General features: G+C 60.6%; 3 protein-coding genes across 3 annotated transcripts in view; 1 reads left to right on the top strand and 2 right to left on the bottom strand.

Annotated features, from left to right (window-relative positions):
• The first annotated feature begins 22,831 nt into the window (after positions 1 to 22,831).
• C1QL4 (complement C1q like 4) lies at positions 22,832 to 37,969 on the top strand. Its single transcript, XM_077838799.1, has 2 exons — positions 22,832 to 23,416; positions 37,790 to 37,969. The coding sequence occupies exons 1-2, from the start codon at positions 22,862 to 22,864 to the stop codon at positions 37,967 to 37,969; spliced, it is 735 nt and encodes a 244-aa protein (XP_077694925.1). The 5' UTR covers positions 22,832 to 22,861.
• A 10,040-nt stretch (positions 37,970 to 48,009) lies between these two features.
• Positions 48,010 to 59,078, bottom strand: TROAP (trophinin associated protein). The gene is made up of 17 exons (XM_077838823.1): positions 59,008 to 59,078; positions 57,507 to 57,797; positions 56,055 to 56,274; positions 55,151 to 55,320; positions 54,718 to 54,811; positions 54,349 to 54,467; positions 53,604 to 53,812; positions 53,189 to 53,235; positions 52,439 to 52,596; positions 51,945 to 52,038; positions 51,648 to 51,772; positions 51,011 to 51,109; positions 50,622 to 50,696; positions 50,119 to 50,226; positions 49,614 to 49,947; positions 49,129 to 49,340; positions 48,010 to 48,734 (listed from the first exon to the last, which is right to left on the bottom strand). Exons 2-17 carry the CDS (start codon positions 57,741 to 57,743, stop codon positions 48,639 to 48,641), a joined length of 2,397 nt encoding a protein of 798 aa, XP_077694949.1. The 5' UTR covers positions 57,744 to 57,797; positions 59,008 to 59,078; the 3' UTR covers positions 48,010 to 48,638.
• Positions 59,079 to 63,320: 4,242 nt separating this feature from the next.
• Positions 63,321 to 68,788, bottom strand: part of PRPH (peripherin) — a 7,022-nt gene continuing 1,554 nt past the window's right edge. The window contains exons 2-9 of the mRNA XM_077838876.1: positions 66,943 to 67,003; positions 65,999 to 66,094; positions 65,493 to 65,654; positions 65,156 to 65,281; positions 64,659 to 64,879; positions 64,381 to 64,430; positions 63,933 to 64,012; positions 63,321 to 63,368 (exon numbers count right to left, since the gene is read on the bottom strand). Of these exons, the coding sequence (XP_077695002.1) occupies positions 63,321 to 63,368; positions 63,933 to 64,012; positions 64,381 to 64,430; positions 64,659 to 64,879; positions 65,156 to 65,281; positions 65,493 to 65,654; positions 65,999 to 66,094; positions 66,943 to 67,003 (844 nt within the window). The remainder of the gene's footprint in view (positions 63,369 to 63,932; positions 64,013 to 64,380; positions 64,431 to 64,658; positions 64,880 to 65,155; positions 65,282 to 65,492; positions 65,655 to 65,998; positions 66,095 to 66,942; positions 67,004 to 68,788) is intronic.

Here is a 68,788-nt window from a genome sequence, read left to right as displayed (position 1 = left end):
ACCGTGCTATGGGTCAGGAGAATCCGGCGCCAGACGCCATCCAGGGAAGGGCTGTGACCCTGGGCGTCCAGGCCCCACCAGGACCTCAGTCCATCTGCCCTGCTCTTTTCCCGCCCGTCTAATTGCCCGCAGGCCGGGATGGATTTCTCCGGCCGACATCCTTGGAATCCGTAATATGCCGCTTGCCCGGAGCATGAATCCCGGCCGCCCTGCAGAGCTCGGTGCTGGCAGGCTGGGGATCTACGGCCGCGCTGCCATTTGTAGGACAGGGGCTGGGGCATTTGGGGAATAACGAATCTGACCGGGGAGGTGCACTCTGCATCTCCCAGCCCAGTAAATCCCAGCCGGAAATACCAGGGGGCAGAGGCCTGGAGCATCCCCCACGCTCTGTGCAGCTAGTTAAAGGGCCAATGGCATAAAGGCCCCTCCCCCCCCCCCCGCAAATATCAGAAGTGGGGAGACCCAGCAGGGAAAAGGGGGGACGCAGAGTGATCGACCAAAGAGAGAACCTTGGGGGACGTCCCCCAGCTGGCGAGGGGTCTCCGTCATCTCCCTCGGGGAGGGGTGGCAGCCCCACTACAATCACATGCAAACTGCAGGGGCCTCCCGATTGTCACCCAGCTGGAGCCCCACGGCGGCTTCAGGCCTAGAGCCCAGGCCCTCCAAATGCAGGCCTCTGCTCTGCTGCTCCAGCTAAAGGAGAATCCACAGTGGCTGCTAGCAGTATGGGGACTATGACACACGTGGGATCAGCTTGGTCCCAGATGGCAGCCGTGCACGCAGGCTAGCGCAGGCAGCCCTGGGGGCTGGGAGCCTACAGGCCCGTCCTGGCTCGGAGCGATGCTCGGGGCATCTCTCCAGTGGAGGTTTATTACCACGCCCGCAAGCCGCTAAGAGAGGCTGAATCCAGGTGGGGTCAGGACAGGAGCATGGCCTCACCGGGCCACAGCTCGTGATTTACTCCTTCCTTGGGATAAGGAAGCACAGGGGGGCTGCTGGAAGCAGATTAAGGGGGCGGCAGGAGCCCATGCCAGGACGCAGGGCGACCCTGCTGACTCACCCTGCAGCTGGAGCAGGGGGGCCCTATCACCAGCTGAACTGGATGCTGGCGCAGGCCTGTGGCATGCCCTAAGCTGTGTCCCGGCCCCTGTGGGCTTCGTAGCAGCTGGGACGCAGCCTGGGTACAGGAGTGCCCCAGCCAACCCCTCTCCGTCCTCCAGCCTGCTCCAGAATCCCCCCACCGTTGCGGGCTCCAGTGAGCTTCCGGAGCTGCCCCCGGCAGTGGGGTACCCCCTGCTGCAAAGCTTTACGGCCCATTGGGGGCCAGCGAGCACCGGGGGCCCTTATTAGTGCCAGCGGACGAGGCGCAAAGCAGCCACCGAGCGCGCAGGCTGCAGGGACAAGCCACGTTCAGGAACACTGCCGCGTACGCTGCGTTACTGAATCACACAGCTCGGACTGAAACCCATGTGACTGTGTGGGTGCATACGTGTGAGCAGGAGGTGTCACGGCGGGTGGGGGAGTCCGGGCCCTGCACCCCTCTTCCTGGGATTCACCGCGACTCTCAGCCAGCCAGTAAAATGGGAGGTTTATTGGACAACAGGAACACAGTCCAAAACAGAGCTTGTGGGTACACCCAGGACCCCTCAGTCAAGTCCTTCTGGGGGAGCAGGGAGCTCAGACCCCAGCCCTGGGGTTCCCTGTGTTCCTCCACCCAGCCCCAAACTGAAACTAACCCCCCCCAGCAGGTTCCCTGCTGCAGCCTCCGTCCACATTCCTGGCAGAGGTGTCACCTCCCCCTCCCCCTCCTGGCTCAGGTGACAGGCTCTCAGGTCTCCCCTCCCCAGGGCACATTCCCAGGTCAACACTCCCCCCTCCCTGCTGCGTCCCATCCTCACAGGTGGGCGTGCAGCCACCAGGCTTTTTGGGGCCTAGCCTTCCACCGGGGAGCTGCCCCGCCCCCAGCCACATCTCCTGGGGCCCACTCACTCCAGGCTGGTTCACTATGACCCATCGCTGCAGGGACGGGCCAGCCCCAATGCCGGAGACAGAGACATGCTGATCCCAGCCCCAGCCCCAGAGCCGTGCTGATAAACCCCTAGCCCAGGTGGGCCCCTGCCCCTGAAACCAACCTCACTGGCACAGCGGGAAAAGGGGCCGGATGGAGAGCCCTGGAGAACTCTGCATCGGCAGCCCCACGGTGCCTCTGCTGGGTCGAGAGTGGGGGTTCGGGGCTGCGGGGGTGGTGTGTCGTCCTCCATGGCCCAGTGAAGCAGTTGCCACTGGAAAAGGAGGACTTGTGGCACCTTTGAGACTAACCAATTTATTTGAGCATGAGCTTTCGTGAGCTACAGCTCACTTCATCGGATGCATGCAGTGAAAAATACAGAAGATGTTTGTTTTTATACACACAAATCATGAAAAAATGGGTGTTTATCACTACAAAAGGTTTTCTCTCCCCCCACCCCACTCTCCTGCTGGTAATAGCTTATCTAAACTGATCACTCTCCTTACAGCTTATGCTCAAATAAATTGGTTAGTCTCAAAGGTGCCACAAGTACTCCTTTTCTTTTTGCGAATACAGACTAACACGGCTGTTACTCTGAAACCTCTTCTTACAATGTGTATGATAATCAAGGTGGGCCATTTCCAGCACAAATCCAGGGTTTAACAAGAATGTCTGGGGGGGGGGGAGGAAAAAACAAGGGGAAATAGGTTACCTTGCATAATGACTTAGCCACTCCCAGTCTCTATTCAAGCCTAAGTTAATTGTATCCAATTTGCAAATGAATTCTAATTCAGCAGTCTCTCGCTGGAGTCCAGTTTTGAAGTTTTTCTGTTGTAATATCGCAACTTTCATGTCTGTAATTGCGTGACCAGAGAGGTTGAAGTGTTCTCTGACTGGTTTATGAATGTTATAATTCTTGACGTCTGATTTGTGTCCATTTATTCTTTGACGTAGAGACTGTCCAGTTTGCCCAATGTACATGGCAGAGGGGCATTGCTGGCACATGATGGCATATATCACATTGGTGGATGTGCAGGTGAACGAGCCTCTGATAGTGTGGCTGATGTTATTAGGCCCTGTGATGGTGTCCCCTGAATAGATATGTGGGCACAGTTGGCAACGGGCTTGTTGCAAGGGTAGGTTCCTGGGTTAGTGGTTCTGTTGTGTGGTATGTGGTTGCTGGTGAGTATTTGCTTCAGGTTGGGGGGCTGTCTGTAAGGAAGGACTGGCCTGTCTCCCAAGATCTGTGAGAGTGTTGGGTCATCCTTCAGGATAGGTTGTAGATCCTTGATGATGCGTCGGAGGGGTTTTAGTTGGGGGCTGAAGGTGACGGCTAGTGGCGTTCTGTTATTTTCTTTGTTAGGCCTGTCCTGTAGAAGGTAACTTCTGGGAACTCTTCTGGCTCTATCAATCTGTTTCTTTACTTCCGCAGGTGGGTATTGTAGTTGTAAGAAAGCTTGACAGAGATCTTGTAGGTGTTTGTCTCTGTCTGAGGGGTTGGAGCAAATGCGGTTGTATCGTAGAGCTTGGCTGTAGATGATGGATCGTGTGGTATGGTCAGGGTGAAAGCTGGAGGCATGTAGGTAGGAATAGCGGTCAGTAGGTTTCTGGTATAGGGTGGTGTTTATGTGACCATTGTTTATTAGCACTGTAGTGTCCAGGAAGTGGATCTCTTGTGTGGACTGGACCAGGCTGAGGTTGATGGTGGGATGGAAATTGTTGAAATCATGGTGGAATTCCTCAAGGGCTTCTTTTCCATGGGTCCAGATGATGAAGATGTCATCAATATAGCGCAAGTAGAGTAGGGGCTTTAGGGGACGAGAGCTGAGGAAGCGTTGTTCTAAGTCAGCCATAAAAATGTTGGCATACTGTGGGGCCATGCGGGTACCCATAGCAGTGCCGCTGATCTGAAGGTATACATTGTCCCCAAATGTGAAATAGTTATGGGTAAGGACAAAGTCACAAAGTTCAGCCACCAGGTTAGCCGTGACATTATCGGGGATAGTGTTCCTGACGGCTTGTAGTCCATCTTTGTGTGGGATGTTGGTGTAGAGGGCTTCTACATCCATAGTGGCTAGGATGGTGTTATCAGGAAGATCACCGATGGATTGAAGTTTCCTCAGGAAGTCAGTGGTGTCTCGAAGGTAGCTGGGAGTGCTGGTAGCGTAGGGCCTGAGGAGGGAGTCTACATAGCCAGACAATCCTGCTGTCAGGGTGCCAATGCCTGAGATGATGGGGCGCCCAGGATTTCCAGGTTTATGGATCTTGGGTAGTAGATAGAATATCCCAGGTCGGGGTTCCAGGGGTGTGTCTGTGCGGATTTGATCTTGTGCTTTTTCAGGGAGTTTCTTGAGCAAATGGTGTAGTTTCTTTTGGTAACTCTCAGTGGGATCAGAGGGTAATGGCTTGTGGAAAGTGGTGTTGGAGAGCTGCCGAACAGCCTCTTGTTCATATTCCGACCTATTCATGATGACAACAGCACCTCCTTTGTCAGCCTTTGTGATTATGATGTCAGAGTTGTTTCTGAGGCTGTGGATGGCATTGTGTTCCGCACGGCGGAGGTTGTGGGGCAAGTGATGCTGCTTTTCCACAATTTCAGCCCGGGCACGTCGGCGGAAGCACTGTATGTAGAAGTCCAGTCTGCTGTCTCGACCTTCAGGAGGAGTCCACCTAGAATCCTTCTTTTTGTAGTGTTGGTAGGGAGGTCTCTGTGGATTAGTATGTTGTTCAGAGGTGTGTTGGAAATATTCCTTGAGTCGGAGACGTCGAAAATAGGATTCTAGGTCACCACAGAACTGTATCATGCTCGTGGGGGTGGAGGGGCAGAAGGAGAGGCCCCGAGATAGGACAGCTGCTTCTGCTGGGCTAAGAGTATAGTTGGATAGGTTAACAATATTGCTGGGTGGGTTGAGGGAACCATTGCTGTGGCCCCTTGTGGCATGTAGCAGTTTAGAAAGTTTAGTGTCCTTTTTCTTTTGTAGAGAAGCAAAGTGTGTGTTGTAAATGGCTTGTCTAGTTTTTGCAAAGTCCAGCCACGAGGAAGTTTGTGTGGAAGGTTGGTTTTTTATGAGAGTATCCATTTTTGAGAGCTCCTTCTTAATCTTTCCCTGTTTGCCGTAGAGGATGTTGATCAGGTGATTCCGCAGTTTCTTTGAGAGCGGGTGGCACAAGCTGTCAGCATAGTCTGTGTGGTGTGTAGATTGTAATGGATTTTTTACCTTCAGTCCTTTTGGTACGATGTCCATCCGTTTCCATTTGGAAAGGAAGATGATGTCTGTCTGTATCTGTGCAAGTTTTTTCATGCAGTTGATAGATTTCCACTCCATACGGCTAAATGCAGTGCCTTGCATAATGACAGGTTTCAGAGTAACAGCCGTGTTAGTCTGTATTCGCAAGAAGAAAAGGAGGACTTGTGGCACCTTAGAGACTAACCAATTTATTTGAGCATAAGCTTTCGTGAGCTACAGCTCACTTCATTGGTTGCCACTGGGTAGAGTTTGATCCCAAGGGGCTACAGATCTGGACTGAGACCAGCTGGCTCATCTCATGGAACGACCGCTGTGCCGGGGGCCCACACAGGGCTGTCTCGGACACTTGGATCCAATGGAGACTGGGCCCAGAGGCTCAGGAATTTGCTTTATAAACCCGAGGCAGCGAGGGCTCCCCCATGAATCAATAACCAAATCTCGCTCAGCATTCCTGGAGCCCCTTGTCCCCGCTTCCCGCTCACCGGCCCCCGGGCCCGATTCTCCACAGCCCAGCCCCTCGCACCAGGGCAAGGCGTTACCATTCTGACGCAGTAGCGTTTGATGCCCCTGGCTGCACATGGTGTCTCAGGTCCTGTACTATCTGCCTAGATAGGGAAACTGAGGCACGGGGAAGGCAAGTGGCTCACGCAGTGGCCACGGGGCAGAGCAGGGAATGGAACCCAGGAGTCCTTTTGCCCACTCCTAGCTGGCCCTCTGGAAGGACACGACCTCGGGGGGGTCCTGCTGGGGGTTTGGGGAGAACGAAAATGATGCAGGGCGTGGGGGAGGCTTGCCAGGAGCTCACCATGGGGGCAGGAACAATTTGTACAGTGGTGGGTGCTGAGAGTCCCTGACGCTGTCTGCCATGAAAACCTCTCCAAGCCAGAGGAGCCCCTGGGGAGCTCAGGGGACACAGCCCAGGCCCGCCCCAGCTGCAGCACTAAGCCCTGGGACCCCCCCTGCCGCGCGCTCCTGTTTGCCCAGCCCCTTCCACGACTTGCTGGGGCTAATTGCGCCGGCCCGGGTGCCCCTGTCTGTCTCCGAATCCAATATCCGTCCCCGCACCGAGCCCACGGCAGGCAGCTGTCTGTCAACGACAGGGCCCTTCAATATTTCATTAAGCAGAGGAGAGAGGTGACTCTGCACGGGGGGGGGACGGGGGGGAGAGAATCTCCCCTCCTCCCATTCCTGCTTCAGTGCTGACGGGCGGCTCACTCGCCCGGCTGTCTCTCTCGCTCTCATATTGCTGCCTGGCAGGTGACAGGTGCCTAAGCCCGGCGTGACAGCCCATCTACAGCCCGGTGCGCACCAGGGGAGCCGCGCACCCCCAGGGCAGGAGGGTCAGTGCCATGCCAGCCCGGGGGCAGGCCAAGCACTTTGCATAGGAATCTCTCTGCCCAGCACTGAGATGCAGCCACCTCTGGGGTGGGCCATGGCAACTGCTTACACATCAGTGCTGTGAAACAGATTGGAACAGGTGCCTTCCTTAGCGCTGGACTGGGCCGTGGGGGTCAGCACTGCCTGCCGGGGGACAGTGCCCTCTACTGAGCCCCCCACCCTGCAGTACACCGCCCCCTAGTGCCCAGCACTGGGGGCCACGTGGATGGAGGGTTCAGACGTGGGTGGGGTGCTCTGCAGTTCCCTTCTCGGGAGCAGAGCCAAGCCCCGTGTCTTGCTCCCCCATCTCCCCCCCCACCCCTCCCGGAGTGACAGCTGCCGGGAGCCGCACGAGGTATGGCGGGAAAAGCTGCCCTCGTGGCCCCGGGGCTCTGGGGAACCCCTGCACTGCAGGGGGGGGCCTCTCAGAGAGTTGGGGGCCAGCACCCGGCCGCCCCGTGGGGGAACCTCTCGCACGTGCAGGGAACGGCCAGGCAGCTGCCTTAAACCCCAGCCAACAGCAGGGCCAGAGGGCAACCCGTGTGCTCCCATGCATGCAGGGGGCGGCATGGGGAGTGGGGCAGGAGTGCTGACTGGGGGAGCGGGGAGCTCCCAGCAGGGGGTGCTGACTGGGGGAGTGGGGAGCTCCCAGCAGGGGGCGGCGTGGGGAGTGGGGCAGGAGTGCTGACTGGGGGAGCGGGGAGCTCCCAGCAGGGGGTGCTGACTGGGGGAGCGGGGAGCTCCCAGCAGGGGGCGGCGTGGGGAGTGGGGCAGGAGTGCTGACTGGGGGAGCGGGGAGCTCCCAGCAGGGGGCGGCGTGGGGACTGGGGCAGGAGTGCTGGCTGGGGGAGCGGGGAGCTCCCAGCAGGGGGTGCTGACTGGGGGAGCGGGGAGCTCCCAGCAGGGGGCGGCGTGGGGAGTGGGGCAGGAGTGCTGACTGGGGGAGCGGGGAGCTCCCAGCAGGGGGCGGCGTGGGGACTGGGGCAGGAGTGCTGGCTGGGGGAATGGGGAGCTCCCAGCAGGGGGTGCTGACTGGGGGGCAGGGGAAGGTGGCATGCTGGCCCAGGGGGAGCCCCCAGCTGCTCACTATCGACCCAGCCATCAGGCAGCCGGCTCAGCCGGCCCTTTGCTCCCGGAGTCAGCTGCTTGCCCCAACGCTCTTTAAATTGCTTTCTGCCAGCCCAATTTAACCAGCGTGAGGAGACTGTAAAGAGGGGCCGGCCTGACAGCTCAGGGACCTGCCGGCTCCTTGGGAGCCCTTAATAAAGAGAAACCTCCCTGAACGGGGGTGGGGAAGCAAACGCAGAGCACGCCAGCAGAGCGCCAGGGCGAGTGGGCAGGAGTCAGGGGCAGGGGAGCCCCTGGCACAGCGTGGACACTGCTAATTACCCCGGGCGCCTCTGGGGAGCCCCGGCTCCTGATCACCAATTAGGGGTTGCGCTTTAATTGATACTGAGCGGCCCGGGAGAGGCTGGAGCAGGGGACTGCCCAGGGGGCAGGCGTGGCCGGGAGTGTGCAGGGGCCCACGCGTGGGAGAGTGGGCACTAGTGGGGGGTGCTGGTGAAACATGCAGAGGAGCGTGTTGGCGAAGGGATGGGGACCGGGTTGGGCCCGAAAGGGCCTGGCTGGAGCTGGGGGTGAGAATCCAGCCCTGTAGGGGCAGGGTGTGGGCAGGATGGGACTCAGTGAGCTGCCAGGCAGTGCCCAGCCCGGAGGGGCAACTCCACCCGCACCTACCCACCCCGGGACACCGCTAGCCAACTGGGGCACACACGGTGCAGGCAGCTTGCACGCGCCCCCCCTGTCAGCCTCCAGGTCGTTTTACGAGCCCCTACAACTTGTTGAGCATCACAACAACCAACCCCGCAGCTAGCCCCCCAGAGCCGCTCCCCTTGGCGGCCAGCACCCCTCTTTGCGCCTGGCCCCCAGCGCGGGCAGCTCAGTGGCAGGCTGGTGGCGTTGTTGACGGCAGCCCTCGGGGGCCCGGTTTGTGATGTACGAGTGCACCCAGGCGTGACACTAACAGCTCCCAGCGCCGGGCTCGATTATGCTAACAAATCTATTACTCCCGGCTTGTTCCGGGCCACGCACCGTGAGCCCGACAATTGACTCAATTTTCATTTCAATAGAGCCCAGGCTGCTCCCCCTTTGGGGGCCTGCCTTGTTTGCTCACCTCTGGCCGGGCGGAGGGCTTGCCGGGGGTCCCCAGGGAGGGCTGCCTCCCGCCCGGCCCTGGGCCCACCCTGGCCCCAGCCTCCCCCTGAGCCAGGCCCTACCCCCCGCCCCCGGTGCCCCCTTTAGTGGTGCCGCTCAAGGACAATTTTCATCCAATTTAGGCCCCGGCCCGGCAGTATTTGCTTTATTGCGAACATGCCCTGGATTACGTGGCATGGCGGCCCGAGTGCCGCAGCCCATCTGTATTCATTTGCACCGTTCTCCTGCCAAGCCCACTCCAGCTGCCGCTGACAGGCCCATTTGTCTCCGGGTCCCGGCACAGCACAGTCACTGGGAGGGAATGGGTCGGGCTGGGCCCGGAGAGCAGGAGGGTCTGACATCCTCCCACCCCAGCAACTGGCTGGCTCAGGGGGCTGGGAACGGGACGTGGGGCCTGTCCCCGCTGCATGAGCCAAGTTGGTGGGTTCTCAGCCCAGGGACTGGGCCTGTTGTCAGCAGCGAGACCAGCGACAGGGCCCCAGGGCAGGGCCCCTAGGGGACCCTCTGGGACAGCTCTGGGCTCACCCGCCAGCCGGGAGCACCTGTGCCAATCCCCCTAGGCATAATACAAAGCAGGTAAGGATCAGACACACAAGGAACATGTGTGTGCTCCATCCAGCACGCAAGGGACACATACGTGTGCTCCACTGGACGGGTGGATAGAAAGTTGGCTAGATTGTTGGGCTCAATGGGTAGTGCTCAATGGCTCCATGTCTAGTTGGCAGCCGGTATCAAGTGGAGTGCCCCAAGGGTCGGTCCTGGGGCCGGTTTTGTTCAATATCTTCATTAATGATCTGGAGGATGGTGTGGATTGCACCCTGTGACGAAGTGGGACTGTTCTTAATGTTTCCTCTGAATAGTGTGGGGGATGCCTCAGTTTCCCCTATGCAGTTCTTAAGTCTCTAGGGGGTAGGGTAAGGGTGTATGATCATTGCAGAGCCCTGGAGGGCAGGTGTGTGCAGGGGTCTGGACACAGAGAATGGCCGACACCCTGTTTCCTGGCCACTGATGGCCTGGGCCCTTCCCCCCTGCAAGGTGAGATCTAAAGGGTTGGAGAACAGAGGAATCCGGTGACCTCCTGGCCTGGGAAAGGGGAAACTCCGGAGGAGGAGGGGCTGGAGGGAGTTTCAGTTTGGGGCTGGCTGGAGACATGGAATGAAGGGCAGATGTGGTGGTCTGGCTCACTGCCCCCCAAAATGGACCCAGCTGAGGGGTCCTGTTCTCTGCACCTACAAGCTCTGTGTTAGACCATGTTCCTGTCGTCTAATAAACCTCTGTTTTACTGGCTGGCTGAGAGTCATGTCTCACTGCGGAGTTGGGGTGCAGGACCCTCGGGCTTCCCCAGGACCCCGCCTGGGCGGACTCGCAGTGGGAAGCGCACAGAGGGGCAGAGGATGCTGAATGCTCCGAGGTCAGACCCAGGAAGGTGGAAGCCGCGTGAGCTGTGTGTCCTGCAGACAGGCTGCTCCCAGAGAGGAGACTCCCCAGAGTCCTGCCTGGCTTCATGGGGAGCAGTTCCAGAGCATCTCCCAGGGACTCCATGACACACCCTCAGCAAGTTTGCAGATGACACTAAACTGGGAGGAGAGGTAGATACGCTGGAGGGGAGGGATAGGATACAGAGGGACCTAGACAGATTGGAGGATTGGGCCAAAAGAAATCTGATGAGGTTCAACAAGACAAGTGCAGAGTCCTGCACTTAGGACGGAAGAATCCCATGCACCGCTACAGACTCGGGACCGAATGGCTCAGCAGCAGTTCTGCGGAAAAGGACCTAGGGGTGACAGTGGACGAGAAGCTGGATATGAGTCAACAGTGTGCCCTTGTTGCCAAGAAGGCCAATGGCATTTTGGGCTGTATAAGTAGGGGACGTGATTGTTCCCTCTATTTGACATTGGTGAGGCCTCATCTGGAGTACTGTGTCCAGTTTTGGGCCCCACACTACAAGAAGGATGTGGAAAAATTGGAAAGCGGCCAGCGGAGGGCAACAAAAATGATTAGGGGACTGGAACACATGACTTATGAGGAGAGGCTGAGGGAACTGGGGATGTTTAGTCTACAGAAGAGAAGAATGAGGGGGGATTTGATAGCTGCTTTCAACTACCTGAAAGGGGGTTCCAAAAAGGATGGCTCTAGACTGTTCTCAGGGGTGGCAGATGACAGAACGAGGAGTAATGGTCTCAAGTTGCAGTGGGGGAGGTTTAGGTTGGATATTAGGAAAAACTTTTTCACTAGGAGGGTGGTGAAACACTGGAATGCGTTACCTAGGGACGTGGTGGAATCTCCTTCATTAGAGGTTTTCAAGGCCCGGCCTGACAAAGCCCTGCCTGGGATGATTTAGTTGGGGTTGGTCCTGCTTTGAGCAGGGGGTTGGACTAGAACCTCCTGAGGTCCCTTCCCACCCGGATAGTCTATGATTCTATGCCAGGAACCTGCACGCACATGCTCCGTGCACCAGCCTTGGGCACCTTGCCCTGCCCTTGGCGGAGGCGGCCGGCTGGAAGCAGCGGGAACCGCGCAGCTCAGCCCCCCCCAGCACCAGCGCAGTGACGGTGATGAGAAGTGACCGGGTTCATTTGCAGGGCCAAGATACCCAGCGGAGCGGGGGCTGCAGCTCTCCTGCCCAGGGAAAGAGTTGGCCTCAGCGGGGCCAGGGTAATAGGAAGTGACGGACACAGCAGGCGGGGCCGAGGGGGGGAAGCGGGTCTGTTACTGGGAACACAGGAGCAGCTCTCTGGGTCCCCCCCATTTCCGCAGGGCAGCCCAGGCCTCAGGCTCCTTTCAGGGCTACCAGCCTCCCCAGCTGCGAGTCCAGGGGAGCGGTTCCATTCCATGGGGAGGGAAGGCCAGAGAGCAGGGTGATGGGCACGTTAGCCCTGGCTAGAGGGGATGGTGAATGCTGTGCGAGCCTCTCGCTGCATCTGTGCAGCACCTGGGCCCTCCTCTCGGCTGGGGTCTCTTGCTGCTATGGTAATCCACGTGGATGGACGGACGGACGGACGGACGGACACTCCCAGGAGCAGAGCCTGGCCGGAGCGCAGAGCCTGCTGATGGGGGGGCCCTGACCCAGCTGCCAGGGAGGGGCAGGACCGGGGGAGCTGTGCGCGCTGGCCAAGGTCATAGAGGCAGGTACTGGATCCCTCCAAAGACAGCTTCCTGCTGGGGAGCTGGGGGGGGCAGCCCGCACAGAGGGAAGATTGAGTGGCCCCAGCACACTGCATCAGCAGGGGGGCGACCGGGGGGGGGGATTCAACCCCCCCCTTCAGATATTGCTGGATGGGAGGGGGGTTGCAGGGGCGGCCGGGGGGGTGGGCGGGGGCTGAGATGGGAAAGGGGGCCCAGCTGAGGGGGACTGGGGACCCCGCACAGGGTGGTGAAGGAGCCCAGCTGTACTGGGAACTATGGTTGGTGGCGATTCCCAGGGCCCCCCGCCCCGGTGCTGTCTTCGGTCCCCAGCCATCTCCCCACAACCCACACCAGAGCCGCAACCCGCAGGGCCAGCATGCTCTGGGAAGGGGGCTTGCTGGGGAGCCGGCCCCCATGGGCCAGCCCAGCCAGCTGCTCCCCACCCCCCCTGGGGTGTGTTGCTTCTCGCCCCAGCTTGCTGCCGCACAATGCTGGCCGCAGAGGGGCATCAGGCCATGCCCATTGTGGGGTGGATGGCGCAGGACCAACAGCCAGAGTGGGGGAGGGGGAAACCAGGATGCCTGGGTTCCATTCCCTGCCCTGACTCAGTGGTAATCCTGGCTGAGGACAGTCCATCCCCCGCTGCGAGACAGGGCAACGCCCACCTCGGCTGGGGGAGGCCGAGAGACTTAATTCAAGGGGGAGGAAGGTCTGGCTGGGGGCTGAGGCCCCAGCATTCATCACATGCTTGGCTGAGACACCCCAGAGAAGGGCAACATGATGCAGCCTGCCCCCCGTGGGCACTGACTAGGGCTCCCTACAGCTGGGGCTGCCCAGGCCTGCGTGCCCTCTGGGGCGGGGGCAGAGTGGGACTTTTGTCCCCAGCCCCTCTGGGGCAGGCTCAGAGCAAATCCCAGCCCCTCGGTCTGGGGAACTGGCCAGCAGGACCTCACTGAACAGGAAATAGAACCCAGAAGTCCCCGTTCCCAGCCCCCTGGTCTAACCCACTGGACCCCACTCCCCTCCCAGAGCTGGGGAGAGAACCCAGGAGCCCTGGCTCCCAATCCTAGGTCATATTCAGTGGCCCCGAATGCACCATGTAACCTACCCATAGCGGGAGTGGAGCCCAGGACTCAGCCCGGCTCCTATTCCACCCGCGGAGACCTTGGCCAAGCCTGGGAGACCCAACCCTGCAGCCGTGGGCCCCTTCCCCTCACTGCCTCTCAGCGCCCCTTTGGCGGAGAGGAGGGAGCCGAGCGACTCATTCATCTGGAGGGCAGAAGGGGGTAGATGTTTATTGCTCAATCTATCTCCTGGGCAAGGGTGAACTGCCAAGGGAGGGGGCTCAAACCCGCCACCCGGGGGGATCGAAGCATTTCACTCCCACGGCTGGGGGTCTGGCCCAGGCAGAGCCCAGAGGGGAAAGCAAAGCAGCCGATCACATCTTACTCACCTGGAAATAATAAAACCATTGCCAGAAAGATCAGAAAATTCAGCACAGTAACTCCCCCCACCCCCAGGGAGTGGGGGGACCCAGTGCCCCAGGCCAGCAAGCGAGCTCCAGGTGTGACGCTGGGCAGCAGGCCAGGGCACTAGTCACACCATCAGTACAAATTCCCAGCCAAGGTCTCCATCACAACTCATCTTCTTGGCGGGGGGGGCGGGGGGAGCTCTAGGAGCCGGCCAGGCGCTGGCTGGTGAATGCAGAATTGGCAGCTGCCTGCCCCTGGGGGCCTGTGATGGATGGCTCAGAAGCCCCAGTGCAAAGGTTGCTCTGTGAGCGATTCCCTCCTTCTGAAATCCAGCCCCCCTTTGCCATGGGACAAGGGACAAGCCTGGCTCCCTTTGCTGGGCGCCTGGGGTGGGAAGCCAGGCCTGGGCGAGGGGCTGGGGAGATGGTAAAGCTTCATGAATGTATTCATGCTCTGCTGGCAGGCCCCCCTGGGCTGGTGAACAAGAATCCAGCCCCCTCCCCCGCAGCTGTGCTTCAGGGAGGGGCAGCCCACCTTTTCCTTCCAGGGGTGGAGGGAGCCCCGCACAGAACCAGAGAGAAGCGAGCAGCAAAGCAGGATTTGGACCCGCAGGCCCCTGTGCTGGGGGAAGGGGAGATGGGATGGGGGAGGGGTGCATAGGACTGCAGAGATCGGGGTTCAGCTCTCTGCCACAGACTCACTGCGGGCCCTGCACCCCCTCCCCCAGGCCCCAGAACCCCCAATTGAAAAACTGGGATGAGGAGCCTTCCTTTGTGTGGTCACACAGAGCTCTCTGGGCCACGAACGGACCCCACGGGGTTTGCATGGTGGGACGGGTTCCCTCCCCCAAGGTGCCACCTGGAATTGGGGTACCACTGAGCCCCCCAGATCCCCCAGCCTGGGCTCCCTCTCACACTGTACTTCTGTGACAAGCTGCAAAGCCTTCCAGCCTGCACTTTCACCAGCATTCACACACGTAGGGACACACCCAGCTGCAGTTACATGCAGGCTCTCTGACCAGCCCCTGCCCGGGAAGGCTACAGCTCAGGCAACTCTCCGCTCCCCAGGCATGCACCCACTCTGGAGTGTAAACCCCGAATTATACTGTCTTGCGCTCCACAGGGAACTGTACAGTGTAAGCTCATAAAATGCACCCCTCCCTCAATGTGGAGAGGAACATGCAACAGCCTTTGCCCTGAGCTATGATTCCCACACACTTCACTCCAACTCACTGGTTTAACGCAAAACCAAGTTTATTCACTACAAACGATAGATTAAGTGATTCTAAGGGATAGCAAACAGGTCAAAGCAGATTACCTAGCAAATAAAGAAAAAACGCAAACTAAGCTTAATATACCAAATAGATTGGGTCTGAAGAGCAGATTCTCACCCTAAGAGATGATACAAGCTGGCTCCAGATCCTTAAGGGGCCGGCTGCACTTGCTTTACAGCTTGGAATCCCCAGGTGTGTCATTCACAGGCTAAAACCCCTTTAGCCTGGGTCCAGCACTTCCCCTAGGTCAGCCTTTGCCCCTCAGGTGTTTCCAGGAGTCTCCTTGGGGAGTGAAGAGCACCTGATGATGTCACTCCCCACCTTATACAGCTTTAGCATATGGGGGAACCCTGGTTCCCCAACTGGTCTGTGGAAAAATACTGACATCCCAAGATGGAGTCCAGCATCCTGTGGCCTGGCCACATGTCCCTGCAGAGTCATGGCAGCCATCGCTCACAGGCTGGTTGCAGCGCTCTCAGGAAGGCTCCCCAGGTGGGGGATAAGCTTCCCCTGAGGTCTGTTGTTTACCTGATGGCCCGTTGCCCTGAATAGGCCCTTCCCCACCCACCGTCTCGACTGGAAGCATCTTGGCTAGTGGGCGTTCCCAGGTGCAACTGCATGTGAAATACAGATACAGAGTCAATATTCCTAACTTCAGAGACAGGGCGACCTGCATACAAACAGGAGAATCCGATTCAGCAAGTCCTAACTTTCCCAGGGACACCTCACATGACTTATCTTGTACCAAATACATTGTGAGCACGTAATAAGAATATCACTGTAAAGAATATCGGGGTGCAGCACCACATGCAGCCCCTGGCATAACAGGGGCCCCAGTCACAATCGAGGGGGCCCCCCGATCTTAGTCACAGCCGTTAGGTGCTACTTGAATACAAATCATTCAGAACCCCAAGATCCTCCCCGCCCAGCTCACCGTTAAGACCCATTCGTTCCGGGTCTTTGCGCCACGGCCAGAAGATGACAGCGCCCCGCTGTGGAAAGGTGGCTGGTGCTCCGTGAGGAGACCCCTCCGCTGGGCTATAGGGCTCCTCTCATCTGGGCGCCCAGGCCAGCACTGCCCCACACGGCAAGGCACAGTCTGCATCACCGCTCCCTAGGCCCCCCACTGACCCACTGCCGTGGGGTCACCTTCCCAGCCGGGGAGCTGCGGGCCACGATCCTGTGCTGGGCCCAGCACCCTAAGCCTGCAGTTCTCCCAGGCCTGACTCCCACCTTGTTATTCTCTGTCCATGTGTCCAGCCTCGGCCGCCGTGCTCCTCGTGCACCGAGCGCGGATCTCCAGAGGCGAGTGGTGACGTGCATTCCTGCTATGAGCACCCCAGCGCGCCGGGAGAGATGGCCCCAGTCCCTGCCCCCCCAAAAGCTCACAGGATAAAACAGAACACACTCTGGGAGCAGCAACAGCATCCCCATTTCACAGAGGGGGAAACTGAGGCAGGGAGCCACTTCAGAGCCAGATTGTCAAGAGCGCTCCCTGGAAACCTGGCCCCAGTTGCGGGCGCAGAGCCCTTGAAAGTCCACCCGTCCGGTGACTTGCTGAGGTCGCCCAGGGAGTCTGTGGCACAGCTGGGACTTTGCCAGCCCAGCGCCCCCAGCCACGTGGGGTTACGTCCAGCTGTCCGTGTCTCTCGGTCTGACCGGGGGACAGCCACCGGCCCCGGGGAAAACTCCTCCCTTGAAGCTCAGGGTTAGTTTTTCCCAGAGCTCCCACAGGACTGGGTAGCTGTGCACTCGTACTGGGCCCACTGTGACCCCCAGCCTAGCCCGGCCCTTCTTCTCAGGGCTGAGCTGTGGATTGCAGCCCCAGTCTGTGGGGGCTAGCTGAGAGCTCTCTTCCGTTCCCACCTGGCCTTTTTTCCCTCCAGACATGTGATGCTTCTGCATGTGGCCAGCACCAGGAGCTGCCAGGTCTCCCCGCAGGGCAGCGGCTTGGCTGGGGTTTGTGAGCGACTCTGGTTCTTGGGAAGGCGGCCCTGGGGGATGGAGGCAGCCTAGGACAGGCCGTTTCAGCACACGAGTCTCACCCACCCCATGTGCATTTCACCCTGTGACCCGAAAGCACTTGGGAACCCACAGCCAGGTTCCTAGGGCTTGGAGGGCCAGGCCAGGTGCTGTGCCCTGCAAATGACTCCACGCCCAGCTCTGTGCAGCCCGGGGCATCAGACACAAAGTGGCTTTAGTTTGTGGCTGGGGCTGGCCACGGGCTCCCAGCCATCTCAGCAATGGCCACGAACAGCTGTCCCCGCCCTGCTGCGGACCAAACCCTAGAATCCTAACCAGAGAACGTCGCTCCTAGAGCAAGCAGTGAAGTCCCACGCTGGGTGTTTTGAAGCAAATCTCCTGGCTCTGGGGTCTGGATTGTGATTTTTTGAGCACTTAGGGTTGGCAGCAGCGTGGCCATGGCCCTGTCGAGCCAGGAGCCTTCGCACCCGTTGTACCGCAGATTAACTGATTGCCAGCGAGTGCCCCAGCACAGACCCCTCCTCACCCATCCTGCAGCCTAAGATAAAACAGTTATTTTAACCCCCCAGAAGAACAATTCCCACCTCACTTCCCTTGTGCTCCCTGCCCCCAACCTGCACCCACAGGGGAGAAAAAAAGGGGACACCCGCCAGCACCAGATGCTAGTCACAGCACTTAATGCACCTCTGGATAGTGCTCACACCAGGGTGAGGGGCACAGGAGCAGAACCGGGACTGGGGAGCAAGGGAAGGAAACAAACAGAATACCCCAAATGCCTGCAGAGGTCACCCAGGCATCCAGCCAACCTGAAAGTCTTCAGTGACACGCTGGATCCAGTCTCCGCGGGAGCAGACAGACCCAGCCAGGGGGGTCAGACAGACCCAGCCAGGGCTGAGATCCACTTCAAGGTGGATCTTTGCTTTTGGGTCCTGGGACAGCCCCACCCAGACTTGGAGCCACCGCCCCACAATACACAGTAGCTGATGGCAAGTAGACTGCCAGGGTTATACACACTCCATTCCTCTCCCTGCATGTCCCTTTTTATCGCGGAATCCCTTGCACAGCTGGCTGGGTGTGGCCAAGGCAATGGATTCTGGGAGATGTAGTTTCCCAGTGAAGTGGGTGGGGCATGCATGGTGGGCGGGGTTAGATCTTTACTTTGTACCTCTTTTTGTCATCCAGTTTGGGGCGGGGGCCAGGTTACAGGAAGGGACTCCAGGCTCCTTGTGGGATTTGGGGTCCTGGATGCACTAGGGGCTGCTCCATCCCCTGCCCGGTGTACAGTGATTTCCAGCAGGGCACAGTGGGTGCGAAACGCTGCCATGCAGACAGGCTCGTTGCCCCAGGGTCAGGGACTACACAGGGCAAGGGAGAGCAGGCGGCAGCTCAGATCTCACCATGGGGCTTCCCAAGGTGAAATAAAACCTTGTCCAAAACCTCAGATCCCATCCTCCCTGCTGTAAATCCAGAGTCGCTCCAGGAGAGGCCTGGGGGAAGTCTGGATTGACTGTGTAGGAGCTGAATGCAGAATCCGGCCCAGGCCCTGCTGCAGCCAGTGGCTGACTGGATTTCCCCCCTGGTGACAGAGAGCAGAATCCAGCCCATGAGCACAAGCCCCAGCACTCAGCACCCCCATCTCCCCCCTGCCCTAGGCTCCTTCTTCCACCCCCAGGGCCTTGTCCCTCTGATCTCATTGTTCTCTGCTCCGGTTTGAACTCCTTTTTACCAGATTTTCCTTTGCAGCTCTGATCTTGCTCTTCTCCTATGCCTCTGTTTTTACCTTCAGCATTTGCTGTCCCCTTCCTTCCCTCCCTCCCCTTCCACTCTCCATCCCCCCTGTGTTCCCCTCCCCTGTCCCACCTCTGAGGTCAGAGCAGGGGGATTGAGAGCCAGGACTCCTGGGTTCTATCCCCAGCTCTGGGAGTGGGATCTAATGATGCGGGGGGGGGGGGGGATCAGGACTCCTGGGTTCTCTACCTCACTGTGTGATTTTAGGCAAGTCACATCCCCTTTCTGAGCTTCAGTTTCCCCATGCATTGGACAATCCCTTTGAGCACCGCCAGGGTCACTGGCTGGCGTTCTCTGCCCTGTGCCATGGCCCCGTGCCCCTTCCTCTCAGTCAACATGCTCTGACCTTCCTGGATGGAAGGCAAAGGCTGGAGCTGATGGGGCCAGAGCCCAGCCCCAGGGAAGCCAGGCTGCAGTCTCCTCCCTTCCTTGGCTTGGCGTCCCTAGTGCGGCAGCTCAGCAACCCCCTCCCCTGAGCCGCCCTGGGTCAGAGGAAAGCCCCCACAGGGCAGCTGGGCAGGGATCGCCCTTCACTCTGGGGCACCAGGATCCTACCACGTCCCAGCCAGCCCTCCCTGTCCTGCTAATTAGCACATGGCTCCGCAGGGCTCCCCCTTGCTTTGCTTGCTAATTGATTTGCTGTTGCTGCTCATTAGGATCAGCCCCTGGCGTAGTCTGGGGCAGCAGGTCGTCTGGGCTAGGAAGACAGCAGCTCTGGTGGCCCACGGAGCAAGCACCTCCCCCCGACTAGGGGCAGCTGCTGCTAAGCCAAAGCCGATGGGGGTGGGGGGCGCGGCCTCGGGCCAAGGTGGAGAGGAAAAGCCGCCCGTTGACTGGTGCACCCCCCGGATTCTTCTCCGCTCCCTGCCTAGGGGAGGGGGACGTTCCCGCTGCTGTAATTTGTTGCACAAACATTGTTCGAATTTTTTTTCCAGAATTGCATTGATCCCGGTGCACAAAGCGCCCATAAATCCGTCTAATATCCCGGCTGATTGATTATTGCCCTTTGGAAGGGGGCTGGCCCAGCCTGCAAATTAAAAACGATACGGCTAAACCAGACGTACGATCGCAAGTGCTGATGCTGCAGGCCGGCTCCGGGGCACGGGCCCTCAAACCGGGGCAAGTCGCCGCAAGACAGACAGGCGGCCAGAAACCAACACACACACACGTGCAGATTTACACCGACGCCCAGGCAGACACAAATTCACACCGTAACAAACGCACAAACACAGAGGGAAACACGCTCAGAGACACACTGACAATCCCCTTAACACGCACACGCATAAAGGCGAGACCCACGAACGTCTCACATCGAAACCCCCGTTAAAAGTGAGAGTCCGTTGCCAGCGGGGCAGAGCAAGGAGCGGACAAAGAGATGGAATTGCTATCGAGCGCCGGCCCAGTTCCCAGCCCGCTGGCTGATCTGAAAGGGGCCGGGTGTCAGGGAAAGCTGGAGGTCGCCACCCTGGAGAACCAGGCAGCCCTTTGCACAATATTCCTTTCTGTCCTAATTGCTCAGAAAATGCAGATTTGACTCTCTCTGGATGGCGAGTCTCCGGAATCAGCACAGCTCCCCGGAGCTCTGAGGGCAGAGCTACATTTGCATCAAAGGAGCAAATTCAGTAAAGATTCGAAAAGAGCAACCATAAATCAGATCCCAAAGCGCAAAACGTCCCCTGCTCTTCTGCCAAGATGAATGCGGAAGCATGGGAGACAACTGCTGCAGGCCAAAGACTGGTAGCTATTGAGATGTATTGGAATAGCCAGACCCTGGCTCCGAGCTCGGCCTAAAAATTAACTACAATTCCCCCAGGTCCTGAGGGCGATCAAAGAAGGAATCTTTGCTGAGAAAGGTTTTACGTGTGCAAACAAACAACGGGAAAGCGCCACGGCACACGTACACACATGCACTAACTACACAAACTAACAGACAATAAGCAGAGAGAGACACTCACACACCATGGGGATTTTTAATCCTCTGTAACTTGATTTTGTTTCCAAGATTGCGCAGCCAGTGGAGACCAGACCCATCGTGACATTTCACTGGCTTAAAGTCACCGGAGGCCCCTCAAAATGCATTTTAATAAGGGGGGGGGGTTGTCAGGGGAGCAGAATACGTGTCAAGCTCTAAAAAGCTGTCTGTGAAATTTCTAGTGCTACTAGCTCGAGATACCTGTCCAGGGGGGTTAGGAACCTGCCTAGACTAGCACAGAACAGGACCGTTGGCCAGCCAGCTAGCCAAGTAGTGACATCCTGACAAAGGGCTGGCCAGGGGACCAGCTGTCTCTCTCTCATGCACCCCCCCCCATACACACGCAGAGCTCGCTCTGTCGATATACAGAATTTTTGTACCCTCCTAACTGTACAGCCATATTGCTCTTCGGCTGTCCCTCTGCATGTTACACGCCCCAGTCTCCTCGCACTCCCCAAATAGCCTCACACCCCCACAGAATTGACACACACACACTGTGTATTTGTCTGTGCAACAGCCACAAGAATAGCAAGGTACCACCTCTCTACAGCGTGTCTCGAATGAACCCCTCTACACAGAGGTGCCCTGCAAAGAGGAGTGTGTATGTTAAATAGATTTACACTCACACTTTGGCCAAGGTTTCCAGAAGGAACCCGCGAGTTCTAGGAGCTTTGATTTGGGGGTGCTCGGTTGAGGCTCAGTGTCTCCTGCTCTGAGAAACAGGCCCCCTGAAGGCGTCATGAGTTGGGTACATCAATAGGAACTCCCCCGGAATCACGCTGAAACCCAGCGGGAGCTCCGGTAGCCAGAGGACGCAGCCCTGGCCAGGCAGTGAGGCTGTGTCGCTGACAGGCCTGCCCTGCCCTAGCTCAGCGATGGGGGAATTAGGGGCTAGGCCAGGCTGAGCTGAGCTGTGCATGTCACCGGGCTCCGGCCTCTGCACCCCGCTGCAGGCCGAGCCCGGGAGCATGGCCAGGGGTGTCACATCCCCGCATCCCTCATGTCTATGGATGCCTGGTGTAAACACGCCCGCCTGGCTCCCCTGCAAGGGTAGGTTAGTTTACACGCGGACGCCTCCCTGCCCCTCACGCGGGCTACGGCATCTTGCAAGATGGAGCGCTAGGATCCCTGGACGGGGTGGGGGTGGGGGGTAATTGATTAATTAATGACTGTGATGCTTTGCAGCCCCTGTAGCCGATCTGTCAACTGTTAATCAGTCTCTGCAGAGAGAGGCGGGGAGGTAAAGCGCGTTAATTGCACAGGGGAACGATACAAACCCAGCACATAAAACACAGCCTGAAACACGACTCCAGCTGGGGGGGGCCGGAGCGGCAGGATTAGCAGCCCGGAACTGGGGGGGGGGGTAGTAAACAGCAGTAATAGGAACCAGGATAACACCAGGCCCCAATGGGGCCGAGCAGCGGGCGCACGGCGGGGTCACCCCCCCGCCGGCTCCGCGTCTTGTCGGAAGAGACGTGATGCTTCCCTGCCTGAGCCGCGTCTCCTCCCCCGCGGCACTTGGGGACGATGCCCGCGGACCCCCGGCCCCGCCAGCCTGCCCCTCGCTCCTGCGAATGCCCGGGGAGCCCGGCTGCTCTGGACGGGATCCGACACGCCGCAGCTCCGCGCCCCCGGGGCTGGGGCTGGGGCTGGGGCTGGGCCTCGCCTCCCTCCTGGGCCCCGAGGTGGCCCTGCTGGTCTTCGAGCGACCGTCGGCCTCCCCCGCGCTCAGGCCGGCCTCCTCGCTCCCTCCCCGCTGAGCGCCGGGGGAGCTCGGGGTGGGGGGCGCCAGGGAGGCGGGGGGGGGGACCGGAGGCTCCCGCTCGGGCTTGCTGCGCAGAGATGATGCCCATCTGAGCTGGCACGAGGAGAAGCCTGGAGCTGCCGCGGTCACCAGCTGGGCTCTCCGGGAGGCAGGAGGGGAAGACAAAACCTCGCAGTCTCCCCCCCCGTCACCCTCCTCCCAGCTCTCGCCGACCCCCCCCCTCCGCCCGCTGCCGCTGCGTCCAGCGAAGCGCGAGCAATCCGGAGCGTCTCCCGGCAAGGAGAGCGCGTCTCCGGCGCGGTGCGGGGCGGCGGCGCGGGCGGCAGGGAACGCGGGCGCCCCGCGCCTGGGCAACTTGGTGGGAACTTTCCCGTCCCTCGGAGCCGAGTCAACAAGTGCGGAGCGGAGCCGGCTGCGGAGCCGGCCCGGGGGCGCAGCAGGGCAGCTCCGTGGGCGCCGCGCCGGGGCCGCCTCTCCTCCCCGGACTCTTTGGGGGGTTCCGGATCCGCCCCCCCCGGCCCGTCCCTGGAGAAGCTCCCACCATTCCCTCCAAAAGCGAAGACGACTTCCTAGCCCTGGCCGCGTCCAGGCTGAGCCGCAAGAAGAGGGTGATCGGGGCGGCCCTCGGGGTGGCCATGGTCCTGGTCCTGCTGGTGGCCATCCCGCTGGTGGTGCACCGCTCCAAGGCCTCCTCGCCCGACGGCGCGCTGGGCAGCTGCCACATGGTCTGCGAGCCCCACACGCCCCAGACCCACGGGGCGGCCTCCGCCGAGGCCAGTCCGGAGCTGGCCGTCGTCTCCCCGCCCCCGGCCCCGCCGGGGGGCAAAGGGGACCCAGGGAGGAGGGGCAAGTCTGGGATCCGGGGGCCGCCGGGCCCCCCGGGGCCGCCGGGGCCGCGCGGTCCCGCCGGAGAGCCGGGCAGGCCGGGGCCGCCGGGGCCGGGGCCGGGGGGCTACGTCCCCTCGCTCTACAGCCCCCGGATCGCCTTCTACGCCGGGCTCCGGAAGCCCCACGAGGGCTACGAGGTGCTGCGCTTCGACGACGTGGTGACCAACGTGGGGAACTACTACGAGCCGACCCGCGGGAAGTTCACCTGCCCCCTGCCCGGCATCTACTTCTTCACCTACCACGTGCTGATGCGCGGCGGGGACGGGACCAGCATGTGGGCCGACCTCATGAAGAACGGGCAGGTAGGAGACCCCCCCGCCCCCGCTCTGCGGCCTCCGCCTCCCCTGGACCCCGCCCCTCCCCCACGGGCCCCGCCCCGCCCACCTCCCCTGGACCCCGCCCCTCCCCCACGGGCCCCGCCCCGCCCACCTCCCCTGGACCCCGCCCCTCCCCCACGGGCCCCGCCCCGCCCACCTCCCCTGGACCCCGCCCCTCCCCCACGGGCCCCGCCCCGCCCACCTCCCCTGGACCCTGCCCCTCCCCCACGGGCCCCGCCCACCTCCCCTGGACCCTGCCCCTCCCCCACTGGCTCCTCCCACCTCCCCTGGACCCTGCCCCTCCCCCACTGGCTCCTCCCACCTCACCTGGACCCTGCCCCTCCCCCACTGGCTCCTCCCACCTCACCTGGAACCCCCCCCACGGGCTCCGCCCACCTCACCTGGAACCCGCCCCCCACAGGCCCCGCCTACCTCCCCTGCACCCCGCCCACCTCACCTGCACCCCGCCCCTCTCCCCCCTTTAGCTCCGCCCAGCCCACTTGCTCCTCCCCCTCACCTGCTAGCCACCCCTCTCCCCATTGGCTCCACCCAGCCCAGGTCCACTCCCCCACTGGCTCCACCCACATCACCTGCAACCCCACCCCTCACCCCACTGGCTCCGCCCACCCCACCTGCAACTCCCATTGGCTCCTCTCACCTCACCTGCAGGTCCCAGTTCCTGCCAACCCACCCATGAAAGACAGTAGCTTTTACCTGTAAATCAGCCAAACCTACCTCCAAGCATATGCTCCCCAGCTCCACCCTGCCAGTGTGCACACCTGCCCTCTCACCTGTGCCCAGCCTTGCCAGAGCTGTGTGTGTGTGATGGATTCGGAGCTTTGGGGAGGGGAAGGGCAGCAGCCAGGTCCATAAACCCCATGTGGGAAGGGCTGCCTAGACCCCTACAAACAGGGCAGGTTCTAAAATCCAGCGACTTCCTATGACCTCTTTACATGCCCTGGGCTATAATCCTTCTGTTCATAATGGTATTTTGTTATTAACATTGGTAATAATAACGTTTATGTACGGCAATGCTCGGGGTATTGTTTAGAGAATGCTGACCGTGCGGCGGGTTTTCAATTGTATAAATATATTTTAGGTAGATAGATAGATAGAGGGGGTGTGTGGGGATAGATAGAGGGGATTTATGGTTGGGGGTGTATGGGGATAGATAGATAGATGGGGTGTATGCGAATAGATAGAGGGGATTTATGGAGGGGGGTGTACGCGGAAAGATAGATAGATAGATGGGGTGTATGGGGATAGATAGATAGAGGGGATTTATGGAGGGGGGTGTATGGGGATAGATAGATGGGGCATATGGGGATAGATGGAGGGGATTTATGGAAGGTGGTGTACACGGATAGATAGATAGATAGATGGGGTGTCTGGGGATAGATAGATAGAGGGGATTTATGGAGGGGGGTGTATGGGGATAGATAGATAGATGGGGTGTATGCGGATAGATAAATAGATAGATGGGGTGTATGGGGATAGATAGATAGAGGGGATTTATGGAGGGGGGTGTATGGGGATAGATAGATAGATGGGGTGTATAGGGATAGATAGAGGGGATTTATGGAGGGGGGTGTATGGGGATAGATAGATAGATAGATAGATGGGGTGTATGGGGATAGATAGATAGAGGGGATTTATGGAGGGGGGTGTATGGGGATAGATAGATAGATAGATAGAGGGGATTTATGGAGGGGGGTGTATGGGGATAGATAGATAGATAGTTTCTTTTTTAAGGGACAATATAAAGAGTTAAGAAAATTGAAATGCAAACAAGACTAATTTTGCTGGGAACCCTCCGGTTCAAGAAAGTCCCTTTAGGTTTGTGACCCAGTGCTGGGTTAGAATTAGTCGCCAACTCCTCATACCAGACACCTTGGCTTGGGAGCTGACCGGTTTGTTTGTATTATTCCTAAAGTAAAATACAGAGAACAAGAAGGTCCGGGCAAAGCTATTCAGTTCTATTCAGTCCTTCAGAATACGGAGGGGCAGGGTTACCCGTTCCTTTAAAAAATGAAAGCAAACCTCAGAGCATCTGGAATCCGAGAGGCATTTATTTTTAAGATAGCTGTGGGCTATTTTATTTGTAAAATATTGTGTTATCAGAGTCCAGACGTTATTGCAGCAATTGTTAGAAGAAAAATAGATTCCCCCCCTACCCCAAAAATAGCAAAGAATAAGATACATGCAACAATCAAAGCAACCCACAAATACACACACACACACACTCACTCCTTCAGAACACAGAGAGATGGGCTTGTAAAGTTTAATCAAATGTGGGGGGTTGTGGTGTGGGAGAGAAGTTGTTACATTTTTTCAGATTAGCAGGAGTCGGAATACCGGAGATGGGTTTTCAAAACCTGCTCTGTGTTGAGCCAAAAAATAAAATAAGATGAGAAGTATCTGCACCTTCATTGATCGTTCAAGAGGAGAGATGTTATAGAAGCATAAGCAGTTCTTACGTGTGTGTGTGTAATAGATATTACATATGGCTGCTTGCATGTGTAATGTATGTTATAATATACTGAGAGTGCACAGGGGAATCTATACGTCTAGCGGGGATATTTATTAACTATACATTCAGTGTGTGTTTGTCTAATATGTAATGTACATCAGCGGTTGAACAGTTTATATAGAATAGTCTATAGTCCAATATATGCTATTAAACTGCGATTCTGTGCGCCCTGTACAGGATATTATAAACACAACCCTACCGCCTCTGTGGGTGAGTGTGTATTATGGCTACATTTCAGTGTCTATAATATAAATACTTTACAGAATGTATGTACCCTATTTAATAGTTTAGTGGTGTGTAGACACGTAATTATAAAGAAACAGTTTATGTACACATATCCTGCGCAGACTGTGTGATACACAATACTTTGTACGTGTAGCTGAATAGTAAATCTATATGCACATAATGGTTAATAGTTTATATGCATTTCAAAGTGTCTCTATAGCACTAAATACTGTCACGCACCTAGATTTACTATATTGCATATGTTTACCGAGGGTGTTTCTATAGAGAGATCGTCGATGTCGAGGATGTCGATAGATACACACTCACCATGTTGACAGATTTACACTCTCAAAATTTCCTCTAAAATCCTCCCAAGTCTCCCCAACAGGGGGGATAAAAACCTGAGATTTTTCATCTCTGGAGAATCATTTGTCTTTTTCTCCCTTCCTCTTCTACTCCACTGTCAATAAACTCATATCAAATCTTCTCCTCACCTCCACATGCTTTATTAGCATCCGCTCCAAAGCGGGGTCGGGTGCTTTAAAATCCACTGCATAGAACCTGGCCCAGAAACAAACAAAAATGCCCTGTTTCAGAGGGGCAGCCGTGTTAGTCTGTATCCGCAAAAAGAACAAGTCCTTGTGGCACCTTAGAGACTAACAAATTTATTTGGGCATAAGCTTTTGTGGGCTAGAAACCGCTCCATCAGATGCATGGAGTGAAAATACAGTTATCTTCCTATTGTATTTTCCACTGCATACATCCGATGAAGTGGGTTTTAGCCCACGAAAGCTTATGCCCAAATAAATTTGTTAGTCTCTAAGCTGCCACAAGTCCTCCTCCTGCTTTTTTCAAAAATACCCTGAGAAATATTGTTTATTTCCTATTTTATGGGGTTGATGTTCACATGCCCAGAGAACCACGCGAAGGCCGGGATTAAGATATTTAGTATCAGGTGATTCTTTTCTTTTCTTTTTCTTTTCTTTTCTTTTCTTTTCCTTTTTCAATAAAGAAAATAACTTGACAGTTGAGCTAAAACGACACCGTTTAGAAGCTCAACCTGGACACCCTCCATTTATTAAAGATAAATAAGCCATTGATCTCAAACTTTAAATGCATCCCCCTCTCCCTCCCACCGGCTGCCTGGACTAATGAAAGCAGCTCCTCAGAGAAGCCGTCTGTGTGTCTCTTGAGCGAATCAATAGACATATTTACATTTGGTCGCCAAGTGTCTTTAGCCGTGGGATTAGTAGGCGCTAACGCCCAAACCCCACTGTTTTCTATATCAGCGAGTCCTTTTGCCGCGGGGCCCAATCCTGAGCCGGTGCCGACTGAAGCCCCTGGACCTCCGTCACCATGTGCAATCCTTAACATCCAGGCCAAACGCAGCCAGAATTGAAACTTTTCACACCCACAGTGCATTGGTGTAAACCCGGGCGCAAGGTGCCGGGCAACAGAGAACAAGGCCCAGTGCTGCTGCAGCAACGTCGCCGGGGGGCCGTACGGTTCTTTGCCTGTGTCAGTTTCTCTCCTGTCACCTGCAGGCTTTCCTGTCCCATGTCACAGCAGTGAGGTCTGTACTGGGGTGCTGGGACTGGCTTTCTTGCCAGCTACCACCTAAAATGAGTCTGGTGTGAAAAGTTCCCATTTGGCTCACCCTCTCCCCTTCAATCAGCAAAAGAACCTGGCCGTTACCATCACTCTTCTGTCCCGCTGCCAGAGGATCAGTTTGTTATTCAGGGCTGTTTGGCCGGCACCTCGACTAGATCAAAGGCTATTGATAATGAATTCTGATCATCTCCAGGGGCCAGAATTGTAGCTGGTGTAAACTGACATGGTTCCGTCAACTTCAGTGCTGAGGGTCTGGCCCCTAATATATTAAAAAAAAATCCTAGCCCCCACCTTTATACTACAGCTTGGAAATCTGGGATCATTGTAGGTCTGGCCGGTTTAGTCCTAGTTTAGAATAAAAGCAGAGGCTGGAATAGCGCTGACCGGAAAACGGCCCCAAAGGTCAGGTTGATTTTTTTGAGAGAGAGATTAATAGGGATGCTTTGGGTGTATCTATGGGGCAGTCACACCTTGGGACACCCTCCTCTCTCCCTCCGCTTGCAAACAGGAAGAATCGCCTGGTTATTAAATAATAAATATCAGGAGGGCTAGAAACAGACATCGCTGCTGGTGAGATCGGTTCATTCCATGAGTCCCCGGGGACCTGTTTGCAGTCAATTTGTCAGTGGGTTGGTTTTTTTTTTAATTTTATTTTTAATACCAAAACACTCTCCTGTCAAACAAGATCAGACAGGAGACATCCCCTCCCTCACAGACACCCCACCCAGCCTTTCCGTCTAGGTCTAATAAAGGCCCTCTGCACTTTTTATTTATGTAGCTTATTTTACCAGGGAATTAAAGCCTTGGTGGTATTTATGTCCTATTGGCAAGACAGTGACGGGCAGCTGTTGTAAATCTGCCCTCAGGCAGTCAGATTTGGGTGCTGATGGGCCCTTAGAGAGACTCACCATAAAATGTTTGTATCCATTGCCTTCCATCACTCCCCGCCGCCCAGCGCCACATCTCACAGGATCAGGCCCAGGGAGACCGCGGGCTCTTACCAGCTAGGATTCCTTCACCCTCCGTCAGCAAGACACGAACTCCCTTCCCCCTGAAAAGCCAGAAGAAACTCTTCCTTTCCAACCCCCCCCCACGGAACCCAGTATTTTCACTGCACCGTTTCACAGATTATGAACACGCAGGATGGGTCAGTGTGCCCCAGGGGTGGGAGACTGGTGGATTTCGGAGGCAATCGTACCAGCCAGAAATTGTTTGAAGTTGCTAGACACAAATACACGCACAGACACCCCCCCCCGCAGGGTCGAGAAGCCACCTTGTCATGGCAGGGTCAGGTTTGGGGAGGGAATCTGGGCTCGGGGGGAGGATCCTGGAGCGAGCCCCAGTTGATCGGCCAGGCTCTCCCTTCCTGAGCCGACCAGACTAGAAATCGGAGCCCGGGCCCCAGTTTCCACATCTCCTCCACCAGCTCCCCAAGTGACAGCCGTTTGGCCCAGCGTGTCTCACATCCCAGAGCTGGTGCTGCCGAGCGGTGACAGTTTGAAGGAGTGAGATTTCAAAGTAATTACGAGCCAGCTCTGAGACGTCGCATTGGGAGGGAGCAGGACACGGAGCCGGCCGCCCCATGGGCGCCAGCTCCCACCTGGTCCCTGTCTGACAGGCATGGAGATGAGTTTGTGGAGCCTCAACTGAGCCCCTAGGAAGGGAGACAGCTGTCCAGGCCGGTGCTAATTGGCAGCTGCAGCGAGAGGCCAAGGATTAAATGGGCCGTGGAGATTTGACCCCGGTCCTGCCCCTTGCACGGGTCTCTCAAGGGCAGGGGTGCTGGCTGCAGGCATAGCTGTCCCGGGGGGCGAGTAAATAGGCACAGGTCTCTGCAGCTGTCAATCAAGCGCGCTCCACCAGCGTGAAACTCACAGCAACAAACCACTCCGCTCGCAGCAACGCCGCCGGCCCGGGGGAGACTCTGCCAGAGGCCCTCAGCGTGGCCCCAGGACGGAGGCATCTGGCTCCTCAAGGCCACATGCTCCCCATGGGCGGAGGGTGCAGGGCACGTTTAAAGTAGCCCTGAACGATGACCCGGCTCCTTGCCAGGCTTGGTAGCGTTGGCCTGAATTTACACATGAGGAAGAAGAGACGGGCCGGGGGGCGGGAGGTGGCTTGTCTAAGGTCGCACATTGAGCCGCTGGCAAGGTCCTTGCTCAGCTCTAACCACTAGACACCACTCCCCACCAGAGCAAAGAGTAGGACCCAGGAGTCCTGACTCCTAACCCCTGCACTGAGAGCAAACATCCTGCACCGGATTTAAGTCAGTCTCAGTGATGTGGGATCAAGAAGAGACCTTCCTGGGGGCCAATTACCTTCTGTCTGCTGTGGCAGGGGTCTCCCATCTCACCCCTTCGTCCGCCACACGGTGCCAGCCACAGTCAGAGCCGGGACACTGGGTTCAGCGAACCTGGGGCTGGCTCTGGTCTGGCAAAGCCGCTCAAATCAGAGCTCTGAAATAAAGGAAAGGTCCTTCTACTTTTGCAGAAGACATGAAGCTACGATAGATATTTCCCCCTCCCTCCCCCCCCCACAAGAGTTTCTGCCTCTAATGGAAATCTGCCCCAGGAGCGCGTCGAAGCTGCATTCCTCACCCCGGGGAGGTGAGAAAACGCTTGAGGAATTACAGTCCGTTCATCAACAGGCAGCAAATCCTCTCGACTTCTCTCCAGCGGCATTTTAAAAGCACATATTCACCCCCCCGCGCCGCTCACAGACACTGTCAGAAACTCCTCCAAGGCGGCCGCCCTGCCAGCTCGGCTGTGATCCTGTCAGCTCAGCCAACCTCAGCCGGCTCACTAGCTGGACGGGCAAGCGCGAGGGGAGAGCCGGTGAGTCAGCAGGAGGCCGCCCCAGTCTGCCTCCCTAAAACGCCTTTGCGGTTGCAAGGGGGCGAGTCCTTGTTCACAGCCTGTCCTAAGCCATCAGGCAGCCTTAAACATCTGCCGCGCTCCACCCCAGAGGTGGCTGCGTTTCAGAGCTGGCAAGCGCTCCCTGGGCATGCTGCTTGTTGCTGTTACAGAGCCGCTGCGCCCACCCTCGAGCAGCTGCAGATCAGTGCCGGCTGATCGGTTCCATCTCTCGATAGGTCTGCCAAGGGCTCTGGGAGGAAAGGGGCTCCGGGCGACGGCAGGCCTGGCCCTAGCAGCTCACTTCACGGGTAACGCGGGTGTGAAAAGCAGAACAAGGGGCTATCTTTGCACACGCCACAACACGTAACGTGGCATTTCAGCCCACCACCGAGGTGCCTCCATCTTGGGGCGCTCGGCGCTGAGCCCCAGAGCGAATCTCAGGCCTTGGGTGCGATCGCTCTCGAAGCCTCCCTCTGCCCAGGGGGTGCTGGATCCCCCTGCACCGTCGCAGTGTCTGGGCATCCCTGACGTGAAAACCGTCGCACCAGGCACCGCGGCGGGGCGACCGAGGGGGTTTAGGGAGGCAGGCAGCAACTTACCAAGCTGCAATGGCCCCAGCACTCCGGGGTTACGGCCCCAGCTCTGCCAGCCAGCACCTGACGCTAGTTCCCGCAGCACAGCGCCCCCTAGCACCACGCTGGGGCAGTGGGGGTCGGCGCTGGCCCAGGGGTCAGAGCACCTCTTGTGGAGCCCAGGCCTGGGCCGTGGAGGTCTCCTGTCCACGTCCTGACCCGGTCCGGCCCTGCGGCGTGCAAGATCTGATGGGCTCCCAGCACAGGGAACTGGGGGTGGGGGTGGAGCCTGCAGGTTAGAACTGGGGAGTTGGAGCCAAGACGTCTGCCTTCTATTCCTGGCTCTGCAAGTCCCTTCCCGGCTCTGTGCCTCAGTGTCTCCCTCTGTGCAATGGGGATAATTATATGGCCCAGCTTTAGCTGCAGGGTAATTCATTAAAATTGCCTCTTTGGGTGTGGAGGGGTTTTAGCCACATAAACCCAGCAGTGCAGAATGGGAAATAGCTCCCCAACTACCAGCGGACCCAATGACCCCTCCCCCAAGACAAGCTTCCCCCCCCCCCCCCCCCCGGCCACTCCAGTCTGCTCCTTTCTTGGGTTCTGGCTACTGAATCCCAGCACGAGGAAGAGGAAAGTGTCAGCTCCCAGCCAGCCAGAGGCGCCCCTGTGTGTGTGTTAGATGGGGTGTGAGCACGGGCATTAGTCTTGTGTCTCTACATTGGTGTGATTCCATGTGTGTGTGGCCAGGTGTGTAAAAGGGTCACCCACTCTGTTACTTGTGTATTAATACTAAGCACACCCAGCTCGCCTCTCGGCAGGAGAGCTCAAAGTGCTTCACAAAGGTCAGGGTCATTATACAGATGGGGAAACTGAGGCACCGGAGGGCATGACTTGTGACGGTTACCCAGCAGGCCAGTGACAGAGCCAGGAACAGAAATCAGGTTTCCTGAGTCCCAGCCCAATACTCCGTCCACGAGGTCACACTCTGGACCCCACCAGCGACCGTGGCATTTGAAACGGCTGCCGGGACAGGTGTAGGCAGGAGACGGGGCGCTCGAGAGGCGTCTGGCGCTGAACGGGCCCTTGGGGGTGGGGGGCGGAGTTTAGCGGAAAAGGGTTTTCCCGTTTTCCCCAGAATGACTCGGGTTCTGCTCACCGATGCCTGGAATAGCCCCTGAAATCTTGGACTGGCTCAAAACTTGCGGAATTCGTAAGTTATCCCGTTACCAACGGACGCCTGAGACAGGCCGTCGACCTGCGCTGAAGGCAAAGAGTTGAGTCACCGAAAAATGCAATTTCCTGACAAACTCAGCAAATAATTTTGCCCTTCCCCAAAAAGGGGGTGAAAAATTTCTAAACAGTCAAACAAACTGGTTTTCGCTTTGACATTTTCAAAACAAACCAGTTCGACGTGTTGTTTCCAAACTGCAGTATTCTGAAATTTCGCTGGATGTAACTAAAAATAAAAAGGTGAAAAAAACACCCAAAAACTAAGCAAAATATTCCACCTGAGACAAATTTATTTTTCGGATTTTTTTTGGCTGCCAGACCAAACCAATCAGTTATTTCCCCAGGTCTACGCCAGGCCGCGCAAAGACTTTGGGCAGGAGGTGTGTGTCTGGCGAAGCGTAAACATCTGTGGATTTATGGGGGTGTCTGGAATTGTGTTACTAGCTTCTTCCTGCCGCCGGTCACGATATTACTCGCAGGGTGTCAAAACGTGTGTTGTTACTCGCAGGGTGTCAGCGTTTGTGTGACTGTGGGGCCGTTGTGTAATTCTCTGCGTGTGTGCGGTTATGCAGATCTCTCTCCCTGGGGGCCGGAGTGCGTGTGTTGTGTTATTGGGTGTGTGGCTGTAGGTGAAGGGAGGGGCAGAAGCACATTGTATGGGAGGGGTGCAGGAGCCAGCGTGTTTGCCTGTTGAGCTCCCTGCGAGGCCGCATGCCAGGGACCCCACCGGCAGGGTGGAGAAATTCCAGCGAAACAAGAAGAAATTAACCCCCTCCATGCAGTTTTAATGTGGAGAGCTCAGCGGGGGGAGCAGCAGGCTGTTAATCGCTCGTCTCCGCGGCTGACACTTCCATGGGCCCTGGCTGTTTTATTTTCAATTCTTCAGAGTGGGGGTGGGGAGAAAGACGCCAGGTTTGGGGTTTCCAGGGAGTTTTAGTGAATTTCACACTGGGGCCTGATTGAGCGACCCAGGGGCTGACCCCTCTGAGCCAGGACAGCAGCGGGGGTGAACTTTCCACAGGCCTTTCCCTGCACCCCAGCCTACCCTGACATGGGAAAAGGAGAGCTCTGGGGGACACAGCAGATCTGCCACTGCTTGGCTGTGTGTCCTTGAGCAGGTCACTGTGCCTGCTCTGTGCCTCAGTTTCCCCCAGTTGTAAAACAAGGCACACTTGTGAGGCTAAATTCCTGGATGTTAAGCAAGGGCCTGGGTTTGCCAGGGTGGCAGGACCCACCCAAGCCTGGTTCGGTCCACAGAGGGCTGCTCCATGGCCGACCTTCTGCGCAGCATTCGGACTGGCGACCGAGAGGGAGCCCGTGGGGGGAGCGGAGGAATCGAGGCAGAGACGGATTCAGAGAAAGGGACCTAAATCCACCCCATAAAGCCCTGGCCGTGCCCGGCAGAGGCTGGTCCCTGTTTACGGCTCTGCCATAAGCTGCCTGCCGGCAGTTTGATCCCTTTCTGCGGGATGACAGGCAGCTGCTGAGCAGAGCTTTATCCCCTGCTGTGGCAGCTTGATCCGCAGAAAGGCCTCGGCCCATTGTCAGAGATTTTCTAGCCAGGGCTCAGGGGACGCCCGGACAGCTGAAGCGAGGAGGCTGGGGGTGGGGGCAGGCGTGGGGTGACTCACAGGCCCTAGTGGGGGCCTGGGGCCCACTGCGCAGAGAGGGGCAGGCCGCACGGGCCAGGGCCTGCAGTGCAGTGAGCTAGAGGACCGACCCCCTGCTTTGCACAGGGCAGGTGCTCAGGTGCCAGCAGGATGCCAAGCGTCCCCTGCTGCCCCCGGCGGAAGGGAAACCTCTGACCGAGCAAAGGAGCTGATTCCCCGGAAGGCTCCGTCTCGGCCGGAGACCAGAGGCGGGCCGGTAGCTGCAGTGGTTTAAAGCAGGGTCACCCCTGCCTGCCCACAGCCACTCATTCGACAGCACCCCAAACCCAACCAGGTTAACGGGACGGGGGCTGGGCCGCACCCAGGCCAGTTCCCTTTGCCACTGGGATGCTTGGCACCAGAGCGACCCACACCCAGCCTGCACCATCCCCCAGCAGCCTCCCTCCGGCTTCTCGCCCATCCACACCGTCAGTTTCGCTCTCTGTATCCAGTCATGGCAGCAGCAGGCGGGATGCGTTTGAGGGTCACGTGCACCCCAGGGAAAGGTGACAACAAGGAGAACAAACAAGCTACAACCCCCCGCCCCTCGGGTCAGATCCTGCAAACACCTGAGCACCAAGCCAGTGGGAGTTAGGTGCCTAAATCCCTTGGAAGATCAGAGCCAAGGAGGCGTGGGAGCATCTGCAAAACTCTGGCATGTGCCCTTCCCCCCTCCCTACCCTGGTTAGGTTTTGTTTTACATTTCACAGGCTGTATTCGGATTGTGTGCAATCTATTACTGGGAGTGATTAATAATGAAAATATGACGATGATCAAATACAATTATCAACAGACCATAATTATATTTCCTATTAATATCCTAATGGGAAAAAGTGACCACTGACCCCAGCAAATTCTTTGAAAAAAACCTTCCTCGTCGTCTCAGCTGGACTCGAGATTTGCCTCCCGGCCGTTCTCGGGCTCTGCGGCGTGGTTGTCGCCGGCTCGGTCCCTGGACATTAGCAAGGCCGGGTGGACGAGGTCACATCTTTACTGGTTTTGGCGAGAGCGGCTGAGCGGCACTTGCTCCCGCCCGGCCAGACGCCCACGGATCCATTTCTTAAATGAGCTTTTTAAAATTCATTGTAACTCACGCAAATCCTTGAAACACCCCCCCCCCCGCCAGCAACCGGGCTGCGGTTGGGGGCCACCGCTCTGCCGCATGCTCCATACATAACAAAGAGAGCAAAGCTCGACGCATCCTTAAGCAGGGCACTGAGACCGGCCCCGCCCTAGAAACCCACCTTCATCGGAAAGGCCAGGCTCGTGCAACCATTTCGGCCGGTAAATCTGTGTCAGTCGGGGCTGCACAAGCTTAAAGCGGAGCAGGATCGGGCCCCATGGCATTAATAATGGGCACATCAGCCGTATCGATTATTTCCACGGGCTCCGGCTGAGCTCACAACCCCTCATACCGGGGGCTGCACGGAGTCAGTGAGAGACAGGCCCTGCCCGCAGAGCTCCCCAAGCAAACAGAGGCAGGGCTGCAATCTGTCCCCTTTGGGTAAATGGGGCCGGAGAAATTCAAGGGACATGCCCAGATCTCCTGGGTCCCAGCCCAGCACCTGACATGGGCCTGCCCCGTCTTCCAGCATAGCCCTGCTCGGCTACTGCTGCAAAGCACCAGGAGAGTGTGGCATTAGGGTTATCAGGACTTAACCCTCTGATCAAAACCAGGTAGGGTCCAAGTCCTGCCGTGCACGAGCCGTCCTAGGATCCACACACATTGCTGTGCAGAGATGCCCTCTGATCGCTAACACCCCGTGCATCATTAGCACCGACTCCGGCCCGTTCGGCACGCCGAACTAAGCTCCATTCATAACGATCGTTCTGACGGCTGGATTCGGGAACAAGCGAGGCTGAAGAACCGGCCCATGGGGAGGTGAAGGGAGCGCTGATGTTCCTGGGACTGGAGGGCGGGTTCCTGAAAGCCCCAGCTCCTGGAGTCAGGAGATCATGTGAGATCTGGGCTTATGTGACAAGGTGGGGGGTGGAGTGGGGGGGGTGTCCTGAGTCTATCCCCGTGCTGGTGAGGCTGCCTTTCTCTTGCTGCTAATTCTACTGTATGCTGACAAATACCTCGTATTAGCAACAACCTCTGTCACCATCACTGACTGTCTGAGTGTCTGAATGTATGACACAATTAATGATCATCTAGATTCATAAGGCAGTGGTTATATTAATTATATTTAACACACTATGCAATTAGTTCATAATTAATAATCAACAATAATATAGTGAGTCTATGATACTTATATGGAGCATTACATAATATAGTGATTATATTAATTATAGTTACATGGCGTCTCATACAATAATACGATCCTGCATAAATATAATTACTATCCGCTATTAATTAAGAATTGATCTCTCAATTCATGATATAGTTGTATGAATTCTGTGTGTAGATTACATAGAGATGAATTAGTAATCGTAACCCTATACTGACGGTCAATCATCAGGATCCCAAACGAATGGGGGGACTGGCCCCACACCCCAGATTCTGGGATGGTTTTAGTCTATTGAGCTTTGCTGACCCGCCCAGTCAGGGCGATGAGTCCGGCCCGTGCTGCAGCAGCTCCCAGCTTCTCCCCAGACCCCCAATGATTCAATTCAGCCCCCCCACGGCCCCACAACTGCCCCTCCCACAGCCCAGCAATTACTTATGCCCCCACATCAATTCTGCCCCCTCCCAACCTCACCTCTGCTCCTGCAGCTGCTAGGGTCTTTACCCCCCTCTCCCAGGCCTGGGGGGGGGCAGGGATTCCCCCCCCCTTACAGGGAGGAAAGGGATGGGGGGGCAGACTGGCCCATTGTTCACAGGAGGGGGGGAAGCACAGCCACTCTGATCGGCTGGGCTCTTTCAGCTCCCTCCCCACAACGCAAAAGCCCCTCTTGGCTCCTGCGCGGGGAGGGGGAGAGCGCTGCCAGCCTCCAGCAGCCACCCAGATTGTGGGGATGGCAGAGTGGGGATGGTTCGCCCCAGCTGCAGCTGCCCCGGCACTGGGGAACTCCAGCCGCCTTGGGAACCTCCGCAGCGGGGAAGGCAGCCAGTCAGGTGGGGGGTCCCGCCCCCCCACAGCGGAGGTTCCCAAGGCGGCTGGAGTTCCCCAGTGCCGGGGCAGCTGCAGCTGGGGCGAACGCAGACGAGGAAACGGCTGCCCTGGTGCTGGGGGAGGGGATTAACCCCCAGACCCAGTGCCCCAGATGGGGGCGATTCACCCCCCAGCCCGGGACGGGAAGGTTTGAACTCAGGGCGGTCCCCGCGTTAGTTCAGCCGTGGCTCTTGGCCCCTGGCCGGTACTAGGCCGGGGTCGGACGAGAGGACCCCAGGGGTCCCCCTCCCCTTCCAGGCGCCGTCCCTGGGGCAGAGAGACGCCGAGGCCAGGCCCATGGCCCTCAGGCCCCTGGGTTCACCGGGGCCAAGAGGCCAGTGGAGTGGATGGGTCCCTGCCATGGGGCCGAGCCACGCCCCGGGCGCGTCTTTGGCCAGCACTGCCCCCCCATCAGTGGGGGGGGTACCTCGGTGCCGTGGGGGAGGGGTGGATCACCAGGGGCCTCCCATGCGTCAGCGGGTGCAGGATCGGGGCCCATGATCTATTGCATGGGGAGCTGTGCTCTGGGCAGCGGGGCAGGGGCTCAGCAGCGGCCCCCCCCGTCTAACGCGCCCCCCCATCTCCCCCCAGGTGCGGGCCAGCGCCATCGCCCAGGACGCGGACCAGAACTACGACTATGCCAGCAACAGCGTCATCCTGCACCTGGACGTGGGCGACGAGGTTTTCATCAAGCTGGACGGGGGGAAGGTGCATGGGGGGAACACCAACAAATACAGCACCTTCTCCGGCTTCATCATCTACCCGGACTGAGCCCCCTGGACTGAGCCCATCGGCCCCCGCAGCGTGGCCCCGGGGCCCCCGGACTGAGCCCGTCGGCCCCCACAGCGTGGCCCCGGGGCCCCCCCGGACTGAGCCCGTTGGCCCCCCCAGCGTGGCCCCGGGGCCCCCGGACTGAGCCCGTTGGCCCCCCCAGCGTGGCCCCCAGGGCCCCCCGGACTGAGCCTGTCGGCCCCCCCCAGCATGGCCCCGGGGCCCCCCCGGACTGAGCCCGTCGGCCCCCCCAGCGTGGCCCCGGGGCCCCCTGGACTGAGCCGGTCGGCCCCCCCAGCGTGGCCCCGGGGCTCTGCTCAGGGAAATGAACTGGGACAGACCCCCGGGGGGGCTGTGGGTGGCTGGGTCTAGGGGTGCAGGGGGAACTAGGGGCTCAGGGCATCTGCTCTGGCACCCCCAGACGTTACCAGCCCCTGAAGACATGGGGGGGTGGCTGCGGAGTGGGGGGAGAAAACAGGCTGTGGTGGGGACCCAAACCCACCATCAGCTGGGGGGAGGTGCTAATGATCTCCTTGCTGGGTGGGGCCCAAGGGGGGGGACCCTGGGAAGGGAGGGGTCGGGCACGGATGTGGCGTTGGGGTGGGGGGCTGCAGTTCTGAAGGGGCTGGTCTTTCCCACCCCAGGGGCCCTGCCCCTCCTGCCTGTCCCCCTGGGGGGAGGGGATGGCACTGGCAGGCTGGGCAGAAAATTCACCCCCCACCCCCACCCCCGAGCCTCTCAATCTCCAATGACTTGACCCTCATCCAGAACTGGGTGGATGTCAGGAGGGGGACCTGGGGAAACAGCCCCCAGATTCCTAACAGGTCTCGCCTCCTCCTCTGCTCAGATCCTACCCTCTGCCCCCGCCCCCGCCAGACACCCCCAGGGGCAGGAGAGAAGCCTGCCTTCTCCCTAGCATTGGGGTACGAATTGAGCATCCCAGCTCCCCCCACAGCTCACTACCCTGGTACAGAGGCCCCCCAGACCCCAAAGTGGGGAGAACCCCTCCTACCCCTCGTCTCTTCTCCCCAGATTATACTCTGTCACCATTTGCAGCCCCACAAGTCTCTTGCATGAAGGGTTGTGGGGCATATTACGATATATAGACTTCGGGGGGTTGCCCACTGGGTATTGCCCAAGGGATGGTCTCGTGTCCTATCAACTGGCTGACATGCGCCTGTCTGTACATAATCTCTCCACTGCCCCCTGCTGGAGGCCATTGGAGCTGCTCGAGCGTGTGTCATAGACCCTGTATGGCTAAGGGCCGATGGAGAGTCCCCCTCCCAGCCAGCCTTTGGGAGCGGGAGGATCCGAGTCTCTCTGGAGTAATAGAGAGATGGGCCTGGCTGGGCCAGGGGTCTCCCCCATCACAGCTGCCTACTGCAGTGGGGGGCTTCCCTCTGCCCCCATGGCTAGCCAGGGGTGTCACGGAGTCCCTGGGCGATGCTCTGGACCTGCTCCCTATGAAGCCAGGCAGGACTCTGGGGAGTCTCCTCTCTGTGAGCAGCCTGTCTGCAGGACACACAGCTCACCCGGCTTCCCCCTTCCTGGGTCTGACCTCGGAGCATTCAGCCTCCTCTGCCCCTCCGTGCGCTTCCCACAGCGAGTCCGCCCAGGCGGGGTCCTGGGGCAGCCAGAGGGTCCTACCCCCCAACTCCGCAGTCAGACGGGACTCTCAGCCAGGCAGTAAAACAGAAGGTTTATTAGACGACAGGAACATGGTCTAACACAGAGCTTGCAGGTGCAGAGAACAGGACCCCTCAGCCGGGTCCATTTTGGGGGGCAGTGACCCAGACAACCACGTCTGCCCTTCACTCCATGTCCCAGCCAGCCCCAAACTGAAACTCCCTCCAGCCCCCTGCCCCCGCTTTGTCCCTGTCCCGGGCCAGGAGGTCACCGGATTCCTTTGTTCTCCAACCCTTTAGCTCTCACCTTGCAGGGGGGAAGGGCCCAGGCCATCAGTGGCCAGGAAACAGGGTGTCGGCTATTCTCTGTGTCCAGACCCCTGCACACACCTGCCCTCTAGGGCTCTGCAACGATCATACACCCTTATCGCACCACTTAGATACTTAAGAACTGCCTAAGGGAAACTGAGGCACCCCCACACCATTCAGAGGAAACATTAAGAGCAGTTCTGCTTCGTCACAGGGGGTGGGGGCTGTATTGTGTGGGTGGGGCAGGGAGCCTGTGCCACAAGGGCAATGCCCAGACTCCGCCCCAGCATCTTCCTAGCGAGCAAAGAAACAAGATGGTTGGGTCAGAGTCGGGCCGCGGCCGAGCCCCTGCGACACCCCCCCACTGCCTTTCCCCTCCCCCATACACACAACACCCCTCGCCCCCCCACAGCCATTCCCCTCCTCCATACCCACAGCCCCCCACTGCAGTTCCCCTCCCCCATACACACAACACCCCCACAGCCCCCCACTGCCGTTCCCCCATCACACACACAGCATCACTGCAAAACCCCACTGCACCCCACAACTGTTCCAGCGTACACCCCACATCCCCCGTCAGATCCTCCCAGACCCGCACATGCCCGCAGAAACACCCCTGATCACTGCCCCACTCTCGCCCGCCCACCAGCGAACCGCCAGGCCCAGCCACCCCCGTGGCTCTTCCCCGCCAGAGACCTGGGCTGGCTCTTTCTGCCCCGTGAGTGTGGCAGGGCGTGTGCGTATCACGTGGGTGCTTTGCAGGCACGTGTCTGAGTGAGCACACATGGATGCGCAGCAGGGGGATGTGCAGGTGTTTGCACGCACGTGTGCAAGTATCTTTGCACATGCACGGGGTGTTCTCCAATTCACCCTCCTCGATCCATCTTTCCCCTTCACCCCCCATCACCCCAGCCACCCCTCATTTCAGTCTCACCCAGCCTTCAGCTCTCCTCCCCCGCTCCCCTCCCCCCATTCCCCACCCTGCCCCGCCTCCTTTGCACACTCAGAAAGGTCACCCCTGGTGGAAGCTATTCCTCACTGGGGCAGCATTGCTCTTCTGCGCACACGCACGCTGCCCCCTGCATGCAAGCCCCATGTGCTGGCCACTCACCGACCACGGGCCGCGGGAGGGAGCTGTACAGTGACCTGTTCGAACTGTCCAGGGGCCGGGGCACTTGGCTGCGATTAACCCGCCCGGGGCCGCTCACACCAGGGGCCCCGTGAACCCATGTCTCCGATCGCCAGGCTCTGTGTTTGATCCGCCATTAAAACACTCTGGTTTTGGACTCGCACTTTGGAGGGGTTTTCTCTGTTGCCACAATGCAGTCATGCACGGGGCTCACTCACCCACCACTGATCTGCAGCCACCTCTGGGGTGAGGCACAGCGGCAGGTTAACAGCCACACTGCAATGCTGCTGGGAAGCGAAGGAGGATCCCGCCTCCAGCTGGAGCCCCGAAGGGAGGGACAATCACCTGAGCTGCAATGCTGGGTCCCAGCCCCACCCGTGGGCACCAGCTCCCTTGCCGCGCATGGGGCCAGCCGAGATCTTTGGGCTGTAACAGAAGCCAGCACCCAGGATGTGGCGGGTTGGAGGGTGCCAGAGCCCGAGGCTGAGGCCAAGGGGGTTCTGGGCCTGGGCGTGACCCCTCTCGTTAACCCCTTCCTTGCTACAGGCCTGCCCTCCCCTTCCCCCGTGGATGCATTTAACATGTGTCACCAAGTCCCTGCTCCAGGATCCTGGCTCCTTCCCTGGCCCGCGAATGCTCATGGCCCCTCCACCCCCACAGAGGTGGCTGCCGGCAGTTTAACGCCTTCTTTGCCAGCCCCAGCCAGGGGCCTCTCCTGGCTTCTCTGTTTCCCCAGGGTCTGGGGCGCCTCACCTCCCCTTCTCTGACCACTAGGAGTCCTCGCCAAGGAGCGACACATCTGCGGGGAAGGGCACACACAGGGCACTGCTGTTGGGAAGCTTACCGCACTGAGGTCCTGGGCACTGCTGTCAGGAAGCTTGCAACACCGGAGTCCTGAGTCCAGGACACTGCTGTGGGGAAGTTCACAGTGCTAGGCTCCCACCAGGGCACTGCTGTCAGGGTGATCACAGCTATAGGAAATCTTTTCCCAGCCTCATCTCCAATTCCAGCCCCTTTGCTTGGCCAATTAGTGTTAATTAACCACATTGGCCAGTGCACGTGTCTGTGGGTGTGTGTGCGACCCTGCATGTGGGGTAGGGGTGCCATACAGCTATGGTGCATCACCTCACAGGGCTCACCCACCCAGGGCGGAAATGCAGCCACTGCTGTGGTGGGGCAAGGCAGCTGAGCACCAGCTACATTGCACAGGGATGGGCGTGCATCTCACTGGGGTGTTTTTCACAAGATCCCCCCTCGATCCCACCCTGGCCAGATGAGGGGGCACCCATGGGGAGGGGACTGGGGGCTTTGATGGTGGTGAAAGAGGAGAGGCATAGATGGGGCACTCAGGCACGGCTCTCCCCAGACTCCCCCCCCAATACTGTCTGACGCACCCCGCATCCTGCACTGAGCACCCCTGGGCTTTGGCAGCTCTGAGCCCTGCTGTTTCTCCTGCTCACCCTGCAAACTGCCCCAAGACAGACAAAGTAACCCCCACCCCCACTGCCACCCAGCCTGGGGGGTGCAGTGCCCCCCTGTGCCGGTTATGGGGAGGCAGTGTCCTGCTAGGAGAGTTCGGGTCACACACCAGCAGCTGGGCCCCTTGTGCGCCCCCCATGCGCTGTATGCAACCCCGCGTCTGGGTGTAGGGTGGGGGGGGAGTAGTGTGGCCACCCCCAGCCCGCGCTGAACGGGGAGCATGCCTGCCCGCACACGTTTGTCTGCATGCACATAGCATGACCTGGCCATCCGTGCTCCAGTCACGTTACACACATGTCGTGTCTGTATCCCAGCCCCGCCCGTGCATCCCCCTGCCAGCGGGCCCGGCCTAGTGGCCATGACAGCGCCATGCACACGTGGTGCCCCAGCGGGACATGCCTGCCCCCCACCTTGTCTGCAGCACATCAGCAAAGACCCCGCTGGCTGTGTACTACCTGCAGCCCCTCGGGTCCCCCCGGGCGGGGACGCTCTCGGTGCACACGCGTGTGCAGGCAGACAGGCCGCGTGCACACACGGGCCCAGTACCGTCCCCCCCCCACACACACCCACCCCCGTCTGTGCCGGCTGGCCCTGTCACCCCCCCCACACACACACACACCCCCCCGTCTGTGCCGGCTGGCCCTGTCACCCCCCACACACACACACACACCCCCCCGTCTGTGCCGGCTGGCCCTGTCACCCCCCCCCACACACACACACACACCCCCGTCTGTGCCGGCTGGCCCTGTCACCCCCCCCCACACACACACACACCCCCGTCTGTGCCGGCTGGCCCTGTCACCCCCCCCCACACACACACACCCCCCGTCTGTGCCGGCTGGCCCTGTCACCCCCCCACACACACACACACCCCCGTCTGTGCCGGCTGGCCCTGTCACCCCCCCCCCCCACACACACACACACCCCCGTCTGTGCCGGCTGGCCCTGTCACCCCACACACACACACACACACACCCCCGTCTGTGCCGGCTGGCCCTGTCACCCCCCCCACACACACACACACCCCCATCTGTGCCGGCTGGCCCTGTCAGCCCCCCCCCCCACACACACACCCCCGTCTGTGCCGGCTGGCCCTGTCACCCCCCCACACACACACACACACCCCCGTCTGTGCCGGCTGGCCCTGTCACTCCCCCCCCCCCCACACACACACCCCCGTCTGTGCCGGCTGGCCCTGTCACCCCCACACACACACACACACACCCCCGTCTGTGCCGGCTGGCCCTGTCACCCCCCCCCACACACCCACACCCCCGTCTGTGCCGGCTGGCCCTGTCACCCCCCCCACACACACCCACACCCCCGTCTGTGCCGGCTGGCCCTGTCACCCCCACACACACACACACACCCCCATCTGTGCCGGCTGGCCCTGTCACCCCCCCCCCACACACACACACACCCCCGTCTGTGCCGACTGGCCCTGTCACCCCCCCCCCACACACACACCCCCGTCTGTGCCGGCTGGCCCTGTCACCCCACACACACACACACACACCCCCATCTGTGCCGGCTGGCCCTGTCACCCCCCCACACACACACCCCCGTCTGTGCCGGCTGGCCCTGTCACACACACCCCCCCACACACACATACACCCCCGTCTGTGCTGGCTGGCCCTGTCACACACACACCCCCCACACACACACACCCCCGTCTGTGCTGGCTGGCCCTGTCACACCCCCCCCCCCACACACACACCCCCGTCTGTGCCGGCTGGCCCTGTCACCCCCCCCACACACACACACACACCCCCGTCTGTGCCGGCTGGCCCTGTCACCCCCCCACACACACACACACACACCCCCGTCTGTGCCGGCTGGCCCTGTCACTCCCCCCCACACACACACACACACCCCCGTCTGTGCCGGCTGGCCCTGTCACCCCCCCACACACACACACACACCCCCGTCTGTGCCGGCTGGCCCTGTCACCCCCCCCCACACACACACACAAACCCCCGTCTGTGCCGGCTGGCCCTGTCACCCTCCACCCCCACACACACACCCCCCCGTCTGTGCCGGCTGGCCCTGTCACCCCCCCCACACACACACACACCCCCCCGTCTGTGCCGGCTGGCCCTGTCACCCCCCCCCCACACACACACACACCCCCCCGTCTGTGCCGGCTGGCCCTGTCACCCCCCCCACACACACACACCCCCCCCCGTCTGTGCCGGCTGGCCCTGTCACCCCCCCCCACACACACACACACACACCCCCGTCTGTGCCGGCTGGCCCTGTCACCCCCCCCCCACACACACACACACCCCCGTCTGTGCCGGCTGGCCCTGTCACCCCTCACACACACACCCCCCCCCCGTCTGTGCCTGCTGGCCCTGTCACCCCCCCCACACACACACACACCCCCGTCTGTGCCGGCTGGCCCTGTCACCCCCCCCACACACACACACACACACCCCCCCGTCTGTGCTGGCTGGCCCTGTCACCGCGCTGATGGCTGCCCAGTGGCACCCGCCTGTAATGAGCTCCCCGCCCGCCCCCCCGGGACACCGGTAATCGGCATATCAGGCTGGGAAGGCAGCGCTGAGACAGGCCTGGGCCCCGCCATTCAACAGGAGTTCACTTTTCGGGTGTCCGTTTCCTCCCCCCAAACCAGCTCCCACCCCCCATCAACCACCCACTCCTGGGCGAGGGGAGGCAGAATGGATAAATGGGGGGGGCACGTGCCCACCAGCCCATGTTACGGGGCTGGGACTGGAGGCGGTTTGGGCCAGGGCCGCGCTCTGCTCTGCATTCGGGTCCTGGTCCTGATCTGGGGTCCCTGGGTGCTGCCCCAGGAGCTCCCTGAAGTCCCCCAACCCCTCCCACCATGCGGCCCAGGTGTGACGATGTGACACTGCAGGGAGGGGGGAGTGTTGACCTGGGGATGTGCCCTGGGGATGGGAGACCTGAGAGCCTGTCACCTGAGCCAGGAGGGGGGGGGGGTGACACCTCTGCCCAGGAATGTGGACAGAGGCTGCAGGAGGGAGCCTGCTGGGGTGGGGGGTTTAGTTTCAGTTTGGGGCTGGGAACCACAGGGCTGGGGTCTAAGCTCCCTGCTCCCCCAGAAGGACTTGACTGAGGGGTCCTGGGTGTACCCACAAGCTCTGTTTTGGACTGTGTTCCTGTTGTCCAATAATCCTTCTGTTTTACTGGCTGGCTGAGAGTCTCAGTGAATCCCAGGAAGAGGGGTGCAGGGCATGGACTCCCCCACACTCCGTGACACCAGGGTCACCACCCTCCCAGCCCGCTCCCTTTCAGGGACACCCTGCAAACCTCATCTCCCCCCTGCCAGAGGCTGTGTGTCCCCCCTTCTCCTTTCTCTCACCCAGCCCAGGGTCTCCCTTTCTCCTCCCCTGCCGGGGTGCTGGGTCTGGCCCCCACTTTCTCCTTCCCTGCGCTGGCAGGGTGGCCCCGGGGTGAACCTGGGTTGGGGCAGTGGGACCCCCCTCCGTGGGTTGTGGAGGAGCTGGGGGTTGCACAGGAAAGTTTCTGAAAGCTCTCGGCCCTGCCTGCTTGGGCAGTCCCGGGGTTGTGGAGGTGAGGGAGCCCGGCAGGGACCAGTGCGGGGGCAGGAGGATGCATGGGGGTGTTCAGGGCAGCCCCTAGGGACACACTGATTCCTGGTGAACAATGCTCTCAGAGCCCAGCCCCCTCCCTTCCCAGGCAGGCGCGGGGTGGAGGAGGGGACACCATGCCACACAAACTGAGACGGACTGCGGCTCTCCTGTGGACTCAGACAACTCACTGTGCGTCTCTGCCTCAGTTTCCCCTTTGGGCACAGGGAGGGTATTCCCCCACCTCCTGTGGCTGCTCTGATGAGCCTGGGTTCATTATTCCCCCAGGATGGGGTTGGGATCCTCCCGGTTTTACAGGTGGGGAAAGTGAGGCGGGGGGGGCAGGGAGGGGAAGAGATGAGAATGGAACCCAGGAGTCCTAGGCCCAGCTCTCCCAGTGCCATGCTCACGCTCTCTGCCCTCGCCCAGCCCAGACAGCTGGTTGCCAGGTCCACCCTTCGCCTGAGACACCCCCAGGGAGCTCTGCCAGCACAGACCCCCCAGGTTGCTGCCCCTCATCCCTGGCAGTAACTTACCCCGCTAAACGCCCAGCCAGGGGCTGCTACAGCAGCTTCCCCTCAACAGGCGAGATCTGCCAAAACCCAGGCCCTGCTAAGTGCAGCCAGCTCTGGGCAGAGGCAGGAGCCTGCCCTTACCAGGCATTTTCCCCGGACCCAGCAGGGGGATCAGATGCCCTCCCACTCCCCTCACCCCTGCTCTTAGCTCTGGGAGGCTGCTGAACAGCAGCTGTGCTCCACCCTAGAAGCAGCTCCTGCAGCCCCGTTGCTCCGGCCGGGCTGTTATGGAAGGGGCGCAGCTGCGAAGCCACTGGAAGTGTAACCACCTGTGACGAAGCGGGACTGTTCTTAATGTTTCCTCTGAATAGTGTGGGGGCGCCTCAGTTTCCCCTATGCAGTTCTTAAGTCTCTAGGTGGTGGGGTAAGGGTGTATGATCATTGCAGAGCCCTAGAGGGCAGGTGTGTGAAGGGGTCTGGACACAGAGAATGGCCGACACCCTGTTTCCTGGCAACTGATGGCCTGGGCCCTTCCCCCCTGCAAGGTGAGAGCTAAAGGGTTGGAGAACAGAGGAATCCGGTGACCTCCTGTCCCGGGACAGGGACAAAGCCCAGAGGAGGGGCTGGAGGGGAGGCAGGTTGGGTCTGGCTGGGACATGGAGTGAAGTGTAGACAGGGTTGTCTGGCTCACTGCCCCCTAAAATGGACCCAGCTGAGGGGTCCTGTTCTCTGCACCTACAAGCTCTGTGTTAGACCATATTCCTGTCATCTAATAAACCTTCTGTGTTACTGGCTGGCTGAGAGTCCTGTCTGACTGCGGAGTTGGGGGGCAGGACCCTCTGGCTTCCCCAGGACCCCGCCTGGGCGGACTCGCAGTGGGAAGTGCACGGAGGGGCAGAGGAGGCTGAATGCTCCGAGGTCAGACCCATGAAGGTGGAAGCTGTGTGTCCTGAAGACAGGCTGCTCACAGAAAGGAGACTCCCCCAGAGTCCTGCCTGGGTTTGTAGGGAAGCAGGGCCAGAGCCTCGCCCGGGGACTCCGTGACAGCTGGTGGCAGCGGTGGGATGTACTGTAGTGCTTCCTGCAGTAAGTGACGGGGGAGCAGTAAAACGAAGGGGGATTGATAAGGACCAGGAGTGCTGAAGGCTCAGAGAGGAGCGGTTTCGGGGGGTGGTTAACCCCTGGGAGTGTGTGACCAGCGAGAAGGATGGTGCAGTAATGGGGGCCCCCTGGGGACTGCAGCGAGCAGTCTCGGGGGAGAGGAGCCTGCGGCTTGGCCCTGGGAGAGAGAAGGGTGCCTCAGTTTCCCCTATGCAGTTCTTAAGTATCTAGGTGGTGGGATAAGGGTGCATGATTGTTGCAGAGCTTGTAGGGCCTATAGCAAAACAGGAGACCCTACAAGAGCAGCCAAGTGTAAACAATACTTTATTAGGGTGCCGTAGTAACAGACAGCTTGTCATTCAAAACGAGTTTGCTGCTTCCCAGCCCCCTGGGCTTTGGGCTCGTAATAAATAGAGGGGCTGAGGCGGGGCTAGGCCCCGGGAGGTCCTAGAGACTTTGCAGGGGTCACTGACATGCCTGCAGATCACACGGGAAGGCGCAGAGGCCGCGATCCAGGCTAGCGGCAGCTGGCGGGTCTGGGAGCTCCGGCACGCAGGTGATGTGACAGGCCTGGCCTGAGCAGCAGCTGGGCAGACGCCAGTAGGGGGCGCCAGAGGCTGCCTTGCTCGCCCCCCAGCGCTCAAGGTGACGTCTCCAGCAAGGGGTTCGGGGGGTCTGGCTAGAGAAGCCACCCTCAGGTCAGGAGTCCTGGACTGGCCAGGGTGACGTGGGGCCCGCCCGGTGCCACCGATGTGCCCCTGGAACGAAGAACAGGAGGTGCCCGCCCGGCCCATCCATTGGCATGGGACACAGGTGGGGGGCATGCCAGACCCCACCTGTGCTGGGGGGGGAGCCCCTGCCATGACTGCCAGTGGGGAGCAGATCTGTGGCAGGACCTGGGCGGGCACCAGCTCAAGCGGGTCTGGTTCCCCTCCGTCATCTCAAGGGCTGGAGCGGCAGGGCTGCCTGTAGGGAACTCCTGGCTTCCCCTGGGGGGCCACCAGGTGCCGGCTGCACGATGGGGATAAAGTGCTGGAGGGGAGAGACTGAGGCTGGGATCTCATCTCATGACATACGCTGCCCCCCGAACCCCTCCCAGTGCCCACAGCTGGGACCCAGGAGTTCTGGGCTCTATGCCAAGCAAGGGGAGGAGAGGGCACTGGAAAGCAGGAGTCCTGGCTCCCAGCATCCACCTCACTAAACCACTAGCTCCTTCTTCCAGGGCCAGGCAGAGAACCCAGGAGTCCTGGTCCCCCCCCCCCACTCCCCCCCAAACCCACTAGAGTCTGGGAGAGAACCCAGGAGTCCTGATTCAGTTCTTCTTTCCCCAGGGACCAGTTGGTTTGGCACCAGGGCTCAGCCCCCACCCCTCAAATGCCGGAGACCCCAGGGAACAGACACTGAGGGGGAAGAGCCAGCGACTCACTGTGGTTTCCCGGGCCTCCAGCAGCGTGGCCACAGGGTCCGTGCAGCAGCGGGGGGCCGGGGCCTGGCTGCCAGGGAGCCGACCCATGTAGAAGGCACACTCGTCGTCCAGGCAGGCCTCTTGGAAGCGCTGGGGGGCGCTGAGCAGGTCCCTGAACCGCTGCTTCACCAGGGCCACGCGGGAGGGGGATGTTGCAGGGGCAGCCCTGGCCCCTGCAGGTGAGAGGGAACATGAGCCATCCGGGGGCCTGGAGCCCACAGTCTGTCCATCCGTCCTGTTCCCCCCGGGGCCGGCCAGCCACAGGGGCTGCAGAAATGGAGACCTGAACACCCCGGGGCTGGATTGGAGGCAGCGCCCCCTATTGGCCATTTCCCATCAGCTCAGTAGCCAGGTAGCCGGCAGACGGGGACGGGGACAGGGGGGTCCAAAGAAGCCCTGTAGCCCCCGGGGGCTCTCGGCGATGGGGTGAAGGAGCCATGTCCTACCTGCAGCACCCCCGCTGGCGGTGGGGGACCTCAGGGAGTGGATGAGAGGGTGGGAGCAGACGGGCCGCTGGGAGGAGAAGGTGAGCGTGGTGCCCGCCGCAGGGAAGGCCGCAGAGCTGGCCGGGGGCATTGTCCTGCTGGCAGGGCCCTGGCACGAAGAGGGGGAGGGGAGTTGCTTCAGCCTGCTGCCGGCTGCTGGCAGGGGAGGGGGCGTGCGGGGGGCCCTGGGCGACGGGGCGCAGGCAGCCAGCAGGCTCTGGAGCTCATCCAGGCTGGAGGAGCCACCCGCCCCCTCCACCTCCTTCCGCAGGAGCCGGGCCAGGAACTCGATGCACTGCCGGGAGGAGAGAGAGTCAGAACAGGACCCCCCCAGCCCAGCCCCCCCAGTATCCGAGGGAGCCCACCCTATCCTCACCACCACGCTGGCCTCTCAGGCCATGCTGCCCCCGGGAGACTGGGGGCTCCCCCCCATGCCTGCAGGACCGAGCCAGGCCCCCCCTCCTACCTGCGTCTTGCTGCCCCCCTCGCCAGGCCAAGCGAGCGCTTTCCTCGCTGATGCTTCTGTGGCCACCTGGCTCTCCCCGTCCCCGAAGAGCCGCACCACGATCTTCTCCTGGGGGGAGGCACCATCAGGGGCGTGGGACCAGACCCAGCATGGAACCCCCTCCCCGCTTGCAGGGCCCCCACCTGAGCTCAGCCCAGGCCCTTCCCGGGGGGTGGGGGCACGGAATGATCTTCCCCACAGAAGCTGCAGGACGGTCCAATTCCAACTCCCACTCAGCATCCCCCCCATGCTCTTTGCCATGGGGGGGCCCAAATTCAGCTAGGATACAGGATCCTGGATGGGGGAGGTCACACAGCCCCCAAGACATCGGTCAGACCCCACTGCAGCCCCCTCTCCTCCCAGGGCTGCTGTCCCAGAGTGGGATGGGCTCAGCTGGCATTTGGCCAAAGGAAGGAATCCCCCAGCTGGGTCTCCTCACGCCCCCGCAGCCCCAGGGCACTCACCAAGGGCAGGACTGACTCATCGGGGTCAGGGCTTCTGGGCTCCGGGGAGAGGCCGCCGGCCCACCTGGCTGGGGTCTAGAAATGGGAACACGGGGTCAGCGAAGGGCTACAGGCAATGGGATGTGGCCACCGCCACCACCCCTGCAGACAGGAGCCCGGCTTGTTCTGGGGCTTGGACACCCGGGCTTGGCTCAGCTCTGGGGAGGCAAGGGCTGGCAGAGCCCTGAGCCTGCCTGTCAGCAAGGGGGCACCCCACCCCTCAGACCCTGAGCAGGGCCACTGCTCCCCAACAGCCCAGGAGCCAGGCCCCTCCCGCATCCAGGCACAGCACCCTGGAACCAAGTTGATCTGTCCCTGTTCCTGCCCCCCAAAGCCCCATTCCCACCCACCTGCAGCACTCCCTGTGCCGGGCGCTTGTCCAGGGCCCCCTCGGTGCGGGGCGTGCGGGGGAAGACGGCCAGGCGGCGGGTGGAGAAGCAGGTACGGCGCTGCGAGGGGAGAAGGTTTCATGTGGACAGCGCCCCGCGCATGGGGCTGGGTCTCACTGGGGCTGCCCCTGCCCCGCACCCCAGGGAACAGACCCTGCACGGACTGGCCAGGCTCTCTTTGGGCTCCCCTGGTTGGAGAGCCAGGCGCTGCAGTGAGTCCATCCTAGGACTCGTGGACACAGACCCCAGGCAGGGCTGAACAGGGCCCAGCCTGGCAGGCCCCTGCCTCACAGACAGGGGAGGGACCAGTGAGTGCAGCACAGCCAAGGAGAGAACCCAGGAGTCCTGGCTCCCAGCCCCACCCAACCCACTAGATTCCCCTCCCCGAGCTGGGGACAGAACCCAGAAGTCCTGGCTCCCAGCCCCCCGGCTCTAACTCCTAGGCAGACCCCAGGGGACGCCTGGGTCCCATCTATGGGTCATGTTTGGTGAGGGTGGGGACCAGCTGAGCAGAGGGCAGGTCCGGGTGACAGGAGCTGCTCAGACCAACCCCTCCCTGAGGAGATTCCCACCCCCTGCCCTGCCCAAGGGTACAAACCAGGGACTGGGGCTGCGTGACGGGCACCCTCCTGGCGGAGCCAAAGGGCGAAGAGCGGCTGATCTCCCGGGTCCTGGGCGTGCCAGCCAGCTGGGCTGCTTGGTGGCCATCCAGGGCCTCAGCACCTGGAGAGAAGGGGAGGCTGAAGGCAGTGAACCTGGCACCAATTCCCCCCCACCCCCAGGACTTGTGGCTCGTGCATAAAAAGGAACCCCCAGAGCCCAAGCACAAACAGACCCTCCCCCATCTGCTCCCACCCCCCACGCTGGATCCCAGGAGCAGGGGAGGGGTCTGTACCTTTAAGTCCCAGTGTGGAGTAGCAGGAGGCGTGGCCGAAGTCGCCCTTTGGGGGGACGCTGATCTGAGGTCTCAGCAGCGAGGTTCTGCTGCCCTGAGGGGGAGAGAAAAGGCCACCTCAGCCCCCTCTGCTCTGCAGATGGCAAGGGCAGGGTGCTGAGCCCCTGTGGGCCAGAGGCCAGGGCCAGGCACACCCCAAACCCCTGTGTTGGGCTGCTGCTACCCTGCCCACCTCTCAGCAGCTGGGGCTGCACCTAACCCCATCACCGCAGGCACTGGCTGGGCCAAGCTACGGCTGGAGGGGCCAGCCCAGCTGCTGGAATCCTGGGACCAGATACCCTCCTCCTGCCCCACTGGTGCCAGCCCCCGGGGTGTAGATCCCACAAAGCGCCGGGCAGAGGCAGTGCCCCCAGCACCAGCTGCCCCAGATAGGAGACATGATCCCAACAAGGACCAAGCCACAAGGCCAGGCTTCGAGACCCCGAACAGCTCACCGTGGGGCTCCCCTGAGTGGAGGGCGGGACACCCCGCAGCCCCTTCACTGGCACCCTCCGAGCCAGACTGAGCTTCCCCGTGGGCCCCAGGACAGCGTGGCTCAGTCCCACGTTGGAGAGGACGCTGGCCAGGGCATCCAGGTCTGGCACGAACTCCTCTGCAGGGACGGGGGAGAGGAGACTGTCAGCAACTGGCTCGGTAGGAGTCTGGTTTGGTTTACATTTCTGATGGCTAACGTCAATGTTTTTAAGCGTTTTTCCCTATTTCCAGCGATTTAAATGGTCTGACCCTGCAGCTCTGAAAATAGCGGAGCGGAGACAGTACACGTTGAGATTCAAAACGGTTATAATGCTTAAAACACAAACTATGGACATCATACGCCCAGCCCTGCCAAGGAAGGGCTGGATGGCGGCTCTGGCTGGCCACGCTTCCAATGGGTGGTGTGTTCGTGGATTCCAGTGAAATACACGTCCTGACACTGACTGATATCAATCTAACCCCTCCAAGCCTGGTCATCAGCCATGGGGGGCGGGGACCGGGGAGGCACGACAAGGGCATTACGGTAGCCTGTGGAAGTGCCTGACATTGCATCACTCATAAGACAAGATGGAATTTGGGCTGGGCTGGGCAGGGGAGTCAGGACTCCTAGGTTCTATCCCAGCTCTGGGAGGGGAGTGGGGTCTGGTGGGTTAGAGCAGGAGTCAGGACTCCTGGGATCTATTCCAGGCTTACGGGACATGGGCTCTTACCTGTCTCTGATGCTCCCATGGGATCTGTCCTTGAGGGTGAGCTGCTGCTGAAGCAGAGAAAACAGGGGCTGCTCATTCCCCACCCCTGCCGACTCGGGCAGGTGCAGGGCACTGTTTGCCACCCGAGACCCAGGCTCCCCTGCCCCTTGGGTCTGAACCCCCCGGCTCAGGATCCCAGCAGGGGGCAGAGGTGTGTGTAGAGAGTTGGCCGGGTGTCAGCACAGGGCCCCCCGTATAATCCATCATAACCTGGCTCCAGACGACGCGACGGGGCCAGTGCTGGCTGCAGATACTCCTTGGGAATGCCAGGTACACGCTGTGCACCTCCAGCCGATCACGGAGCCACGAGAGCTGCGATGGGCGGTTAATGGTATGTTCCTCCCCCGTACCCGTTAATGGCTCGCGCCCCTGTCACCTGTGGGCTGCACTCTGCCCCCCAGTGCCAGCCTTGCCCCCTTTGCCATCGCTCAAGGACCCCGGCCTGCCATTGCTGGACTGGTCCCTGGTTCCACCGGCTTCCTGGCTCTTGGCTGGTTCACTCTGCATCGCCGTGGCAATGGGATGCGGGCGCCCCCGACACGCCTCCTTCGCCCCTGCGCCCAGTCTCTGCAGAGCAGGGTGCCCCTGGCGCCGAGAGAAACCTGGTTCAAGGGGGGCTGGGCAGGCACATGGTACCCACAGCGCCCTGCCCCCAACTGAAGGAACTGGAGCATCTGAGCCACCCTGGAGACGGGCACCCCATCACCCACGGAACGCATCCAGCCCCATGGTGACCCACCCCGAGGGGCCGTGGGAGCGGCAGGCACCAGTCACGCGGGGGTGGGGGGGGGAGGCAGCTGGCCCAGGCCAGGTGTGGACTAGGGCGGGTTCTGGAGCAGAGGAACCCAGTGCCGTGGGCTGCGCAGGGAACAAGGCTAATACGAGGAGTCCCCTGCACCCTCCCCCACCCCCCCGAGGCCCCTCCCAGCTGCCAGCCCCAGGGTGCCTCCTTAAGCACTGGAGGCAGACAGCCTGCTCCAGCACCGGCCCCTCTGCAGCGGGGCATTGCCAGCTGGAGCTGCGACTTAGTGCAGCCCCTCCAAACCCTGTGGGTGTCCCACTGCCCTCCGATGGCATCTCTAGCCAGGCAGAGAGGAAGGTTGGAGCCAGCCAGCACTCACCACGGGCTGGGCACGGGACCCCAAGTCCCGCAGTGTCGCTGACAGGGCCTGGATCTGCTGAGATTTAAGGAGCAGGCCACAGTGCTGAGCAGGATCCTGTGTGGCTCGACGAGCTGCATCTGGGGGCCGGAGCAGAGAGGGCAGAAGTCAGGCGGCGAGCCAAGAGCAGGCCCGGGGAGCAATCAACACTATATTAATGATGCCAAAGGGCCCAGGATCAGCAGATGCTGCCAGGCTCCCTTCCCTTCTCCCCCATGCAGGCAGCTTCCTGCAGCAAGAGGTCACCTTCTGGGGAAGCTGCTCCTGCATTGCACCATCCACCCTACCCAGGGCCACCCGGGCCCCAGCTGCAGGAGCCAGGGGCTGTACCTTTAGCTGCCAGCCGGGAGAAGCAGGAGGTGCGGGCTGGATCCGGGCACAAGGCAGGGGTCCCCGAGGCCACGTACAGGGAACCACGCACAGTCTGGGGGAAAGAGAAGCAGCCAGGAAGGCCAGTTAGGAAAGTGGGTCCCTGACCCACCCCTTACTAAAGTCCTAGTGTGAGGGGGCTGCGAGCTCGCTGTGTTCAGGAGAAAAGCAGAGAAGTCAGAACTTCCTCGAGACATCAAAGCAATTTACAGACAAAGGAGCTCAGACCTCAGCCCACCGTAGAAAGGAGGCCGTCAGGACCTGTGCTGACCCTACTGTGTGCCGGCCCCAGGGCTCAGAGCGAGCCAGGTGGACCCACAACAGGGCGGGCCAGCCAGCCACAGCGTAAGCAGGGAGCTGGTTCCACCGCTGGGCCTGGGATGACAGGACTTACCCGTGTAGACCCGCTGGCGTGGACCGAGTTGCCCCTGCTCCCCCTCAGAGGGACCCGCCGGGCCAGGCTGGGTTTCCTGGCCACACCCAGCGTGCTGTTTGCCAGCCCCACATTGGAGAGGATGCTGGCCAAAGCCGCCGGGTCAGCCACGAACTCCACTGGGCCAACTTCTGCAAGAGATACCACGGTGGTCAAGGGGCCGAAACGGAACCACTAAGCCACAGGTAGCTTGGCCCCCCACATCCTGTGATCTTAGCCCGTCTTTCATCCTGAAGGACCCCAAAATGCTTTACAAGATCACCTCGCTCTGAAATGCGGCCACCTCTGGGGCAGAGTGGTGCTGCCAGGTCACAGTGCAGAGCAACGCTGCAGGGCTAGATAGCAAAGAATCCCGAAGGCAGCTGACATTGCCAGGGCAATGAATGCACTTACCGGAGCTGGAGCTGGGCTAGGACACGTGGCCCAACGCCCAATGAAATGCCAGGGTTCTGGGCCTGGGCATTTGGGAAATGTGCCGTGGCACCTGGCAGAGGTAGCCAGTCCCTGGGCCTCACCACTCATCAGAAAGATGGTGCTCCAACTGCACCGCGCCCCAGGGGACTGTGCTCAGCAGCTCCCTACCCTGTTCCTGCAGCCGAGCACCCCAGGCCCACACTGGGGGACCAGGGCCAGCACTGAGTCAGTGGGAAGAGCCCCCAAGTACAAGTTGCCAGGACAGTTTCCTGCAGCAACCAGTTGTCCCGCCAGGTCTCCCATCCACACGGTGTCCAGGCTCAGTCCTGCTTAGCTTGTGAGATGTGAGAGCATCACAGCAGGAGACAGACGTCAGGAAAGGAGCCTGGGGCCCCCTGCTGGCAGAGGCTGGGACTGCACCAGCACGGCTTTTCAGCACAAGAGCAGGTACCTTTGCCATTGGGGAGGCTGGTGCCTGGCGGGGTCTTCTGGGCTGCTGCCCCCAGGTGTATCTCCTCCAGGGGGCCTCCGGGCTGGCTTCTGCTCGGCAGCTCCGGGGATCCCGCCGGCAGCTCCGCGGCTGCAGCCATATCAATATGGAACTTGTCCCCTTTGCAGGCCAGGTTAAAGGGACAGGTCTGCAGACAGGGCTTCTTACCGGCAGCCTTCCCCTGGCAGGGCAGAAAAGCAGTCACCTGGGAGATGAAGGCATGCAGAGTGCGAACGCTGCATGCCCCACGAGCACGGCAGCACAGACAGCGAGACCCAGCTGAGGCAAGTGCATCCACACCTGAGCCCCCGGGGACACCCCAACACGGCTTTGTGCACACAAGCAGCACCTCCCATGTCTACGCTGCTACCGAGCGTCGGACCCTGCTGACTCCCTGCTGCCAGAGCCTTTCCCCAGGGCCGGAGCTTTTCGCTGCCAGGCGTACCTACACCGCAGTGACAAGCATGGACGCGGCTTGGGGCACCGTGCGTCGTGCCTGTCCTCTACCTACTGCCATAAGCGTAAGGAGCAAGAGACGCATCCCCATTAGAGAGGGAAACTGAGGCACTAGGCGAGGAAGCATCTTGCCTGACATCACACATCAGTCACAGAGGTGGGAATGGAACCCAGGAGGCCTGACTCCCAGCCGATGTCCTAACCACTACACCACACTCCCTGTCCCAAAGACAGCTACGGAACCCAGGGGCTTGTCTCCCCTGCTCTTACCCACCACTTTCTCCACACCCCCCTTTTCTCGTTTTAATAAAGATTTTGGTCCCATACTAGTGTCAAACCACGGGCACGCCCCCACAGCCTATGATCACCTTGTTGCTCCAGGGCTATAATCACCCGAAGCTGCAGCACAAGAAATGTGGGCTATTTTGTGCCTTGGAACACAGCATCCCAGTGGAAGGGGGGCTCAGAGCACCCTGCCAGCTGATCCCAGCTCTTCTTAGTGATGCTCCCAGTGGATCACAGCCGTGGCCATATGACCCGGAGAGGGGGCATCGGCTAGAACATTGTACCAGCCAGGATCAGATGCACCAGAGTCAGATTATCTGCTAACAATGTGCTGGGCAGTTAAGACACTTCACGCCGCGCTCCCGGGGGCTTGAGGCACCAGAGTTTCCCCTGCCCCTGTTAAAGGGGGCTGTGGATCAGCGGGAGCACATAGGCACCAGCACCCTGTTTCAGACGCCAGCACATTCCAAGCGAGCCGAGCGTACCAGCTCCCACGCCCAAGAGGGGTAAATAGGGGTCTAGACTCCACAGTGGCGCAGGCCCCTGCTGTGTGTCTCGGCCGTGCCCCAGCTCTCTCCTCCTCTCTCCAGCTCTTTCCATGCAGCTCTCTCCCAAGCACAGGGACCAGCCAACAAATGGTGCTTCGAGGCCGGCCCCTCACCCTCCATTCACCTTCTGGAACTGGCTTTCCCAGGCCTGGTGCAGCTGCTGGAAGTCCGGGGGCAGGCGGCTTTTGGACAGGACAGGGATCTTGCTGCGGCTCCGCGTGTCTGACCCGTCCCAGGCAGACGGCTCGTTCTCCTTTCCCAGCTGCGGTTCACTCCTGTCCAGGGAGCAGCTCCCTTTCCATTTGCCCTGAGGTGGGTGGGCAAAGGAAGCCCATTCCGGACTCTTCCCGACCTGGGCCATTTTTGACAGCTGCACCAAGCAAAGTCACCGCAGCACCTTTCCTGGCATTTGCACCTGGAGGAAGAGAAAAAAAAGAACAGGAGGACTTGTGGCACCTTAGAGGCTAACAAATGTATTTGAGCATAAGCTTTCGTGAGCTACAGCTCACTTCATCAGAAGAGAAGCTCCCAGGAGCTGAAGAGAGCGTAACATGCAGAGCGCGTAACCACCTCCCCACCACGCCAGAGGAGACCCACTGCTGGGCTCCTCAAGTCCAGCCCCCTGGCTAGACCTGAGCTGGCAGCACTAGCCCATGGGGAATTCCCTCCAGAGCCGGCTGGGGACTGGCTACAGGCCCAGAGCAATGCCCCGTGTGGCTGGATCCTGGCCACTGCAGAGTCTGCCCCAGTTCACTCGCCTATTTCATGCTGCGGCGCACGGAGCCCATCACTTCTGGCCCAGCCAGGGAGCTGCACGGCTAGTGAAGGGTCAACACTAGCTACAGGCTTTCTGCCCTGTGCATAATGCCACCAGCCCCGGCCCCAGGGGAGGCTCACCCACACCCCAAGGGCCGAGGCCAACAAGTCCCGGCAGTTTGCACCCACTTGCAATCTCTGCCCGACCGTCTCCTCCATGACGCACACCACATTGTCCCCTGCCCCAGCTCTGCACAATCCACTACTGCCCCCCACCCATACCCCCCCTCTGCTGGTCCCCAGGGGGCCCCCTACTGGGCAACAGCCCAGAGTCTCCCCCACCCCACTGCTCTCAGGGAACCCCCCCTCCCCCAACAGGGAAACCCCTCCAGGGACCCATCCAACCACTACAGCCCCAGAAACCCCCCTCCCAACTACCCTCCTAGGCCCCCACCTCAGGGATCCCCCACTGGATGCTCTCCACCCCAAGGCATTCCCCAAGTACACCCCATCCCCACACTCTCCCGGGGGGGGATCCCCCCTCTACTGCCCCCAACCTGACAGCCTCCCTCATCCTCAGGCCAGGGCCCCCCCCCACTCCCCAAGCCTGACACCCCCAGAGACCCCCCACAACTGGGAACCCCACCCCGTGCCCACCTACTCCCCACCCCAGGGCCCCCCCATGGACACCTCATCCCCAAACACCCCCCATGCCAGGAACCCCCAGGGGTCCCCCCTCTACTGCCCCCACCTCGGGATCCTAAGGCCGGGGACCCCCCCAACCCAGGACCCCCCTCCGGGCTCCCCCGAGGCAGGGAGCCCCCCCCAATAAGCCCAGGGCCCCGCCCCCCAGGACTCCCCCACCCCACCTGCTCCCGGTTGATTCGGTTGCGTCCGCCCCGCTCAGCCCAGCGGCTCGGGGGCAGGCTGCAGCTCCCCGCCGGTTTGTAAAATACCAAGGGCGCTGATTGGCCACCTGCCTCCGCCTGGGGGGCGGGGTCGATCGTAGAGCGAGCCAATCGGGAGCAAGGGAGGCGGGGCCAGGGCGACGCAAGGCGTAGGGCGGAGCTGTGGTGACTGATTGGTCGGCGCTGTCCGCCCCTCCCACCGGCCGCCTGCCTTTCCGGCCTATCAGGCGCGCGGGGGGCGGGACAAGGTCGCCCAGCGGAAGTCGACGACCTCGCGAGATCTGAGCTGAAGGGAGCTGGGGCGTATAGACCATAGAGAAGGGCTAGACCATAGAGAAGGGCGTGGGTAGAGCGGTGGGCGGATGCACCGGGTCGGGTGGGAGAAGCGCTGAGACCCGCCCCCCATGTCTTGGGGCCCGGCTCCAGGTCACGCCAAGGGGCCACAGGGGGTCACGGGGTCCCCGGGCGATGCTCGGGAACTGCTCCCCAGGAAGCCAGGCAGGACTCTGGGGGAGTCTCCTCTCGGGGAGCAGCCTGTCTGCAGGACACACAGCTCCCCCGGCTCCACCTTCCTGGGTCTGACCCCGGAGCCTTCAGCCTCCTCTGCCCCTCCATGCGCTTCCCCCAGCGAGTCCGCCCAGGCGGGGTCCTGGGGCGGCCAGAGGGTCCTGCCCCCCAACTCCACAGTCAGACGGGACTCTCAGCCAGCCAGGAAAACAGAAGGTTTATTAGACGACAGGAACATGGTCTAACACGGAGCTTGTAGGTGCAGAGAACAGGACCCCTCAGCCGGGTCCATTTTGGGGGGCCGTGAGCCAGACAACCCTGTCTGCCCCTCACTGCATGTCCCCAGCCAGCCCCAAACTGAAACAGTCTCCAGCCCCCCCTGCTCTGGGCTTTGTCCCTTTCCCGGGCCAGGAGGTCACCGGATTCCTTTGTTCTCCAACCCTTTAGCTCTCACCTTGCAGGGGGGAAGGGCCCAGGCCATCAGTGGCCAGGAAACAGGGTGTCGGCCATTCTCTGTGTCCAGACCCCTGCACACACCTGCCCTCTAGGGCTCTGCAACAACCATACACCCTTACCCCACCCCCTAGAGACTCAAGAACTGCATAGGGGAAACCAAGGCACCCCCCACACTATTCAGGGGAAACATTAAGAACAGGCCCAGTTCGTCACACAGGGGTCACTGCCCAGCTCCAGGTCACACCAAGGGGCCATGGCCCCAGCTCCAGGTCACACCAAGGGGTCACAGCCCCAGCTCAGGTCATGCCAAGGGGCCACAGCCCCGTATCCAGGTCACGCCAAGGGGCCACAGGGGTCAGGGCCCAGCTCCTGGTCACATTGCAGCATCATGCCAGTGGGCCAAGCCCTGGCACTGGGCCATGCCAGACACTCCCCATGGTTGTCAGTCACTGGCTGGTGCCCATCCTGCTGTGAGGTCGCCCCTCGGCTAGCTCCACCAGGTCAGACGGCAGCGTCGTGCCATGGTGCCAGGTCATACCATGGTGCGAGGTCTTGGCAACCAGGCACAGCTTGACACAGCCCCAAGGACAGCCCTGTGGCACTGCTGTGCCCACAGATCACCCCTGTGCGCCTGGATCTCACTGTGCAGCATGGTCACAGTTTACTCCGCTGTCCGCCTGGATTCCTACACGACATCCCCTCCCTGGAAGCGGGGAGCTGGCCAGGGCCAAGAGCTGCAGTGGAAGGGGTGAAGAGGCACTACTGCCTGTGGGGCCCTCCTCTGAGTCCAGCCTCTCGCCACCCCCCCCAGCAGACACAGCATGGGCGAGCTCCCCCTCACCCATCGCCACCACCACACCTCATGCTGCCCTAAAGGGACAGGCAGGGAGCTTGGCCCCCCCACAGTAGCTGCCAACCCAGGAGGTCTGCTAGGTCCAAGTGGGGTGAGGTTATTTTGGGATGGCACCACTTGCCCACTAGGCCTAAGAGCTGACAACTCACCTCAGACAGGGGCCCTTTGGTGGGCACTGCCTGAAGGGGTCAAACCTGAGGCCTCTCCCCCCTGCCCCTGGGTGGAGATACCAGACACTGGGACAAGGAGGCACAGACGAGAGGCAGACGCAGAGATTCCTTGTGATGATCTTTAGTGGCCAGTAAAGCAAGACAGGGCACGTTCAACACCAAGGCCGAGCGCTGGGCAACCCTCGTCGTCCAGGCAGATCAGGGAGCACCAAAGCAACTAGCCTGCACCTACTCAGAGTCTCCAGCGTGTCTCGTTCTGGCAGGGTGAGGGGTCCCTACCCCAGCCCACTGGTTAAAGGCAGAGCTAGGGCAAGGGAGGTGGATCTGAGTCAGGCATGGCCTGTGCCCAGAGCACAGACATGTGGGGAGAGCCGTGGGGTAAAGCATTTTGGGACTGTATATTTAGCAGCAGTCAGGCTCAGAAAGGTGCTGCGGGACTCACTCATGGGAGCAGAATGGGAAAAGCACAGCAGGGCTTGGTGGCAGCAGCAGGTATCGGGCTCAGGAATCGCTACTGAGATGGAAGAGCAGCACATTTCAGCAGCAGGAAACCTTGTTCCATGCATCTGTTCAAGTATTAGAGCCAGGGCCAAAAATCGGGAGAAGAAACTCTCCCGTAGCAGGACCTGAGAACTAAGAACATGTCTGAAATCCCAGAGAGGCACGAGCGCTATCAGGCAGACAGGGATCCGTTCAAAAGGAGAACGGAGACTCAGTACCACAGCAGGGCTCCTTGGGGAAGGAATCACAATTGGGGACTGCACTGGACCGTCAGTACTGCCGGTTGTGGCCCAGGATACTAAAGACACAAGGTGGATGAGCTAATCGGTTTTCTTGGACCAACTGCTGTTGTCTCTTTCACCCAGAGAAGCTGGTCCCGTAACGGGCATTAGCTCACCCACCTGGTCTCACTCGGCACGGTTGTGGAGCAGCGTGTGGCAGTTATCCCTTTCAGCGCTGGGATTTGGGGTCAAAGCAGAAATCAGAGCCAGGAGCTGGCAGCAGGCATCAATCAGTACTGGGTGGTGAACATGGCCTTAGCCCTGGGAAAGGGATCACGCCCAGCTGCTCCTCAGCAGCACAAAGGAGAGTCGACTCAGAGATTCGGCAGCAATGAGAAGAGTCAGTAGTGGGACGAGGAACTGCGTCAACATCAGCCATTTGTATTGGGACTTTACCTGGGGAGCAGGAGTCCAGGCTGAGCGCGCTGGGGCTAGAAATCCAGCCGTGGTGAGTAGTCCCTGCCATTGGTTTCTTCTATCCTAAAACGCAGTTTCTGGACTGATCAGGGTCAGAATTTGGGGCCTGGCCGCACTCCGCCCTGGGAACGGGCACCGTGTCAGACAGCAGTAGCAGCCGTAAGAATTGCAATCAGACATTGGGATCACACTCGGAAACGGAGGCTCTGGTACAGCACTGACCCTAGTGCTCTGTTAGCAGGAACCCTGTCAGCACTGGGAAGAGCTGGCGGGAGGCACCACCCCTCCACAGTCCAGGGTCGAGAGCGGAACCAGGACAACGCCCCTCTGGCATCAGCTTCAGCATCACGCCTCTTTGGTACCAAACTTGGTCAGGGCCTCTGCCTTGGGAGTGGGAATCGTGGTGGGATGGAGCAGCAGACCCGGATCTGGGGACTGGTCTCAGCAGTCGCTCCAGGGACTGGGTAGTGGTCTCGAGGTTTGTATGGGCAGAGCCCAGGCAGTGGCCAGAGGGGGAGCTGGATCCTGCTGAGGGTGACCAGATGTCCCGATTTTATAGGGACAGTCTCAATTTGGGGGCTCTCTCTTATATAGGCTCCTATTACCCCCCACCCCCATCCCCATCCCGATTTTTTTACACTTGCTGTCAGGTCACCCTAATCCTGCTCTACCCCCTCAGAAGGGCTAGTCTGGGAAGGTCAGTTACCTCCCCAAAGCAGAGCTGGAGCAGAAAAGCAGCCAGGTCAGATCCAAGGGCCCAGGACAGGGGTGGGACAGAGGAAACAGCATGTGGTGAGAGGGGCAAAGGCGTGGGGGATCAGGAGGCAGGGTCCCCTGGCTCCTTTCCCTGCAGGAGCCCCTGCCCCTGGGCTGTGAGGGGGTATTGCTGTGCTCACCCCTCTGGGTGCACTGTGGGGGCAGGCAGGCTGGGAGGATGGGGCGGTGTGGCAGGGCTGTCAGAGGTATCAGTAGTAATAAGGCCAGCGTGGCTGGGAGCAGGTGGGGGGCTGCAGCAGGGGTCTCGCAGTGGCTTCTGCATGTCAGTTTCACGCCATCGCCTCGGTCCAGGGCAGAGGCCTGGTGTCGGGATCATTTGTCCAGCTCGCTTCTCTGCTCCTTCCTCGACTCAGTCACCACCTGCCGTGTGCGGGCAGGGGCAGGATGGAACAGAGACCGCAGGATTAGACCCCACCCCGCCATCCCCTCAGCCCCAGCGCCTGGCTACGTCCCCTGCCACCAAGGATCCTGGAGCCCTTCCGACAGGCCCCGCCCCCAAAGCCCCCTGCCCCACCACTATCCCCAGCACAGAGAGGGGGAATCGATTAGCCCAAGAGAGGCAGAGCTAGGAACAGAACCCAGGAGTCCTAGGGATCCCTGCTGTAGCCACTACACAATGCTCCCCAATAGCTTTGTACAGAACCCAGGAGTCCTGGGTCCCATCCCCTGCTCCAACCACTAGCTCACTCCACCCTCAGCTGGTCATAGAACCCAGGAGTCCTGCCTCCCTGCTCTAACCACTAGACACTGCTACTTCTCCTTGCATGTGCTGGGATTTCAATGACAGCTGAACCCCCAGGGAACCTCTGCCCTGACCTCATCCCCCAACACCCCGATACCCTCGGCTTGGCACATTGCATCCTGACAGCTCCCCATCCTCCTCTCCTGACCGGGGCTTCCCCGCACTGAGGGGTGGAGACTCACCTCTCCATTCCGGGTCTCAATGGTTTTGATCAGAACCATTTTCCTGGTATGGCTCTCCATGGTCTGCTCCGGCTCGGGCACTGGGCAGGGGGGTGCAGGGCGGCCATGAGAGAGGAAGGGGCTGCAGCCACTGAACCCACTCCCCCAGAGTGAGGCCTCCAAGCCCTGGGCTGGGTGTGCACCAGGACAGCAGACTCTGGCCACGACTGGGGAAGATCCCGCAACGGGCAGGTGCTGCCCCTAATGATACTGCTCAGCGACATCAGAGTTGTTTCCCAGGTTCCCCAGCGAGAGCAGCTGGATGCAGCTGACCCCACACAATTGGCAGAGGCCAGTGACACCCCAGACACCTGGGGAAGGATGCAGGGAGCCCCCAAAACACTGGCTGGGGAGGGGCAGATTCCTGGGGGAGGCAGGGACAGACACCCCCATGTGGCTGCTCACTTACCCGAAGTTTTCATGCTGAGGGAGGCCAGCGAGTGGATGGGGATCGTGATCCTGAGGGAGGGGTCAAAGAGCGCAATGAGTGGCAGAAGGCCCCTGCTTATCCTTCACCCCACCCGGCCCCCTTGGAGACGAAGGGGAACAGGAGAGCTTGGACAGCAGCCCCCTCCCTTGCAATACCCCACCCCTTGCGACAGAGGCACCCTCCTGGCATCCGGAGAGCCGTGCCGCCCCCCTCTCCCCATGGCACTTGCCAGCCGGGCTATCCAGTGCCACGCCCACCTGTTCTCCTCGCCCTCCAGCAGCTTGCGGTAGGTGGCGATCTCGATGTCCAGCGCCATCTTGACATTGAGCAGGTCCTGGTACTCGCGCAGGTGCCGTGCCATCTCCTCCTTCAGGTGCTGGATCTCCTGCTCCAGCCGCCCCACCGTGTCCTGGTAACTGCCGACCTCCGCCCCATACTGGTCCTCCAGCTGCTGCATCTGGCGCAGCAGCGCCTCGTTCTGGCCACGGGCGGGAGGGCAGGCGTCGGACTCCTGGTCCAAAGGGGTCCGGTCTCTCCCCGCTCCCTCTACATCCCATCCGGAGGCAGCTGCTCCCCCCATTTGGGGCGGGGCGGGGGGGGAGCTGTGCCGCAGCAAGCAAGCTGGGCTGTGATTCCCTGTTCAAGCGCGGGGGATACAACCAGCTGCTGCAGGGAGCTCCACCAGGAGGCGCTCTTCCCTCAGAGCAGTGCTATGGGGCGCTGGGGTCCCCCCACCCCTCCAAATGGTACTCACGGTTCCCTTCAGCCCGTCCACCTCGCAGGTCAGGCTCTGGATCTGCCTCCGGGACTCGTTCATCTCCTGCTTGGCCTGGCGCAGCGCCTCGTGGTTCCGGTTGGCTGCGTCCGACAGGTCGGCAAACTGAGAGGGAGGGAGGGAGTGTCGGGGAGGGGGTCTTAGGACCCCCCAAAATGCTACCCCAGCGAGGTGCAGGGGGAGCTTCCTGCAGGTGAGGTTGTTCCCCCCACAGCAGGAGCAGCCGTGCCCCACGTGCCCGCCCCCTCCGTCCCCGGCTCCCCCTGCAGGCACAGAGAGCGTATGGGGCCCGGGGGGCCACGACTGGGGCCAGTACCTTGGACTTGTACCACTCCTCGGCCTCCTGCAGGTTCTTCACCGCGATGCTCTCGTACTGGGTGCGGATGTCACGCAGCGCGGCCGTCAGGTCTGGCTTGACCGGCTCCATCTCCACCTGCACCTGCTGGCTGTGAACGCTCACCTGCATGTCACGCAGCTCCTGCACACGCCAGCCGCACGCACAGGGACAAGAGAGACCATGAGACGCCCTGAAATCTGACTCATGTGGGGCCCCAGCTGCACCCAGAAGTTTGTGAGCCTAGTACTGGGGTCCCGTCGGTGCCACCGCCTCCCCCCGCCCGCCCTTCACCCAGGTGCGCGGCAGCCTGGCGCAGGGTGGGGCTGTACTGCACTTCTGCGCTTCACCACGAGATGGCGGAAAGGTACCTTGGCCACTGGCAAGCCCAGGGAACAGCTGGCTACTGCTGAGTCCCCCCCCCATCCCCTCCCACTCCCACACCTCCCTCCTTTGCCTCCCCTCCGTGCCCCCCACCTTCCCCCTACCTCCTCGTGCAGCTTCTTCAGGAACTCTATCTCGTCCATCAGCGACTCGATCTTGCGTTCCAGCTCCAGGCGGGAGAGGGTGGCGTCGTCCACATCCTGTGGAGGGGGAGGCAGGGGGCCGAGTGCCAGGGACAGGCCCACCGTGGGGGGGCGGGGGGGGGGCGTCGCTGAGGGCAGTCCGGCCCACAGGTCCCCGCCCTCTCCCTGCACGGAGGGCATTTTTTGGAGGTGGCGGGGAGGGGGACTCTGTGTGTGTACACGTGCCCATATGGGGGTGTTTTTGCACAGGTATTTCTGTACGCAAGTGCCTGTGTGACCGCTCGTGGGCCATACGTGTCTCCCCCAATGCAGGTGTGTACATGGAGGTGCACAGGCCTGGGTGTGGGCGCGAAGCATGTGGACACCATCGCATGGGTGATGCTCCTGGGTGCACGTGCCCACAGGGCTGCACGACTTGTGGTGCGTGCATTGCACTGGGGCAGGTGTAGATCCAGTCACAACCCTCCACCCCATGCCTACAGTCCGTGGCAGCTCAGGGCTGCTAAGAGCAAGGCCAGGGCAGAGCTGGGCTCAGGTCTCCGCAGTGCTGGGCTCTGGATCACACGGATTTGCACACGCGGCCTGGACAGGGGGACGCCCGGCTCTCGGCTCCACGTGTCCCCTCAATGCACGGGGCTGGCACGGTGTCATGTGAATGACAGCGAGAGCCCATCGATTCCAGGGCTTGCTGCCTGGGAGCGTGTGAGCAGACACACGGGTGTGCACTGCACCTGCAAGGACACGTTTGTACAGGAACGTGCAGAAGTGTATGTGATCAGGTGCACAAGCACGTGAACAAGACTGCATGCACAAGTATGAGTGTGTGCAAGTGTGCATACAAGGGGGGGCAGGTGAACACACTCCAGAGCCCCTCAGCCCACCCTCCCTCCCCAGCACACACTCACCTTCCGGAACAGCACCAGGTTGTTCTCTGCATCCTCACGCCTGTGTATCTCCTCCTCCAGCCTGGGGGAGGGGGCACAGCAAGAGGGTCAGAGGCAGGCAGGACACACCCACACGCTGCTCCCTCCAGCCCCTGCCACGCCCACCCCCTCATGCCAGCACCCCCCATGCGCACGCTCCCTGAACACCCCGTGACCCTCCCCCCACCACGTCCTCCCCTCCCGGGATGCTACCTGCCCCTCACCCCTCGGGACTAACACTGCCAGCGATCAGAGGGGCCTCTCTGCCCCCACCGCTTCCTGGGATGGCTGAGTTCAGTCCCCTGAAGTGCCCCAGCTCGGAGCCCCACCTGAGCGGAGCGGGGCGAGTGGGGCTCCGCATTGGTCCACCCCCACCCCCCCAAACCAGGGGTACGGGCCCTGCGGTATATTGGAGGAGGGTGGGGCAGTGCTGGGGAGGGAATCCTGCACTGTGAACAGCCCCCACCCCATCCTCTCCCTAGAGGATAAAGACCCCCCCCCATCACAGTGGGGCAGGGGATTTCCCAGCTGCAGAGGGCGGCAGCTGTGAAGTCCCCCCAACCCCAGCTTCTCCAGCAGGGGGCCAGCAGCCCAGCCCTGCAGTCATCTGCAGGGACCATGTGGGTAGGGGGGATGCCACACCCTGCAGCACCCCCCCACCCATGGGCCCAGAGGGGCAGCAGGGCCCCTCTCCCTCCCCCGCACCCATGGTGCCCTAGTTCCAGATGCAGCAGCTCAGTGCCCCACCCACTGCCGACTCCGCCTTGTGCTCGGGCTTGGGGGACGCTGCTCTGGGGGTGCCCAGACTGCAGACCTCCCCCCGCCCCAGGGGCTGCTGGGATATCCCCTCCCCCAAGGCAGACAGGGTCCCCTCCAGGCCATAGGCCCACACTATAAGGGAGGTGGCCAGCCCCACCCAGGGGGGCTGGAACAATTTTTTTTTTGGGGGGGGAGGGGCTGAGAGCCATTGAACTGAACTGTGAAGCCTGTATACAATGGATACCACTTCAAGCCTGGGGGTGCAGCAGCCCCGCTATTTCCAGCGCCTATGGCCCCACCCATCCCTGCCTCAGTTGCCCTCTAATCCTCCCAGCCCCTCCCTTCCCCCCAACCCCTCCTGCCCACCCACCACCCTTCCCCATTTCCCTTCTCCGGCCCCAGCTCTACCCCCAAACCTCACCCTGTGCCCCCCACAGCCCACTGGCCTCAGAGCTGCTCTGCCTGCATGGGGGGGGGCTGGGCTGCAGCTGGGTGGGGCCCAGAGTCTGCCCTGAACATCGGCCAAACAGAGCCAACGCTGCTGCACTTTCCACCCCACCCCGTGTGCCCCATGGCCCCTTCCCTGCACCCTCAAGCAACCCCCGTGCCCCACACAACCTGCTTGTACCTCGTCCCCCACATCCCCCCAGCCTCACCCCCTCCACCCCAAACCATGCCCCCCCTTTCCACTGCAGCCCTTCACCCCCCTGCACCCTTTCTCATCAGCCAGCCAGCGAGCTCCCCCACCCTGGAAGAGTACAGGGGGAGGAGCTCAGCAGAAACCCCACCCTACACCCCATTACCTACTGCACTCAGCGCCCGGCACCCCCATCCCCTCCCCCCTTGCTGACACAGCCCCTAGATCCCTGCACCCCATTCACCTGTAACCCTTCCTCCATCACTCCCTCCCCATCCAGCCCCCTGCCCCCCTTCTCTCCATCTTCCTGTACCCCATTCCCACCGACCCCTACAGCCTTCCCCTGTGCCCCCTTCCCATAACCCACCCCCAACTCCCCTGCACCCACTCCCCTGCCCCTCCCTACAGCCCCTCCCCTGCCCCCACTCCCCA

Source organism: Eretmochelys imbricata, chromosome 20, assembly GCF_965152235.1.
Source record: "Eretmochelys imbricata isolate rEreImb1 chromosome 20, rEreImb1.hap1, whole genome shotgun sequence".
In the NCBI taxonomy this organism is placed as follows: domain Eukaryota; kingdom Metazoa; phylum Chordata; order Testudines; family Cheloniidae; genus Eretmochelys; species Eretmochelys imbricata.
Note: the sequence above shows the minus strand (reverse complement) of the source record. Positions and strands in the feature narration are given on the sequence as shown.

Excerpts from the sequence above, each read along its gene's own strand:
- C1QL4 (XM_077838799.1), top strand. The coding sequence starts at position 22,862 with ATGGTCCTGGTCCTGCTGGTGGCCATCCCGCTGGTGGTGCACCGCTCC. Across the intron at positions 23,417-37,789 it reads ACCTCATGAAGAACGGGCAG|GTGCGGGCCAGCGCCATCGC; the intron begins GTAGGAGACCCC and ends ATCTCCCCCCAG.
- TROAP (XM_077838823.1), bottom strand. The coding sequence starts at position 57,743 with ATGGCCCAGGTCGGGAAGAGTCCGGAATGGGCTTCCTTTGCCCACCCA. Across the intron at positions 52,039-52,438 it reads CCACTCAGGGGAGCCCCACG|GGCAGCAGAACCTCGCTGCT; the intron begins GTGAGCTGTTCG and ends TCTCCCCCTCAG. Across the intron at positions 49,948-50,118 it reads AGGGGGGCAGCAAGACGCAG|TGCATCGAGTTCCTGGCCCG; the intron begins GTAGGAGGGGGG and ends TCCTCCCGGCAG.